General features: G+C 39.3%; 2 protein-coding genes and 1 long non-coding RNA gene across 3 annotated transcripts in view; all 3 read right to left on the bottom strand.

The window, feature by feature from the left end:
• Positions 1-8,337, bottom strand: part of LOC110947420 (adhesion G-protein coupled receptor F1-like) — an 18,995-nt gene extending 10,658 nt beyond the window's left edge. Inside the window, exon 1 of the mRNA XM_051937021.1 lies at positions 8,236-8,337. Coding sequence (XP_051792981.1) covers positions 8,236-8,337 — 102 coding nt within the window. The remainder of the gene's footprint in view (positions 1-8,235) is intronic.
• Positions 8,338-35,184: 26,847 nt separating this feature from the next.
• Positions 35,185-36,706, bottom strand: LOC127530278 (uncharacterized). The gene is made up of 3 exons (XR_007936739.1): positions 36,654-36,706; positions 36,488-36,551; positions 35,185-36,240 (listed from the first exon to the last, which is right to left on the bottom strand). It is a non-coding gene; the product is annotated as an uncharacterized LOC127530278 (long non-coding RNA).
• An 819-nt stretch (positions 36,707-37,525) lies between these two features.
• On the bottom strand, positions 37,526-55,063 carry LOC110946716 (adhesion G-protein coupled receptor F1-like). The gene is made up of 8 exons (XM_051937020.1): positions 54,718-55,063; positions 54,546-54,607; positions 50,080-50,117; positions 49,928-49,933; positions 49,517-49,695; positions 39,220-39,396; positions 37,760-39,136; positions 37,526-37,591 (listed from the first exon to the last, which is right to left on the bottom strand). Exons 1-8 carry the CDS (start codon positions 55,051-55,053, stop codon positions 37,526-37,528), a joined length of 2,241 nt encoding a protein of 746 aa, XP_051792980.1. The 5' UTR covers positions 55,054-55,063.
• Positions 55,064-72,089: the final 17,026 nt, after the last annotated feature.

The following is a 72,089-nucleotide window of genomic DNA, read 5'->3' as shown; positions in this document are numbered from 1 at the left end:
TACTAAATGTACTCAATGTAGAAGAGTGGAAAACAGCAAAACAGGCGAGATGCTGCAGCACTCCGGGCACTTCTCTCATGTACTGCACACGTGCACAAATAAAGGGGCGAAATCAGAGGGAGGGTGGGACCAACAGTGTTTTAGGAGACGCTGTGATTCAAACTCCGGACAGCAGCTTTAATAGGGCGAGTTCAATTCAGTTTGTGCCCAAAAAAGGAGCAGAAAAAGTTCAGAGAACTTATCAATGTCCACTCCCTCCCAGCATAAGTCCACAATAATTTAAATTCAACAGTCAGAAAAACAAAACACAAAAAGAAGCAAAAACAAAAGAATGGATTTCTATACATAATACATTTACAACACTACATAATACAATAAAAGCACTATTGTCCATCTACTTACGGCACATCAGAAGAGAATTTATTACAATCCATCAAAATTTATTTATTTAACTTTTTAAATTTATATTTAGATTTGTGTTAGGGATTTTACTAACAAATTTCTAGGACGCAACAAAGGATTACAATCACTGTCTACTACTGTTCCTGCAACAGGCATATCGCTGCAGTAGAATGCGTTATATTTTCTTTTTATATAAATCCAGACTTTTAGATTTTTTTAATGTTGTCGTCAAGTTCATTCCGGATCTGAGGACCCTTATACGCTACACTAAGTCTGGTACACTCTAATGTGCAATTTTTTCCTCTCCAGAGGCGTTTCTTTCTGGTATCATGTTCATGGGAGGCCGTAGTGATTGGACTGAGCTGACTCAATCTTGGATTTAATTTATGTACAACACTATAGATGATACAAGCGTTATGTACATAATTACATTCAATAAGTTTCAGGAGCTTGAGTCGGTAAAAAAGAGGATTTGAAGGAGCACAATATTCAGACCAAGATATAGCACGAATTACTTTCTTCTGGAGAACTATTAGTTTCCGCAAATAACTAGGGTGCGTATTGCACCAGATGACATTACAATAATTTAGGTGAGGCTCAAACAGAGAATGGTATAAATTAATTAGAGCTTCGGAAGGAAGATAAAGCCTCAACTTAAAAAAGAGACCAACATATTTAGATAGTTTTCCCACGAGATAGTCAATGTGATTTTTGAAATTTATAAATTCATCTATATATATTCCTAAGAACTTGATGTTTTTTACTCTCTCAATGGCTCGGCCATTTATTTCTACTTTTAAGTTTTAGATTTTCACCTGACTTTTATTTGAGTGAAAAACTATAAATTTAGTTTTGTTTATATTTAAAGATAATTTATTGCATTTGAACCATTTGTCAGTTTTTAATAGTTCATGATTTACAAGATTCTGAAGACTATTGATGTTTTTATGTGACAAAAATAAACTTGTGTCATCAGCAAAGAGAATCTTATGTAGAAGAGTTGATGAATTTACAAAGTCATTTACATATAAAATAAAAAGAAGTGGTCCCAAAATGGAGCCCTGTGGGACTCCAAATTTGATGGGTTTGCATTGGGATTTACTATTGTTTATTTGCACATATTGCTCTCTTTCTAATTGGTAACTTCTAAACCAGTTGAGTCCGTTTCCTCGTACACCATAATGTTGAAGTTTTCCTATTAGAATTTCTAAATCTATTGTGTCGAAAGCTTTTGATAAGTCTAGGAAGATCCCAATCCCACATTTTCCGGTCTCTATTGCATCATTGATTTTTTTCAGTGAGATCAAGGATTGCCATACAAGTTGTGGTCTTCTTCCTGAAGCCATATTGAAAGGAGGTAAAAACATATAGGCTGTCCAAGAAGGAGCTAAGTCTATCAAATACAACTTTCTCAAATACTTTAGAAAAAATAGGAAGTATGGATATTGGTCTATAATTTTGAAAATCATTTTTGTCACCATTTTTGAAAATAGGAACAATTTTAGCAATCTTTATCATTTTTGGAACCACTCCTTGAAACAGAGAAAGATTTATGCCGTATACAAGTGGATTGACTATCTCATAAACAATAAATTTAATAATTTTGCTAGATAAGTCATTCGCCCCTACTGTATAAGAGCTTTTCATGCTCCCAATAATTTTGGTAACTTCTACATTATCAGTAGGGGCGAGAAAGAATGAGTTTATGTAATTACCTTTTAGATATTGTTGATAAGTGGCTCCCCTTGGTGGAATTATGGTTTTAGTAATAGTTTCCCCTATGGAGCTAAAATAATTATTACAACTATTGGCTAAGTCATCATCATTTCTTATATTATATAAATCCTTTGTATGCGTTTTAAAGTCAGGATAGACAGTGTCTTTTTTTTTTTTACCACAGTTTAGCACATTATTTAATACTTTCCAGCATTTCTTTTGGTCCCCGCGAGATGCCTCAATAAGGGAGGTATAATGGTTACGCTTCCTAGCTCTAATTATCTTTATTAACTTATTTTTATATTTTGTATATTTATCTTTATTTTCATTTGTTGGATTTTTAATATAACGTCTATACAGATTATTTTTATTGCTAATTGATTTTAGTATACAGGGATGAGAATTTTCTGCAGATCCACGGAATTCCGCGGATTTTATCATTGCCAGGGTCATTCTTGTGAATCGTCTAAATTCGAGGAGAAAATTTTTTGGGGGGGTGAGGTATGTTTATGGTCGGCGAGTCGTAATATCGAACGGCTGCTAATATCTACCGCGCCGAATGCTAGCTGCCACTCAGTGAGAGCAGTCATGTACAGTACTGTAATCGAATCACCATGAAGTGTAGAGTCCAGGGATGGGAATTTTCCGCGGATCCGCCGATTTCATTTGAAAGTTTGAACACTTTATTGTTGCTGATACTCCCGCGAGATGGTAACGATGTTAACGATAGCTTGTTAACGATAGCTTGTTAACGACGATTGTGAACGGCCCAGCGATTGGAAGTCGCTGCGCACAATATCCCCCCCCCCGTCAACAACTTTCCGCTGGAATCAGAACTTGCTGATCCCATCCCTGAGTATACCCTTTGCTATCCAAGTTTTTTGTTCCCTCTAATCTGTTTTGACTATTTTTTCTGGTATTATGGTGTTTATACTATAGGTTATTTCATTTACAAAAGCATTGTAAGCTTCTCCTGGAGTTTTACAACAATAGACAGTGTCCCATGTTTTGTTCCTAAGATTTTCTGCTAGTTTAATTAAATTCCTATCAGATAATATTTTATTCTTTTTTTAGTTGGTTTGCAAGATTTCTCCTTTTCCCCCATGGTAAGATCGATAGAGAGCACAACAGGATAGTGATCAGAGACATCTGTTGGAATTACACATGATTCAAGACGTGCATTATGAATATTTGTAATAATATTATCAATAATAGTTTTGCTAGTTTTAGTTACTCTCGTATATGAATTAATTGTTGGGAAAAATGATGATGAATAGACACAGTTGAAGAATTCATTTTGCTTTTTGTTATTATCTGCTAAATTGACATTAAAGTCACCAAGAATTAAACATTTTTTATTTGTGTTATTAATGTGTGTTAGTAGTTCATCTAATTGGGTCATGAAACAATGTATGTCAGCATCTGGTGGTCGATAGATTACACCAATGATAATATTTTTCATATTTTCTTCAGTGTTGATTTCTGTGAATAATGAATCAGATTTACCATCGTCAATAAGCAAATCATCACAGACTGTCACTGAATGCTGAATATTTACATAGAGACACACACCTACACCTGAATTTCTTGTACGATTTTTGTTATAGAGCTTATAGCCATCCAGAGCCAGTATATCCAAGTATGTTCCTTCATTTATCCGAGTTTCACAACACCCTATAATATTGAAGTTATGTTTCGTTGCAGCCAACAGAGAAGTCATCATGATGCCTATTTAAACTTCTTAAGTTGAGATGTAAAAGGGAAAAAGAAAGCATATTCAAAGCAGTTAAATTTCCAGGTGTAACACATTTTGTTTCAATATTTTCAAAAGAAAACTGTTCAGGAACTTTATGCGTCCCATTATTAATTATGTCTTCAAAGCCCATTAAGTTTTTGAGTTAGAAAAATTCTGACTTCTGATTTGCACATTTGATAAGTCATTATAAGAAAAGGAAGAGAAAGAGAGAAAAAAATAGAACAAGGTAGAAATGGCAAAAATAAAATAATACACAAAAACTTAAGCAGTTAAATCAGAATCCTACTAATAACCAAAGTAAACAAACAGTCCAAACAAAAAGAGTAAAAGTCAATACGAAAAAAACTAAGGCGAAATAAAGCAAGAAAACATGTTGGGTCAAAGCCAACAGGTGAATAGTTACTCACATAATATCTTGCTGGCAGAGAAACTATATACGCAGCTTTTTGGCATCAGAGAGTTTGCTTATAACGTGTTTCTGATTTGATTTGGTAAGCAAATACAGGCGTCCATCCTGAGTCCAACTGGCTGTAAGCTTGTCCGCGTACTTTTTACGCAGGTCGTCCAGTAGTTTGGCCCGCTTAGCAGTGAGGCTTTCCAGAATGTGCGTCTTTGGAATGACTCCTTTAAGTCTTCTCATTGCCTTGTAGACCAGATCTCGGATGCTGTAGTTGGTAAACTTGACGATGATTCCTCTTGGTCTATCCCGTCGAGATTTAGCCCCCAGACGATGACTTCTGTCGATATCTCCAGGCCTCGCGTCAGTGTTTAGATTATTTTGCATAAACCCCATTATCACGTCATTTGTGTTCTCGCTGTCATTTTCTGGAACACCATAGACGACAAGACAGTTCCGTCTGGAATACTGTTCCTGTTCATCCAAAATGTCCTCAATATCGTTGTACTTGTTTTGCAATTCATCAAGTTTGTCAACCGTGTTTTGCAAGTCATATTTCAGAGAATCTTTGACTGTTTCGGCGATGGAGTCAGTAATAGCCCTTTTAATTGGCTCTATCAGTGACTCAACCAGGAGCTGGCTGATTTTGCAAATAAAATTGCCGTCCTGGAATAATGTATTAATCTGTTTGCTTACTGCATCCTTGATGGATTCTTCAGGCGAGCTTTGTTGTGATTCCCCCGCTGAAATGTTGTTTGGCTTTGGTTTCATCTTGAGTTGTTTGGCGTGTCACACCGCAGCAGAAAAGCAGCAACAGAGGAGATGCAGACCGAGCCAATCCGCTCCACCAGCCTCAGTTTCCTAACAAAACTGCGCTGGTATATGTCGAGGGAACTTTCGATGCACGTTTTTCACAAAGTAGAGGTAGATCATCCGCAAGATTTTAGATTAAATCAAACTTTAGTTGGCATTGCCCGCACAGCACTCTCAGCTAGCTGCATCTCGTATTGATGACATCATCACCCTCCATCCACCATCATCACATTATTTTCAGTGTTTTCTAGGGGTAACATCATTTTTGTCCAGGCCTCTTTCATGAATTTATTTATATTTTAATAATTTTGGTCAACCACGGTTCCAAAGCAATATCTGGTTTTCATTGGTTAATTTTTGTAGAATTTTTATTTATTATTACTTTTGTCAGATTCAAATTATTTCTGTGACCATTGTAGGTTTTTCTTTCATTAACCGAGGGGAACCAACAGTTTTGTCCATGAGTGTATGAATGGAATTTGATGGCACACTGAAAACTGGAACATGCAGATTAATAATCATTGTCCACTTATTATGTCAAGATAAGAGAAAATAAGGCAGAATCAATAAAAGATGTTGACATTTCACTCGTATAAAATGGATCCTCCACACATCTTTCAGCAAAAACAGCAAATTTCCAGAATAGAAAGTGGTTGAGATCTTTGAATTGTTGCAGTTTTATTTATTTTATTCTGAAATTCTGCCCTAATTTGTCTCTAGATGATAGATAGATAGATAGATAGATAGATAGATAGATAGATAGATAGATAGATAGATAGATAGATAGATAGATAGATAGATAGATAGATAGATAGATAGATAATTTTACTGCTAGCTATATATGGAGTATGTTTAATGTCAGAGCCGTACATCATCAGAGTAAACTATGAGTCAGTTTTCAATGTTAGCTTATACTTTGTCTGTGTCACATATCCTGTCATGCATGTATCCAAATGTGTGTTGTGTTTTCCTTGCTTTCCCACCCCTCCCTCTTCTCCCATCCCTCCCCCTTGCCCTCCTCTGTCCCTCTCAACCCCCCCGGCCAGCAGGCAGATGGGTCCCCCCTATATAGAGCCGGGTTCTGCTCGAGGTTTCTTCCCTGTTAAAAGGGTGTTTTCTTGCCACTGTCTCCTTTGGGCTTGCTCTGGGGGTCAGGCATATGGGTTCTGTAAAGCGTCTTGAGACGATTTGACTATAATTGACGCTATATAAATAAAATTGAATTGAATTGAATTGAATAGATAGATAGATAGATAGATAGATAGATAGATAGATAGATAGATATCATTTTAGGATATTGAGGATATTTCATTGCAAATGAAGCAATTCTGTATTCATAACAAATTTAAAACAGACTAAAAATGTGTTTTGTTTTTTTTTTTAAATTTTATTATTGTGGATGACTGCAGTGGAGCTAATTTTACTAGTTTTATAGATTGTTTGTGGCTTTATTTACTGTATGCGAACGCCTTTTGTTTAACAATCACGCTAGAGGCTTTAAAAATATTAATCTGCAAAGAGACCAGTGACTGTTTTTATCAATGAGTGCAGTGGACTAAAGTATGAAGCAACATAACTTTAAAACACACAAAGTGTCAGCATCTAAAGCAGAGTGCTTGTGTAAATGTACTTACACTCTGTGGTGTTTGACTGGCAGTACTGGCCGTCTACTGGGAGGCCATTAATGCATCCACATGTGTCACCAACGATGGCATCACAGGCCTCCTGGTTTATGCAGCTGTTATACGACCAAGCAAAGCTCTCCTCACATGTGCACTGGTATCCAGTCATATGTGCTGAACACACTATGAGAAGAAAAAGCAGCACACAACACCAAGGACGAATGACAGTAAAGATAAAGACAAGAGACAAATGAAAGGAAAATCCTAACAGTGAGGAGATCTGGTGGCTCTGCTACAATGTAACGTGAATTTTGCTGTTGTGATCTGGGTCTTCTTGTCCCGTTGAGGGAAGGGTAATTGTAAATAAAAACAAAGTTGTTCTGGGTGATCACCTTTGTTCTATGATGGAAGATTTCTATGCTAATGGGAGTGATCCAGATGCAACCATTCACAGAGCACGAGGGTTCTCTGAATGATTTCCCGAGTTTGAAACTGATGTGAATCATCTGCTGCAGCCTTTACAGTCGCCAGATGTTAACCAAACTGAACACCTCTGGGAGATTCTGAATCCATAGATTAGACACTGGTTGGCACTTTGTCTACAACTTGATGGCAACACCTTTGACCAATCGCACATGAAGCACTTTTTGCACTTACTACAGGTTTTTCCTTATGTCTGAATTCTTGCTTGCGTTGTACGTCCCTTTGGACAAAAGCGTCTGCTAAATGAAACTGTAGAATTTAGAACTGTAGACAATGCTCCCCACCGCTATCATCGCAGCACCAAAGGGGTGAAAAACGTTAAAATGGTGTTAATCTCTCCAGTAGAGTTCTGGAGACCTGGAGAATTGATGCTAAGGCAGCGGGAAGCTCTTCTTCTGATGCTAACCCTAACCCTAACCCTCTTACTAAGGCGCTTGATGCTGTTTTGTCCTTTAGGATGTGAACTTCTGACAACAAATGAAGCAACAAAATGAAAGTATGTTGTACCTGTTGTGGTGACCATGCTGTCGACTTCACTTATGTTGCTGAACTGTAAAGGAAATGTGAGTGTGTCCAGAACTGCTTGGAGACTCTCCAGGTCTGAAATCCCTACAACAGCCTGGATCTCATAATGAGTGCAGTTTGAAGCTGGAGTTAAAACAGACATAATGAGATAATGTGTCATTGTTGATCTTGTAGTTGATGTATGAGTGGCAATAATAAGGCCGATTCAGACACCAAAAGTCAATATTCTTTGCTGTGATAAATTCTGTTAAAGTTAATAGAATGTGACTCACTTTGTCGATTTTCTCTGGCATGAATGGACAATGTTTTTGAACTCAGCGATTCCTAAAAAAGAATCACCAGATTCAGTTAAACTGTACACTTTGTCTACACGGAACAATAACTGTAAGTAAATATCAATTACAAACTAGACAAATACACAACAGATGAGGTATTTCATACAACCACACACAGCAGTCTCAGCACCTCATGGTGTAGCACTACAACCTCTGCTGTTAGTAATTATCAGTTGTTAATCTTACCTGAGAAAAGACATCCAGACACTGCATGTATCCCTGACTCTCCAGACTGGTGCATACAACCAGAAGAACAACCACGTATTCTGCTGTCCTTGGTGATGCCATCCTGACTAGAGAGAAAACACAAAACACAATGGTTTCTCTTTATTAAATCATTATAAAAGCAAATACAAGGCCTGTATGTGTTTATATAGTGTATGTGTGATCTTAATCTTTAGGTTTACAGATGAATGTTGGATTAAAACTTTAAGGGGGTTATCTAAGGTAGTGCTAGATCACAATCTTTGTTTGACTTTCCACCAGGAAGCAAACAATTAAAAAATACACTGCCTTCCTGATTACTGGTAGGAAAATATGTGGTTTATTGGCATGTTGCCATTTTAATACCTTCTGTTCATCATGAAAAAATAATGTCAAAAATTTTGACTCCAATTTTTGGAAATTTTCTTGTTTGCTTTTTTTTCCCAAGTGGATAGCATGTACGATAAAAGTTAAATGTTTCCACATGAACTTTGTTTAGATTAAGGTTACGTAACACTAAGCTCTGTTTAATAATGCATCATATAAACTGGTTCAACCATGGAGTTTAGGAATCGTCTTAGCTTGACCCAGTTGTTTTGCACTAGTAGGCGAAAGTTCAGTTTCTGCTTAGTGAAAAGAGATATTTAGAAACTTAAATATCTAGATTAGGTTCAGTGAATTTAAGTTAAAAGAAAACACATGACATTAGTCATTGCATTCATTTCCAATAGGAGATCTTGTTGAATAACCTAAATATGTTATTGGTTAAAAGAAATACATTAGTGACTATAGTTTTACTATTTTTCACACAAACAAATGCCTTAGAACAGACCTTTTTATCTGAAGTTATGTCAAACAGCAATACTGAGCTTTCTCAGCTTACTTTTCAAGTACCTGTGGCATGAAATGTTATAGTCATGATCCAGACATGAGGCATTCAGATATTATGCAGTGAAAAGACAGTTTCAATGCCACAGTCTCAGACTTTTATAATCTTTGTTCTGGATAATAATGTGATAAAAACAGGATTGCGTTCACCTGAAAAGCTTGAAAATCTAATTTTCAAATGTAAATTCAGCTGAAGGCTGGGCTAAACGATGAATATTTGTATATGTAGACTTAAATTCTGCATTAAAATCTACAATTTAAATATATATATTTTTGTTTCAACTAAATAAAAACAACAACTGGTTACTTCTACAACTTCCAGGAGATTTTGATAGCAAACTTTTTCTCAAAATTCACAGAATAATGTTTGGTTTTGCTCTTCTTTTCTTTTTTCTTTGTTTTTTGAGTATCTGAGTTATAATCTTTAATTTACTCAAACAGGAAACACCTGTTGTAATTGTAAAGAAATAGAAAAAGAACATCTTCCAGTGATTACTTTTCATCCATTTTGTAAACAGGGGCAAATATAAAGTTCTTGTAAAATATCTAAAATATAATACTGAAAAACCACTTATATAAGACAAGAGAAAAAGATTTGTTTACCTCCTGCTGTCTTGAGGTATTTGAAAAGGCTCTTGCCAGCTCAGTGTGATCACTTTCCTGAAGACTTTCAGACTGATAATGACACAAAGTTTAGAGATCTTTCATCAACTTCTTCCCCACACACCTGTCTAGCAGGTTCAGTGATCTAATCTCAGACAAAAGTGCAGATACACTGATTTATTATCTAGGAGAGCACAATGAGTGTGATGAGGGTCCATTTCTACACAGATTTATGCATCATTTTCTTTCATTAACATCCAAACAGGGCTGACAGGTGGTCGCTGTCTAGTTTTTATATTCACACTGTGCCACTGAGGTAATGTATTTTACACTAATTAGTCATGGAAGTCCACATTAATTTGTGTACAAATAAAGAACATGCAATGTTTTTTGCTGTTTATCTTCATGTTACATACTTCTCAAAACAAAAACTCAAAGCTTGAAAAACTCTAGTTTTCCTTAAGTGTTAAATGAACGATGACAGACTAGAATTCTCCCAGAAAGTAGATTTCAGTTAGATATAGAGCACATAGCCTTCTGATAACAATTGTTGACAAGGGATCTCAAGATTCACCATTCAAGAGGTTTTATTTGTCAGATCATCATACAATATGTGCAGTGAAATGCACTGGAAGTGAAATGCCTACTATATAAGTTCCATTGGGAGGAATTGATTAAAAAATATATAATATGAACTTTATTTATATGGCACAGTTTATACGGAAATCACAATGAAATACAAATGTCCAATAAAGTATAAAATATAGTGTCTATAAAAAATATTCACCTCTCTTGGATGGTTCCTGCTTATATTGCTTTGCAACACAGAAATTTTCAGGTCAATTTGTTTTATTTTTGGTCAAGAATTTACTATTAAAGGCTCATTCCTTTCAAAATGAAAAGAGATGGCTAGTAATGCCAATTAATTGAAAGTCATAAGTGAGTATAGCATAAGTATTCTCACCCTTTAAAGTGGCTCACCTAATTACAAACAGGTGCAGCCAATTCGTGCTAGAAGTCACAGAATTAGTGAAATGGAGATTATCTGAGTATAGGTACTGTGTCTTGAGTGGTTGTAGTATAAAGACACCTGTATCTGGAAGGTCCAGTCACTGGTGGATCAATGGTCCTGGTTATAACTAAACCATGAACACAAAACAGCAGTCCAAGAAACTGTGTGAATAAAGGTTACTGAAAAGCATAAATCAGTGGAAAGGCAGGCAGGAGATTCTGAAGTTAATTTCAAGAAGGTTCTTTAATCTGATGAGATCAAAATTGGCCGTCAGACAAGGTGTTTTGTTGGCAAGACACCAAACACTACATATTCACAATCACAACATCCCCACCTTGAAGCATGGTGGAGGCAGCATCATGATGTGAAGCATGGTGGAGGCAGCATCATGATGTGAAGCATGGTGGAGGCCAACCCAGTCTCACATCAAATTGTGACATAGTCACGTTGGTCCAGAATGCAAAACGTTACAATCTCACAATTTGGGCCTGAAAATTGTGAGATGCTCACGTTTTGTCCCCCAATTCTTTTCTATGGGTCTGACGAAGGGTCACGTGACTGCTCACTGGAGACTTCTCAAAATGAAAACATGGCGGCTATTCCTTTTATTTTCCGTGGAAAATGCATTATTTTAAGATAGTTTGGACAGAAAAGCATTTTGATGACATTTTTAGTGAGAAATATATATAACACTTTCACATTATCCATTCAGTTATTGGAAATGATCTGTGGTTTGTTTTTACGCTGAATTTCACTTCACGGCATTAAATTGTGACAGTCTCACATTTTGTACCGTTATGCTGGTTGATTAGGACGCTGCCAAAAACGAAAACAAGCGGTGTGTTTATTTTGTATTGTTGCATTGTGTATTTTTTTGAGTTGTTAAATCATTTTTGTAACTCTTGGTGATTACTGCTAGTTACTGAGATGTCTTCCCCGGCCTTTCATTAGTTGACGCTTCGCTCCCTTGTTAACAAGTTGCATTTCAATGATCCACAAGTCTCTCGTTGTCAATGCAAACAACGGTATTTATTTCCATGAACGTGCTTTTACCGCAATCATTTGTTGAGCTCATCCATACACCAGTCAGTGCACAGCGATCTAAAAACTTTATTCCTGACCACAACAAGATCCCCCTGTCTTTCTACCTGAGCCTCAGGCATTACAGCGACACCAAAAAATATACATTTTAATTTCACAATATTCGTTCAGTTCTTGTGTATGATCGTTGGTTTGTTATTACGATGAATCTTTCACGTCTCGGAATTAGGGTGACCACCTCCAAAAAGACAAAAAGTGGGACAGCTGGCATGTTTTGGAGGGACAAGGCGGGATGGATGCAACCATCTGTAAACCCTGACCATACACTTCACAATTTAGACCACAAGACCAGTAAAACAAAATATTTAATATATAGCCTATATATTTCCAGGAAACATCACACAGAATTAAGTAACAAATGTGTTTTACTTACTTAAGTAAAACATATATTGACACAATAACATTAATAATCCATCTTATAAAAGCACTCAAAAGGCCGAACATAAAGTCTTTCAAGTATACAGGCCAATAACCAACAGGCCTATATGCTCTACCAACATACCCCATACTGACAGAATTCAACTAGGGCACTGTGTGGAAATCTTGGCTTAAATAAAATGCCAGTGCAAAAAAAATAAAAATAAAAAATAAAAAATGTATATATATATATATATATATATATATCAACATAAAATCTCATGCTTGGGCATAGCCATCGTCCGGGTGAGTGTGCATGCTTCACTGAGTGATACACGCTGGTAACTTCAGCTGCTGTTACCTTATCAGATAAACTGTCGTGCTTTGGGCTCAATAAAAACGACTGCATTGATTTCGATGTCTCTTGCTGTCGGACCTTTTTTTGATGAGTCGCGCCCAGCATGTCGTTTGACATCATTTTCTCCACCGTGAGCAACGGAGAAACTGCTGTTGCATAGGGAACAGAAGGCTTTGTCAGGCTCGTCAGTGGGTCTTACCCAGCTGTGTGAAGACGTCCATTCCTTTTTGAAAGAACACTTTCTCTTTTTTGACTGTGGTCCACTCATTATTTCATTTAAATCTTCTTCCGTTCTACTTTCCTCACTCGGACTCTCTCGTGTTTGTTTGGGGCGTATACATTTTGACGCAGGACGTACCCTAAAACGCAGCCTATTGGACGGACGTCATCGTTGTCTCCTGCAACCACTGGTCGAAATGAAATGCTCCCTGCCAGCACAAATCTACAGAAGTTCTGCAGCTCTGGGCTGGTTAATTTTCATGTTTGTATTTTTTTTTGCTAATGAATGGAAAAGCGGGACATTGTCCTGATATGCGTGACGAGGGACAAACACTGAAATAGCGGTACAAAACAACCTTAAACGGGACAGGTGGTCACCCTACTCGGAATGGAATTGTTACGTTTCCCACCATTGCTATGGTGGTTGCTATGGACGCATCCACGGGCTAAACCAAACGGCGTAGGCCTATATGTTATTGTATTTATTTGTTACATTGTGTCGTTATCTGAGCTCTTAACATATTTGTGTAGTTACTGACCATATCTATTGTTAACCTTTGCTGCTGTCCGCTTCCTGACCGTGGTCGGGAAAACACAGGGGAGAACGACATGCAGAACCTGCTGCACCTTTCTTCTTCGGTGGTGTCTGTGTAAAACAATGTCCAACATGCAAACAGCACACCTAGCGCCATGAAGCACAAAATGCAGGTGTAAATCAATGACATCTTACAATTACAATGTCCTGTCTTTTAACTAATAAAGACACATATATAAAGAACTTTACATCAGTTTGTTTGTTTGTTTGTTTGTTTTATTAAGGTCCCCTATCAGCTTTTGCAAAGCAGCAGCTATTCTTCCTGGGGTCTTCATAATTTCATTTGTGACAACACCAAAAAGCAACATGTACACAAAATACATACAAATCAAATTACAAAATACATAAACAATACATACAAAAATACACGTATACAATACAAATAATATACATATACAAAACCTGTACTAACCAAAAGCATACAACACATAATACTCCCACCTTGAATTATAAAAATAAAATGTTCTTCTTCAAAGATACCATGACCTAACAGTAATAATTAAAGAATAATCTACCTCAGAAACCAACCATAACATAAATCACATAAACAGTGACATTACAGTCACTACATTTAAGTTTAAGATTTAATTTTATGAATTATTGTATTTTACAAATTTCTATTCCCAAGCAACCCACTAAATTAATAACTAAAATTTTGTGCTACGAAATATTCTTTTAGTTTAATTTTAAAGTTTTCAATATTCCCCATTTTTGAGACAATCCGGATGTTATCGCTCGCTCCCGACAAAAGCATCAGTTTTTTTAATATTTTGGATTTCGATTAATTAGACAATGAACAAATTGACGTAATTTCCTGGTGGGTGTGTTTATGCAGCCTATTAAATACTTTTTCCCCCATAAAATAAAGTACAATCCATACATCATGGTCCAGTGTTCATTGTTTGTTTTGTTCACTGACATAGTGCAATAAAGTTTTGTTTTTAAACCATCCAGTACCGTAATGAATATTGAATGAATATGGCATCTCGTTTACATCTCTAATTAAGGAGCAAGAAATTTACTGACGTTGATTTATGATTCAAGACAAGCAGAGGACACACTGTGTGCCCCTTTAATGTCCAAAAGGCCAATTAAGGTCAAAATCTCACAGATTCTTTGACCGATTTGGACCAACCTGCACATGTTTGATATTGGGTCCTAAACCAATACTGGTGTACGTTTTCAGACCACCAGGACCTACAACGGCAAAATAGGAGCAAAGAAGACACTGGAACAGGGGCCTTTGTTAAAATGAATGAGAAACAGTGTGAGAACATCAATCAAAGTGCACCAAAGTGCATAAAGTCATAGAACAGGGTGTGCTGAATGCTCTGGGAGCAAGTCTGCAGTGAAAACACCTTTGAAGGGGTCAAGGGTCACTAAATCTGAAGACTTCAAATGAAGGAGACATTTTGTGCAACATATCAAGTATCATAAAAGTCATTCCCAGTGGAATTCAAGTCTGATATTGTGTGGGCCTGTTCAGAGCAGTCACATGAAGCACTGTATCTGTTTTCAAGGGTCTAGGCCCACGGGAACCTGCTTTTTCAGCAGTGAGGCCTGCTAGTAGTGATGAAGCCTGAGGCCTTCAAACATGTAAAAATCATTCCTGCTCGGTCATTTTTGGGTCTAGTGACACCAAATCGGACACACTCCTACTAGACCACCTCCTGATTTTGCATATTTTTTTTCAGAGAGTTAGCTCAAAAGGGGCCCGAGCATCAGCCTGTTTCTCACTCGACGATTAACCCTTTAATGTCCAAATGCTTCAAAACGGGTTAAAAAGGTCAAAATCTCGCACATTCCTTAACCAATTTGGACCAAACTGCACAGGTTCTATATACAGAGGCTAATGTGAATGCTCATGCACGTTTCAGACCTCCAGGGGCCCTGAAGAAGGAATGAGGGCCAAAAAAAAAAAACATTTTTTCATAAATGTCCCTCTTTTGCTCTCATTTCTCTTCTGTAACACTCAGAGAGCTGAAACCTGGGATCTGGTACCTCTGAAACATCTAAAATCTAAATTCACTGGAACTGTTTTGCTAGCCCCTCCCAAACCGGAAGTAGCTCCAGGAACGACCTAGAGACTTGTGCTTCAAATCAATTGTTCACCAAGGTCACCTGAATCACCCCTAAAAGTTTCAGTTCATTTGATGCTAAAAGTACTAATTTATGGGGCTTCAATGTCCAAAAATGTGACATTTTGACCCTGCGCCAGGGGTCACAGGAAGGTCATAGAGACACCAAACCAGCACAGTTCAGCTCCAAATATAGCCTAGTATAACATACTAAAAGATCAGCCCCAGGGTCCCAATAGAAAAATCTGACCAAGTGTTCATGTTAGGAAAACCGTAACCCTTGTCAGATTTTTAGACCCTGAGAGTCTTCTGCCAGTGGAATTAGACCCTCACCCTCATTTTTTCCCGAACGGGACGAAATCTTAACCACAAGTACTAGGGCCCCCTGTGAATCGGTATATACAATATCAGCCTCCTAGGTCAACAGGGGGCCAGATGATACCATGTTGAAGTTTGGAAATGTGCCCCTTTAATGTCCAAAAAGCCAATTAAGGTCAAAATCTCACAGATTCTTTGACCAATTTGGACCAACCTGCACATGCTTGATATTGAGTCCTAAAGAAATACTGGTGTACGTTTTCAGACCACCAGGACCTACAACGGCAAAATAGGAGCAAAAAAGACTGCTGTAAACTTGGACATTTTAACGCAGGGATCCATAGAGATTAACTCGTTTTTGAAGCAGCTTCAAGCAGACGTTTGACAAACTGTAATTTTCTGCATTTCCATGTTGCCTTTATTGTTCATTCAAAGAGTTTGCTGTTTGGTTGCAGCACGATTTCCTTGCAGTCATTGTACAAGTGGAAAAGAATATTCCATCACTGAAAAATCTTTGTTTTATTCATCATAACATCTCAGCATTTAGTCATCATTTTATCATTAATTTTCTTTGGTGCACCTCACTGTGCTGCGCTGACCGACTCTGAAAAGAACACTTTGCCCACACACACAAAACTTATGTCTGTTTGTGTGAAACTTTATTCATTACCTTTTTTTGGCTACTTTATTGTGTCTTTAGTGTGTTTATGGTTCCTCATATATAAAGAGTCTGTATATTTCGTAATAATGAGGAGAGCAATAATGATATTTTTCTCTGTAGATGTTGTGGTATTTGTTGTTGCTGTAGTTGCGTTGCTCTGCTGGTGTGTCATTAACTCCCTGAAGTAGTTTCTAGTTTCTCCAGTCGTATTTTAAATCCCCCTGGGCTCATTGTTTTTACTGCAATATAAAGTTGTGTGCCTCCATGAAAACAGCACAACCATGGATAGAAGTATAGAGAACTGAAAAAATGCACTTTGTGTGGGATAGATGGATGGATGGATGGATGGATGGATGGATGGATGGATGGACAAAACAAACAATGAACACTGGACCATGATGTATGGATTGTACTTTATTTTATGGGGAAAAAAGTGTTTAATAGGCTGCATAAACACACCCACCAGGAAATTACGTCAATTTGTTGATTGTCTAATTAATCTAAATCCAAAATATTAAAAAAATGATGCTTTTGTCGGGAGCGAGCGATAACATCCGGATTGTCTCAAAAACTGGGAATATTGAAAACTTTAAAATAAAACTAAAAGAGCATTTCGTAGCACAAAATTTTAGTTATTAGTTTAGTGGGTTGCTTGGGAATAGAAATTTGTAAAATACAATAATTCATAAAATTAAATCTTAAACTTAAATGTAGTGACTGTAATGTCACTGTTTATGTGATTCATGTTATGGTTGGTTTCTGAGGTAGATTATTCTTTAATTATTACTGTTAGGTCATGGTATCTTTGAAGAAGAACATTTTATTTTATAATTCAAGGTGGGAGTATTACACACGTGGACAAAATTGTTGGTACCCCTCAGTTAAAGAAGGAAAAACCCACAATTCTCACTGAAATCACTTGAAACTCACAAAAGTAACAATAAATAAAAATTTATTGAAAATTAAATAATCAAAATCAGCCATTACTTTTGAATTGTTGATTAACATAATTATTTAAAAAAACAAACTAATGAAACAGGGCTGGACAAAAATGATGGTACCCATAACTTAATATTTTGTTGCACAACCTTTTGAGGCAATCACTGCAATTAAACGATTTCTGTATTTGTCAATGAGCGTTCTGCAGCTGTCAACAGGTATTTTGGCCCACTCCTCATGAGCAAACAGCTCCAGTTGTCTCAGGTTTGATGGGTGTCTTCTCCAAATGGCATGTTTCAGCTCCTTCCACATATGTTCAATGGGATTCAGATCTGGGCTCATAGAAGGCCACTTTAGAATAGTCCAACGCTTTTCTCTCAGCCATTCTTGGGTGTTTTTGGCTGTGTGTTTTGGATGGTTGTCCTGTTGGAAGACCCATGACCTGCGACTGAGACCAAGCTTTCTGACACTAGGCAGCACATTTCTCTCCAGAATGCCTTGATAGTCTTCAGATTTCATCGTACCTTGCACACTTTCAAGACACCCTGTGCCAGATGCAGCAAAGCAGCCCCAAAACATTACTGAGCCTCCTCCATGTTTCACCGTAGGGACAGTGTTCTTTTCTTCGTATGCTTGGTTTTTAAGTCTATGAACATAGAGTTGATGTGCCTTACCAAAAAGCTCCAGTTTGGTCTCATCTGTCCAAAGGACATTCTCCCAGAAGCTTTGTGGCTTGTCAACATGCATTTTTGCAAATTCCAGTCTGGCTTTTTTATGAGTTTTTTTCAGCAGTGGTGTCCTCCTTGGTCGTCTCCCATGAAGTCCACTTTGGCTCAAACAACGACGAATGGTGCGATCTGACACTGATGTACCTTGGCCTTGGAGTTCACCTTTAATTTCTTTGGAGGTTGCTCTGGGCTCTTTGGATACAATTCCAACGATCCGTCTCTTCAATTTGTCATCAATTTTCCTCTTGCGGCCACGTCCAGGGAGGTTGGCTACTGTCCCGTGGGTCTTGAACTTCTGAATAATATGAGCCACTGTTGTCACAGGAACTTCAAGCAGTTTAGAGATGGTCTTATAGCCTTTACCTTTAAGATGTTTGTCTATAATTTTTTTTCGGATGTCCTGGGACAATTCTCTCCTTCGCTTTCTGTTGTCCATGTTCAGTGTGGTACACACCTTTTCACCAAACAGCAGGGTGACTACTTGTCTCCCTTTAAATAGGCAGACTGACTGATTATGAGTTTGGAAACACCTGTGATGTCAATTAAATGACACACCTGAGTTAATCATGTCACTCTGGTCAAATAGTTTTCAATCTTTTATAGAGGTACCATCATTTTTGTCCAGGCCTGTTTCATTAGTTTGTTTTTTTAAATAATTATGTTAATCAACAATTCAAAAGTAATGGCTGTTTTTGATTATTTAATTTTCAATAAATTTTTATTTATTGTTACTTTTGTGAGTTTCAAGTGATTTCAGTGAGAATTGTGGGTTTTTCCTTCTTTAACTGAGGGGTACCAACAATTTTGTCCACGTGTGTATGTGTTGTATGCTTTTGGTTAGTACAAGTTTTGTATATGTATGTTATTTGTATTGTATACGTGTATTTTTGTATGTATTGTTTATGTATTTTGTAATGTGATTTGTATGTATTTTGTGTACATGTTGCTTTTTGGTGTTGTCACAAATGAAATTATGAAGACCCCAGGAAGAATAGCTGCTGCTTTGCAAAAGCTGATAGGGGATCTTAATAAAACAAACAAACAAACTGATGTGAAGTTCTTTACATGCAGGCAATGTGTCTTTATTAGTTAAAAGACAGGACATTGTAATTGTAAGATGTACCTAGGAGTGCAGCTGGATGACAAACTGGACTGGACTGCCAACACTGATGCTCTGTGTAGGAAGGGACAGAGCCGCATGTACTTCCTCAGAAGGCTGGCGTCCTTCAACATCTGCAAGAAGCTGCTACAGATCTTCTATCAGTCTGTAGTAGCAAGCGCCCTCATGTACACAGTAGTGTGCTGGGGAAGCAGCTTGAAAAAGAAGGATGCTGCACGCCTGGACAAGCTGGTGAGGAAGGCTGGCTCTGTTGTTGGCACAGAGCTGGACAGTCTAACATCAGTGGCAGAGCGACGGACATTGAACAGGCTCCAGTCCATCATAGACAATCCAAGTCATCCTCTGCACAGCAGCATCTCCAGACAGAGGAGCAGCTTTAGTGACAGACTGCTGTCACTGTCCTGCTCCACAGACAGACTGAAGAGATCGTTCCTCCCCCACGCCATCCGGCTCTTCAACACCAACCGGGGAGGGCGATAAAATGGATAAAATAAAACAAAAAAACTCCGGACTCACTACACACGCATGCACACGCACCTTACCACACACACACTCACATCAACATGCTGGACTAAAGTGTGAAAAAACAGACTGCTACAGACTGGAACACACAGTCATTTTGCACAACTGCACTACTGCACTACTGCACTTTTGAACTGCCAGATGTTTAGATGTTTATATTTTTATTATAGTCTTATTTGTAACTTGTATGCCCTCATGTTCTCTGCCTTTCATGCTGCTGGAACTGTGAATTTCTCTATGGAGATTAATAAAGTATCTATCTATTTACACCTGCATTTTGTGCTTCATGGCGCTAGGTGTGCTGTTTGCATGTTGGACATTGTTTTACACAGACACCACCGAAGAAGATATACTAGATGCCTCGCCGGCCAATGAGCGATGCGTCAGTGCGCCGCCATCTTGGAACGGGAGCAAGCGGGAGTAAACAAACCAGCGATAAGCGTGTTTATCACACACCGATTGCCAAAAAGCTCAAAATGCAACAGTCTTGTATGGAGCAATAGGAGTGCCAAATCAAAATATAAATAAATAAATAATTAAATAAATAAATGTGGAAATATAAAGAGAAATAAATAAATAAATAAATGTGGAAATATAAAGAGAAATAAATAATTAAATAAATAAATGTGGAAATATAAAGAGAAATAAATAATTAAATAAATAAATAAATGTGGAAATATAAAGAGAAATAAATAAATAAATAAATAAATGTGGAAATCTAAAGAGAAATAAATAAATAAATTAAAGCTGCAAGCAGCGATGGACGGGTCCTCGCATCCACGCTGGTCGGTGAATCCACGCACGTCCACCAGGTGGCGCTGTGACTGAGAGTGTACGTCGGCCTCTGAATCGCATCTGGACCAGAGTCCAATCATACATGTAAAATTTCAGCCAGACTGTAGCATGTTCAGAGCAGTTATAGAGCATTTCCTGTCTATCCACCAGGTGGCGCTGTAACTCAGAGTGTATTTCACACAGTGGATGTGATGAGGGCTGGACTCTGATCACTCATGAAAAGTTTCAGGCTGATTTGATCATGTAGAGGCCAGTTATACAGCATTTACTGTCCCTCCAACAGGTGGCGCTGCAACTGAGAGTGTCTGTTGGCCTGTAGATGTGATCAGGATTGGATTGTGATCACACATGGAAAGTTTGAGGCAGATTGGAGCATGCAGAGGAGAGTTATACAGCAGTTGATGTTTCATGGCGAAGCATCAAAACTCTAATGGTCGCCATGGCCACGCCATTTGGCTTCTGGTTAAACTTTTGATAACTTTTCATCACCAAGTCCTGCTGTGTGGACTGACAAAATTTCAGGTCTCCTGGAATTATCCCCTAGGAGGTATTAACTCTCAAAAAAGAGAAAAATCATCAAAAATCTCACAATTAATCCAAGATGGCCGACTTCCTGTTGGGTTTAGGACATGGCTCCAAGAGGCTTTTTTGTGCGTCCTGATGTGCTCTATAAGCCTCCCAAATTTCATGGATGTAGGTGAAACGTGCTGGGGGGGCTGTTTGTTAAAAATACTGTAGGGGGCGCTATAGCATGTGCAGTGCCGAGATGCATACGGTGTCGTTGCTTGGGTCAATGGTGATGTGTGTGGTAATTTTTGTGAGCATTGGAGTATTTCTAACCTGTCAAACAGCACTTTGTTTTGCATGGCGATATTTGGTTGCTACGGCAACAGCGTTGCATGAAATGTCACACCCTTCACAGTGTGGGATTGTCAAGAGGTGAAGACTCGACTGACCAATTTCCAGCATGATATCACCAAGTTTGGGGCCATTGTACCTGACAATATAAGGCCTTAAACTTACTATTACCAACAGGTGGCGCTATGACTTTTTCAGAATTTATGAGTGTGGATGTGTTCAGACTGGACCTGTTGTCCATCATGTGAAGTTTGGGGCAGATAGGATCTTGTTCAGCTGAGATAAAACATTGTGGAAGTTGGCCTAATGACCACTTTTTCAATTTTGCAGGTGGCGCTATAGAGCCATTTTTTCACACATATGCGCAACTCCCATAAAATATCAAATTTTTCGCCAGTCCTGATGTGCACGCCAAATTTCACGCGTTTTGGTTCATGATAAGGCCGCCAAAAAGGCAATTCATTTCCCGAGGAGCGATTAAGTTTGAAAAATTTACAGCAAATTCAAGATGGCCGACTTCCTGTTGGGTTTAGGGCGTGGCTGTAATTGACTTTTTGGTGTGTCCTGATGTTGTGCATATGCCCACCAAATATTGTAGCTGTACATGAAACATTGTGGCAGTTGGCCTAATGACTACTTTTTCAACTTTGCAGGTGGCGCTATAGAGCCATTTTGCCACGCACATGCGCAACTCCCATAAATTATCAAATTTTTCGCCAGTCCTGATGTGCATGCCAAATTTCACGCGTTTTGGAGTATGATAAGGCCGCCAAAAAGGCAATTTACTTTACGGGAGAAAAAAAAAAAAAAAAAAAATAATAATAATAATAAACCCTAGGGTTTCAATAGGGTCCTTGGCACCGCTGGTGCCTTGGACAGTCGGTGCCCTGGCACCGCCTGTCCTTCGCACCCTCGGTGCTCGGACCCTAATAAACCCTAGGGTTTCAATAGGGTCCTTGGCACCGCTGGTGCCTTGGACAGTCGGTGCCCTGGCACCGCCTGTCCTTTGCACCCTCGGTGCTCGGACCCTAATAATAAACCCGAGGGTTTCAATAGGGTCCTTGGCACCGCTGGTGCCTTGGACAGTCGGTGCCCTGGCACCGCCTGTCCTTTGCACCCTCGGTGCTCGGACCCTAATAATAAACCCGAGGGTTTCAATAGGGTCCTTGGCACCGCTGGTGCCTTGGACAGTCGGTGCCCTGGCACCGCCTGTCCTTCGCACCCTCGGTGCTCGGACCCTAATAAATAAATAAAAAGGAAAATTTTGTCTTTGCTTTTACCTTTTCTGTTTTTTCCTTTTATTTATTTATTTATTTATTTCTCTTTATATTTCCACATTTAATTAAAGGAACTATTAAAAAAGCAGAACCAAACTACTAAAACCCAGATAGAGCAAGAACACCAAGCTAAGGTAGAAGCCCAGAAACGTGTTGCTGAATCGGAAGCCCAGATCACTCAACTTCAAAGCAAAAATGCTGAATCAAACCAAGAAATATATCAATTAAAGACAGAAAATGACCGATTGCAAGAAGCAATTTCCAACCAAAAAACACAGCTTCAAACTGTAGAGACAGAGTTGGAACAGTCCAATAAGAACTATACAGAAACCGAACACCTTCTAAAGAAAGCTGTGTTTGAAAACAATGACTTAAAATCTCAAATCAAATACAACAGCCGCTATGTGGCAAACCTCGAACGACAGTTGCAGGACGCTGAACTCAGAGCCGCAGAACCACTACAAATTCAAAAGATCGAACCAAAAGAGCTAGCTGAACTTGAAGCTGAGCTCACAGAACCGGGGAGATACACCTCATCTCCTCCAGCAGCTCAGAGAAACCCATTACCCCAGGGTCCCACAGACCATGATTTAGACAAAATAGCGAGACACATAAAGCGTTTTGAACCAAATTTTAATGACTCCAACTATGACATCCTCACCTACGTGTCTGACATCAACTTCTTTTTGAAGAGGCGTCCACTCGCCTCAGTAGATGACAAGATTTGTCTGGTAAAGATGACATCCAGTCGTGATGTCAGCAGCTTTATCGACCGCCAACCTCTCACTGTCAGAACTGATTTTGAAAAGCTGTGTCAGGCCCTGAAAGAGGAATACCGCGACCTCATGCCAGACACTGGCCTGATACCTGCCCTTCGGGTCAAACAGGGACGATCAGAGAATCCCCATCAATATTACCACAGGCTACGTCTAGCCTACTTTGGATCCCAAAACAAACCGGGAATGGAGGAAGATTTGCAATTCAAATCTCTCTTTGTCGAACACCTGCATCCTACTACTAGCTACCACCTTGGAGTGTCGGCTTGTCCACGCTCCTTAGACAGCCGACAGCTGCGTGAGCTGGCTGCAAAAGGCTTCTTTAAACAGAGACAGAGTCAGTCCAGATCAGCAAAACATAACACCGTTCTGCGTCTTGACAGCCCTCCCTCACTGATGGAGCTTGAAGGAACGTCAGGCCACAATTCACAGGGTCGGATTACTCATCCACCACAAGCTAAGCGGCCTGACTCAACACCGACACAGTCCTCACCTCAGGGACCTAGGCAGGCCCACAAACCTGTCAAACCACCTTGGACTGGCAGACGCCAGGACCACATGAAACCTGTTCCTAACCAAACTCGGCCCCCAGGTCACCCACGAAGGGGACGGTCGAACCGTTGGGACAGACATCACAGTCGTGGTGCACCCCGTGACAACTACTCGCATAGGAATGATGAGAGAAGCAGACCCAGACAGAACCACGTCAGTGGCACAAGTGAGTCTGACATCCCTCACATTTCCCAAGAAGTAAAGGAGCTTAAACAGCTGCTCCAAGAGGTCCGGAAAACACGAGAGAAGTCAGAGTGTGACTCTGTAACGTCTGTGTCTTCCTCCATAGATTCCCCCGTTAATCCCTCCAGCTCCTCAACCACGGCTGGAGAAGAATTCTACTCAGACCTGCAACAATGCATGACTGAATACTCCAACCATGAATATGACAACCCTGCCAGCCAACCAGATGACACAGAACATATGTCAAACTGGGAAGCTGATGACCCTGACTTTGACTCAGACCCTGAGACTGACACGCTGGATTCCCAACAGGGGGGTGATGACCGAGAACCCCTCAGTGCGCTCTCAGAAGTCCAACCAGACTCTGATGATGAAAATTTTGAGAACAATGCATTCCCTGGTCCGATGACATTCCTGAGCCACCTCACTGAAAAGGGAGGAACAGGCCGAAAATTTCTCCTACCGATAAACATTGAAGGTGTCCTGCATCAGGACGCACTTCTGGACACTGGAGCCGACATCACAATAATGTCACTCCCTCTTTTCCAGGAACTGCAACACAGACTGCACAGGACAGGTAGAAAGTCTGATTGTCAGTTCTGTGACTTAAACATCCAGCCATATGCACAGACAACGGTCACGTTGTCCACTAGGGCTGAATTAACGCTCACGATAGGACACATGACCCTGATCCATCCAGTGTATGTGTCATCTCTGGACAACACTCCTTTCCTTATGGGGAAGGACCTTCTCAACCGCTTTGAACCCATAATTGACTTTAAATGCTCTGTAATCTATGCACAGGTCCGCCAGCCCCTGCCAATCGCAGCTCCTGATGACACTGTGACACAGAGTTACAGACAAGAGCACACAGACGACACCTTACAGGCTCCACAGAGCCCATATGATGTCTTCCTTTGCACAGTGGCTGAATCCACTCCTGCAACCCACCTCTGTCCACAGTCTGAATATGCCACTGAAACTGCAGGTATCAAGTGCACCAGCAGGGCAGCACTGCATGACCTCCAGCTTCCACTAGACCCTGGTCTTCCTTTCTCCATCCAGAACATTCCTGTGGACACTCCTTGGACAGGTGCCTCCACATGTTAGCCCAGCCCAGAATTTTGTGCCCACCCACCCACCCTGTCAGCCAGTGAGCTCACTCGCCCTCCCTCTGCTGCCCCACAGGCCGCTCACTCTCCTGTGTTGGTCTCCCTGGCAGCTGACTCTGACCTTATGACCCTGCCTTCGCTTTGCTCTGACACACAGGGCCCGGTTCCAGATCTTGTGAGTGCTAATACCTACACTCTGCGCTGTCTGCACTTCTCCTCGGCTTCTCACTTTTGGCTCCTCTCTACTGTCCTCGCCACGTTTCTGGTGTTCATCGGCCTACTTTTTCATGCTTTTGGCCCTCTCACTTCACCTTTGTTCGTGGTGACCCAAAACCACAGGGGGGTGACGTTGACACACGGCCATGAATCACCATGGGCAAATCCCAGCCTGCACACCGTTCACCAGACTTCAGGTCAGATAGGAAAAGCCAACCACAGAAATTTTAAAACCAGACTACTCCTACTTCTGATAGCCATCACAGGAACTCCACATGAAGTGACCAAAGTTCCACTCCTTAAAATAATGACAGGTAGACAAAGGATTCTACTACTGCACCTGCTCTTCCAGCCAGAGGAAGCCTGTGTTGATACAGCTCACACAGCTTCCCACTATACGACTGACGTAAGTGACCAAAACCTCACGCAAAATAACCACCAAGTGGGGGACAAAACATGGTCCTACCTCTCTGCCCAACCACCTGAGAAGTGGGGGTAAGCTGTTCCCTCACTGGTCTGACCACTACAAGATTAAGGACAAAACCGGTCCTGTAATCTATCAAAACAAAATCGATAGGGACAAAAAGCCGTCCACTTTGAATGAATACATAAAAATTGCACCAAAACTTCATAAAGACTGCATGGGAAGCAATAAATCAGTCAGATCTCTTACCAGAACTAAATAGATAATTAGGAAAAACTAAGCGTTCTAGAGAAAAACAACAGGTGTAGAACAGACAAAAAATAAATAACTTAATTTTACAAATTCAATTGTAAAATTAACAGAGAAAAATAAATAACTTAATTTTACAAATCCAATTGTAAAATTAACAGGCAAAGAAATAAATTACTAAGTTTACAAATTCAACTTTGAATCAGCAGACAAAAGGAAATAAATAACTTTACAATCATAAGCCAAACTTTAACAACTAAACAACCATACAATCAAATTGTCAGGAAATTACCAAATTAAATAATATAATCACAACAAACCAAGACAGTTTACTAAAACTAACATAAACAGAGCTGTTGTCCTTCCTTTCAGACTCAGTGAAAAATCACTTGAGGTCCTCTTAACCACAGGTGTCTTGTCTTCAGTCAAGTTCACCTTTTAATATCTTTATTAGCACCCTCGTTAAACTCCATAGGTACAAGTGGGGGTTAAACCCATCGTATCAGGTGCACAACTGACCGTAGCCTCTGTTTTGATTCTCGTTAACATAAGATTCGCGTCTCTTATCACTGCCAGTATCGTGAATTAATAACTCTGATTTCCAGGTCGACTGCTCACCCAGTAGATAAATATTCTTCTGTCTGACACGTTTTCAAGACACCAGCTTTAGGTAAATCATACATCTACCTTCTCACTTTGAATCATACATCCACACAACTACTGACAATTACACCTCACATACGGTTAAATAATTTAACCATGATCTAACACTTCTGTAAGGATTTACATTTTCAGAAGTGACATATATAGCTTTAGGTTTGTTTTAATTTACCTTATTTTGTTTTATTTTTATTCTCTAAGCCCGTAGGACTTATCTGCTCTTTATTAGAATCTTGATTCTTTTACTTTACCTTACTAGTCAGTAATAAAGCTGTTTCAGAAGCTAACCCACTAACCCTTAGGATTCCTGTTCCTGATACTAATAAACATCAGCCCTGAATCAGAGCAGCATCTGAGTTTGTTCCTGACACCACGGATGACCTTGATGTTGGACCGAAGTTCGTCTGATACAACGAACATCGTTCCAAAGTGGGGGAATATGTAGCAAGACTGCAAAGGCCCTGGAATTCCTGAACTGATCAAAACTCAGATAAGCTGTCTCTCTCTTCAGCACTGACCAACACCCATCTCGAGGATTGAGACATTTGTATTTCTGTAGGTTTTCATTCACAGAAGGATGGAGCTCCTGTGAACATTTAAACCCCTGGAATAACTTCTTCTTTTTAAAAGACAGTGACTTTCAATTATATGCTATGGACGTTTGTTTAATGAACTTTCATGCTAAAATCCCTTTTCAGCTTCAGGAGACCCTCAGCCGGAGACGTCTCTGCATTCCACAGATCAGATAACAAGTCGTAAAACTTTATGGCAGAAGGCTGGAACAGAGAGAGACACACTCTTTAACTGAAGAGACTAATTACTTCAAAGTTCATATTTCTGAGATTTATTTTGTTCTTTCCTGATTACCAAAGTTATAGTGAGATTATGTTGTACATCATATCTGAATTTGACAGTTATATTTGTTACAGAAGCCTCGATATGGAAATGCCTGGTTAATTGACCTCTCCCACAGGATTTTGGACTGAATTCCCTTATTAATCTCTGAATTTCCTCTCCATTTAGGTTGAATGATGACCGTTGTATTTACCTGCTACCAAATCTCTGACTTGTTGTTATATTTTCACTGTGATACATATTTTTAATGTCATAAACATAAACATATAGTTATGAATGAAATGATTCACATCATATGAACATATGTAATAATCTACACATTTAGGAACATGCCTGTCTCTTTCACACAACTGAAATATGGTGGAGAGATAGACAGATTGCGTTTTAATCGTTTAATATCCCAATGTTTTAATTCCTTCTGGAGTAGTTTTCCATCTCTCCTCTTTGAGACAAAGGAAGGGGTCATGTTACCACCCAGAGATTCACGCCGAAGCTTCCCTCCGCCTTGGGGTCCTCCCATGGTCCCTTTGGCCTGATATAAGCCTAAGCAGCCCCCACCTTCACTCTCTTACCGACTCTTCTCTCTTGCCCGCTTCACTTCCCTGTCTTCACTACCTGAGGAATCCATAACAGAGATTCCCATTATTTTCTTACCTAAAGCGCGTTTTTTTCTATCTTTGAAATTCCCTCACCATCTAAGTTTGTTAACTATTTATCTCTAAATATTTTTGTAACTTAAGGAGACATTTTGCTCACGTTAAGCCGAATTTTATTCGTTTTAATCTGAAGAACCGATTCAGAACCAACATTTATTTTTCTTAATTTTGACCGTTTTTCATCAACACCCATTTTTCTTGGCTAAAGCCTGAGAACCATCATTTTTAAGCACTCAGCTGAGAACTCCGGAGACCTGCTGGATCAGGTCTTTGCATAGAACCGATCAACCCGCGGCAGGACATCCAGGCGGCCATAACGACGACGCACCGCTCCGAACCCGCAGGTCCAGACCGTGTGCATAATCTGAAGGCCCCGCAAGTCCCAGCCCCATGACGGTTCACTTCAATAACTCCAGCTGAGTTTGCTCTGATTCCATTCTATGGGTGATGTACTAACAGCTTGGTCATTTAATTCATTTAATCAATTTATTCTTTTACAAATCATTAGAATTCTTAATCCAAATTACCGGTTACCTCGTCAGGTTAGCTCTGGCTAATCCTCACCATATTTCCTTCTCTCTCACACCTACTTCCACATCTCTCACACATGCACACACCACACACACACTCCCACATTCCACACATGCACGCACACACTCACACACACACACACACACACACACACACACACACACACACACACACACACACACACACACACACACACTCACACACACACACACACACACACACACACCATATCTACATTGTACATAGTTCACTTGTCGTTATTTTCATAGAATAGTTAATAAATACCTCATTTTAGACCAAATTACAGTCTTGTGTTTCTTTGTGTAGAATGTGGTCAATTTAACCGAGGATTCAAGACTTTTTGATATGAGATTGATCAAAATTTTTATGAATATTAATTCTTTATTAAAATTAATATTTTTCCCTAGAAATCTAGGGTGGTGCCCCAATTATTAATAACGAGAGCTATAAATCATAACGTAGTACCGCTACAAAAACTTTTAAAATACTGGAAAGGAAATTCCTGTTATATACATGCAGTTGTAAAATTTAGAGTAATTATGTATTATTTTTGTTTGTTTTTTTTCATCTACAGAATTGAAAGATTATGGCGAGATGTGTATGGAAATGTCCTTGACTTGTTCCACACACTGTTTCTCAATTTGGAAGTGGAAGGGTTTCTAAACCCTGAAAATGAACTGGAGTTATTCACTCTCCACTGGACCTACGTCCCACAGCTGCAGTAGCATCTTCAGGCATTTAAGGAAGCCTGGACTCACCACAGTTTGAGGACAGAGAGAGGGCAATCCCCCATGCAACTGTGGCTTAGTCAGCCACGTGAGGGAAATGCTGCTGATCCAGTTGAGGTATGAATCCCCTCTTGTACCTTTACCTTCCTGTCTTCCTTTATATTTGTTTATGTTAACTTTATTATTTCTACTTTGGTACTGGATGGTTCACTTGACAGAGAAAAAAATCTAATGCGTGTGATCTCACTTTATGATTCAGAGTCCAGATTTGATTTAACAAATTGAAATTACCAAAGCATATTTAACAAACACAGTGTAGATGTATGCTGTCTAACACTGCTAGGAGAACCTGGACATTTCAAAAATACTATACTTGGTTTAGTAGCACAATAATATCTATTCTTTATAGAGCTGTGACAGGTCCTGTTTCTGTACTTGGTATTTTTAAATTTTAACATATAAACATATGCATAGATATTTCAATGGTGTAAAATAATATCTATAATATCTATACAATTTTATAGTTCATGAATTTACTCCTTGCACATCTTTTTTTTTTTAAATCAAGTTTTGCCATACCATGTAGTCCCTAATCTACTTTACTTTTTTTATTTTTTGAGGAGTGTGCATTTCTTAATAAAAGAGCTTGCTTCCAAATTATGCTTTCCTTTCAGGTTGCTGCTGATTATGGGATAGACTGGACAGGACCTCACACCCCATACCCAGAAGGCGTCACTGTACCTGATGCACAACTACCCCGGCAGCTTACACAGGCTGAAGTTACATCATTGCCTGATCCGGCCGTTCCTTTTTCTGCTGCACTACGGGCATACACGGATACAGTGTATATTCTTAAGGACATTTTTCAACAAACCTAGACATATCACAACTCACCTTAACAGAATCAGAATGAAACGAACAAGACTCAAAAGAATGCTGCAAATTTTTGGTGCATAATTTTATGACCAGTTGTGAATTTCAAATAAATGCCTTTGAAAACAACAATGTACAAAGACACAGCAAAGGGATATAAAACTGCTTTTATTGCATGCTGAATAGTTGACAGCTTTTAAAAGCATTAGAACAATGTGCCAATAAAAAGGTTTTTTAATAGAACTGACAATTCTTTTCTTTAACTTCCAAACATTTATATTACAACTGTTCTCCAAAGACAGTCTTCCACAAGTGTGGAAACATTTTGTTGTCGCAGAAATGCACAAACCTGAACCTTCGTTTTTGAATCTTTCACATAAAAATAAGCTATTTCATTAATTCACTCTCTCAACTCTCACCTTTAAACTGTCTTCTTGCGACAACTCACAGGCCGACACATTTCTGTTACATGTTAAATGTCACACAACAATTTGAGCCTGACAGCAGCAAAAACAAGAACTGCTGTGAACCTTCTTCTGAAGCATGTATTAGCCTCACAAGCTTACGTCACATCAGAACAATTGTCAAAACAACTACACATATCTGTTTTAACATTTTATGTGTTTTGGTAGCATTATTTGGACTCTCACACAACATACGAGATGGTAAGCCATACTGAGCAACAGCCTGCTAAATCCATCCACTCCTGCATGGATCACGATTCGCCGTATATAAAAGTCACAGTGAAAATATGAATAGAAATGTATAATTATAGGTAGTTACAGCAATGCTACAGTAATAAGGAACAAGGACAAATTATCTCAATAAATGCAACGTAAAGACAACCACAATTACAATAAACAACAGAATTATTATTAATAATAATAATTATTTATTTATCTCTCTCTCTAGGCTGTTATATAGTTGCAGCAAACCCCTCTCTCCTCAGAGCTGCTTCCACTTCTTCCTCAATCCATAGTCTTTTGGGAAACCTACATGGAGTAAAGAAAAAGTAGACAGAGAAGTAAATAAATATGTACACAACAACATATTTATAAATAAATCATGCTAATAAATTAAGTACAAAGAACTGAATTAGCCAATATACTGTAGACTTATTAAATAAATAAATGTGGAAATATAAAGAGAAATAAATAAATAAATAAATAAATAAAAGGAAAAAACAGAAAAGGTAAAAGCAAAGGCAAAATTTTCCTTTTTATTTATTTATTTATTTATTTCTCTTTATATTTCCACATTTATTTATTTATTTAATTATTTATTTCTCTTTATATTTCCACATTTATTTATTTAATTATTTATTTATTTATATTTTGATTTGGCACTCCTATTGCTCCATAGTCTTGTGCGGCCTGGGGCTGCACAACACAACGTAACCCAAACACAAGGGCACAAGGAATCACATTCCACAAGTGAGTATGTCCTTTCCATTGAACTTTTCACAGATTTCACCAGATATTGTAGCAGAAACCCATGGTATGATACCAAGACGTTGTCAGTCTGTGGCTATATCTTTGGAGAAGTGCACACAGAGATGGAAAATTGGGTTTCAGAAATAAACTCATACTGAACTTAGAACAGGATATATTGTTTTTGATGAGCAGTTAATGAAATCAATATTATATCTAGCTTTTTTTTAAGCAGGCATGGAACACAAGTAAATTGAAGAATTTAGGCATGGTTCCAACTTTGTGCTAGCTATGTGCTGTTATTGTTGTTCCCTTTTTTCTCAGAGTGAGGAAAATCTATGCCTGCTAGTACTGAATTACTTACCGTTTGTGTTATTGAACTGAGCAAGTACGATGCTGTTGAGTTTGATCTTGTACTATTTTCCGCGACCGCAATGCTAACCGTTAGCATGTCAATGGGTTTTCCCATAGGAATTAGCACCAAGCTAGCGGACTTTGTTTATACGCCTATAATTATTCAAAGATGTTAATCCCATATGGAAATGCGGCACAAAAAAGGAATAATCAGTAGACTAAATAAATAAAACTTAGAAGCTGCTTATCATAGTGATCAGAGAAACCTGACATCACAACAGGTCAACACAACAAACAGTTGCAGGAAAAGGGGTCCTAAAACTTGTTGTGCTGATTGACACCATAGATATATACAAACACTAGATGGCTCATGAGCGCTGTCAGCCTATGGGGAGCGACGTCGCCACATGGCGGCCATCTTAGGACAGGGCTGCTCGATCACTCATAACATTAAAGTCAATGGAGCATGGATTTTAAAATCACTGTAGATTGCTCAATTTTCAACCGATTTTAGAACAGCTTGGTTTGTTATAAACGTCAGAGATGTACTTGTTTTACTGCTTACATAAGAATAATTAAAACCATTGAATTCATATAATAATGAACACAGATATCATCTTTTTTCAGCATAAATGGATGTAAATATAATTTTATTATTTAGCATTGCACTTCTTTATTACTATCAGCTTTCTAATGCACAGATAAAAACAAAGCTCAACCAAAATCAATACACAACAAACAGAGATGTTGTCTTTTCTTTTCATGAACCTGGTGCCTACATTACCCACAATGCATTTCGGCTGCAGGCTAACTAATCCAGGCATAGATGTATACAAACAATAAGTCTAAGGGCTCAATCAAAGTCTCTTAACAAGCAAATAAATACAACCACAACCACAAAGAATGTAATTTCGCCTAAAGATTAGGTTCTCAAAAAACGTTGGTCTCAGGAAAACCTAATAATTGAAAATCAGATTGTGAGTAACACCATCTTCAATGTGAGTAGCCAGGCAGAAAAGACACACAACTATGCCGCATTTTTCAAAACGAAAAGCTGCGATTTCGGAATTGAGCTGGAATCATAGCCACGTTAATAAGGTTTGTAATAAACTAAACCGTTTGTAAATCAATCAAGAATTGAGCGAGTTGTGAGTGTTAAAGTGAGGAAATCATCCACCTTACCATTGACTACAGTACAGTGCGCCAGAGCAGTCCCCTGTCCTAAGATGGCCGCCAAGTGACGACGCCGCAGACTCCGTCTTGAGACATCTAGCGTTTGTATATATCTATGATTGACACCATCTCTTTGGGAGTGTAATCAAAAGACGACCTCGTAAGCTTTCAAATGAGCCATACCATGTCGAAATCTATGCATTACAAGGAAAGTTATGAGCGGAAAACTGTGTCTGTGTAATGGTCTCGCATATACCAAACGTTGGTTGTTTACAACTTCACTCCGGCGCACTGACGCATCGCCAGCCTATGCTGGACAGTGGCATGAGGCATCTAGTATATCTATGGTTCTCCCCTGTGTTTTCCCGACCACGGTCAGGAAGCGGACAGCAGGAAAGGTTAACAATAGATATCGTCAGTAACTACACAAATATGTTAAGAGCTCAGATAACGACACAATGTAACGAATAAATACAATAACATATAGGCCTACGCCGTTTGGTTTAGCCCGTGGATGCGTCCATAGCAACCACCATAGCAACGGTGGGAAAGGTAACAATTCCATTCCGAGACGTGAAAGATTCATCGTAATAACAAACCAACGATCATACACAAGAACTGAACGAATATTGTGAAATTAAAATGTATATTTTTTGGTGTCGCTGTAATGCCTGAGGCTCAGGTAGAAAGACAGGGGGATCTTGTTGTGGTCAGGAATAAAGTTTTTAGATCGCTGTGCGCTGACTGGTGCATGGATGAGCTCAACAAATGATTGCGGTAAAAGCACGTTCATGGAAATAAATACCGTTGTTTGCATTGACAACGAGCGACTTGTGGATCATTGAAATGCAACTTGTTAACAAGGGAGCGAAGCGTCAACTAATGAACGGCCGGGGAAGACATCTCAGTAACTAGCAGTAATCACCAAGAGTTACAAAAATGATTTAACAACTCAAAAAAATACACAATGCAACAATACAAAAATAAACACACCGCTTGTTTTCAGTTTTGGCAGCGTCCTAATCAACCAACATAACGGTACAAAATGTGACACTGTCACAATTTAATGCCGTGAAGTGAAATTCAGCATAAAAACAAACCACAGATCATTTCCAATAACTGAATGGATAATGTGAAAGTGTTATATATATTTCTCGCTAAAAATGTCATCAAAATGTTTTTTCTGTCCAAACTATCTTAAAATAATGCATTTTCCACGGAAAATAAAAGGAATAGCCGCCATGTTTTCATTTTGAGAAGCCTCCAGCGAGCAGTCACATGACCCTTCGTCAGCCCCATAGAAAAGAATTGGGGGACAAAACGTGAGCATCTCACAATTTTCAGGCCAAAATTGTGAGATTGTAACGTTTTGCATTGTGGACCAACGTGACTATGTCACAATTTGATGTGAGACTGGGTTGTGGAGGCAGCATCATGATGTCGGAATGCTCCTTGGCAGCAGACTTGCAAAGGAAAAGGGTAGAATAACTGCAACAAAGTATAAGGGAATCCTGAAAGACAAATTGGTGCCATCAATAAGAGAACTGCACTGTGGAGGAATATCTGTTCTTCAAAATAAAAATTGAAGAATTTTAAATACTGCCACTGACCCTCTTCTCTGTTCTTACATGTAGAAACATTTAGAAGATGCAAAGCAACACGCCAAAGAACTGTCACACGAGGTTAGATGGATTTTAAAAGGCTTTAATTGTAATTTCTAGTGCATAATCACTCAACACAAATACATAATTTAAAGAACTCATACATATGTTGTTCAACAAATTCAAGACATAATTATGTATTGAAAACATACTGAAGGTTTATTATACACTACTCATTACAGATAAAATTTAGGCATGTTAAAACTACATGAAAATACTTTATATCACATATATTATGGCAACAAATGGGTAACATCTGGATAACTCAGTGACTAACACCCCTGTCTGGGATGTCCAGTGAGGTACCTCATGTTGTTTCTACTCTCAGATTTATGTCCCCTTGGATAAAAGCGTCCGCTAAATGGAATTGTAGAATTGTCAAATAACAAACAGAACATGCATTTAGTATATTGTGTGTGAAGCTTAAATAAAGTGCACCTCTGACCTGATATCTGTCAATAACTGTGCTAACACAAACAGCACATGCTGCTTATCAATAAAAAAGGGGAATTCCTGCTCATAGGCTAACCTTCTGGAACTATTTTGAGGACTGTCCAGGCCAAGTTGACATTCTGACTGCTGATTTGTGTCCAGCAGTCTTGCCCTGTTAAACTGATTTGATGTGGACAGTCAACTAAAACAAAAGCCTACCGGTATATTTTTTGTAGTCTCTTCTTACTTCAGATTAGTGTAATGAATATTAAATGGCAAGACAGACAGTGTAAATGAAAACTCTCATCGTATTTTATCACAGCCTGTGTAAACACACACAAACACAAGTGTTACAAAGTGCAAAAAGCTATTGACTTTCACATGAAATATCTTAAAAAAAACATTACATTCAGTACTATGCATTGAACAAATATTATGCAGTGTATATTTTGCTGGTATGCATTTATATACTGTTGTTGTAAGAACATGTAAAACAAAATATAATTTTCAGAGGATGAAAGAATTAATAAATTGTTAATTTTTCCAAATGTCAAACCCAGCTTTTCCTTGGCTAATAGTCATTCTGATTGGCCAGTGCTGATTTCACAGATTATCAAGTGTTGGATAAAGAGTGATTTTCAGCGGATGCACCAGATGACACGTTGTACCCATCTGAAAAACCAGCAACAAAACAAATCAGGCAGTGGCAAAGCAAAGCAGCTGATACTGTGCTAACAGACAAAATGGAGCTTTGCAGAGCTTGATTTGTGCTTACAATGTTTAAAACAAGATTTTCACAATGTAAATTGAGACACTGTCAGAATTTCACAGGAATCCATCCAAATGTTGACTGCACCAGAATCAAGAATTTCTAACTCACTAGCACACCTAAAACAAACATGAACTGTGACTCCTTTACCTCTTCCTCTTCTCAGTTTCCACAAAAACCCCAGTCCACTTGATGAATTTCCACCACTGGTGCTCTGAAACAAGATCAGAATGAAAACCGTAAACATCCACAACATTTAAAAACCAACCAGTGAGCTGCTAGCAAAGGATCTCATGACTGAGAAAACACTTCTTACCCTTGTCCCACTTCTGGACGTTTGTGACTTTATTGCTATTTCTGACCGCACCTGAAAAGTAAATGAAAGAATTAGAGCACTGCTACAAGACTTGATCAAGTGTGTTTTCAAGATATGGTGAAGTTCAAATGTGGAAACTTTTAGCAATTTTGTGGTAAAATGAAAGGTGTGACAGCCTTTGTTTCTCAAAGTATTATAATATAACCAGCAAAACACCACTGATGTGTGAAATTATTCTGGTGTATGAAGTAATATTTTATTTGTGTCTTTTCAGTGTTGCATTTGGGGATTTCTGTACATTTGTCTCACATTTGGTTGTAAGACCAGTGCTGAGAATGTGGAACGTTTGGAAAATTAAGCAGTAGCTCCTAGTTTGCCTAACCACGGTTGGAAAAAGGTATTGTTCATGTTTTAACATTTCCCTTATGAGTTATTGATCTAGAAAGTTGGAATCTGTGATTACCTTTCAAACTTTATGCATGAGGTGCCTTTGCCGCACTAAATTTTGAAGGCCGCTTAAGGGCTCTGTATTGAGTTCACCAATTAATTGAAAAATAGATGGGAATCGTGGAAGATCACTTTGTAAAATAAACAGTATATTTCTACAATAATAATTCAGTCATTAGCTAGATATTATTAACGATCTAAGTTCATAGGGGGCTATCCGCTAATTGAAACCAGAGGGTAGGACTGGTTTGTTCTACATGTTTGTTCCATTCAAGCCTGTGCCAAATCAGTAATGGTAAGGTTCCAGGTGTATCTCTGTATTTTGAAGTATTTAATCTGTCAACAGTCTATGGCAACTTGAAGGTGTCCAAAGAGAGTTTCTGGTGTTCCAGATTAGACTTGGCATTGAGAGGAAAGATAAACAGTTAACAGATAAACCCGCCATGTACCTTTTTGTCCAAAAGTGTTCCAAACACCAATATGAAGAAACCCTTTATAAAGACACATAGAGCAATGTCAGCTAAGAGGGTAATCTAATCACACAATCAGCCAATCACATAAGGCAAACTAATCATTTACAGTGCATTAAACATTAGTCAGTACTGCAGTACGAGAGTATAAGCATATACTGAGTATAAGTATATGAACTGAATTTGTACCTGCAGTGAGTTGAAGAATGCAAATGAATAATGGATTGCAGTATTGTTTGGGGCAACCACAGTTCCGACTCCCAGACTCCAAGTTAATCCAAAAAATGGTGTGAGCACAGCCAAACTCCTGGCAATGACCACAAGAGCATGCTTCTCACCTGCTTGTGTAGCGTCCCCTGCGACCCTTCTCCTCAAAATTTTGTACATCACCACAAGCAGGATCATGAAGTTTATCACCACTATTAACAGTGCAGGGATCACAAATGCTAGTAGAGCCCTGGACGGTTCCCAGTTGAGCCAGCAGACCCCAGAATCTCGAATGTATGTTCCTTCGGGTGCAGTTACAGCTATGGTTATGGTTGCAATGATGAGAGGTGCCCCATAGCCTAGACAGAATCCAATAGCCAACATGGATCTTTTAGACAACCCCCCTTCAAATACACTGACTGCACGGTAGAGCAACAGCAAAGCTGAGGCTAGCATCCAGAAGAACAGGGCTAGGTAGAAAAAATGGATAAAAAAGGTAGCTGCAGAGCAAGCTGGTGGGTTTTTCTCCTCTGCATCAGAAATGGCTGCCCCAATGATAAACCAAATATTTGCGGTAAGGAGGGATACAGCGATGTTAACAATGGAGACGTGACGTAAGTAGGATGTGTTGTTCTTCCTTATTTTTCTCCAAATGACAGCTTCAATGATGAGACATATGACCAAGGATGCCATGGATATTCCAACTCCAATGTAGGTTACATAGTCCAATCCAGGGTCATCTCGACTGTAGGGAGACATCAGGATGGAGAACGAGGTCAGGTGTTTGCAGTTGCAGGTGACAGTTTTATTGTCGTTGTTGGGTCCCAACATGCAGCCCTCATCGTCCCACCCTCCAAGACCATTAAAGAGGCTGAAGTTCCAGAAAACACACTTTGGATCCACCAAGCTGTTGTTTCTAATGTCAAACACGAAAGAAATGTTACTGATGTTGGTATTTGACTGAACAAGTACAACTCTGCCGTTGATAATGTTAAGAGATGAGTTGGTTTCGTTTCTTGCAGGAAGTACGTTGTCCATTGAGGCAAATGTTAACACAGTGATTGATGCATTTCCTCCCTCAGGCTCTGTTATGTTTATCTCCACTGATGAATTAAAGTCAGCATTAAACGTGTTGTTGAAGGTAGTTTTGTTCAACAGAATGGAAGGCGTCTCAATGTTGAATGTGTCATTGGTAAGGCGTCGTGTTATCGTCTCAAGAGACTGCAATAATATTGAGCTGACACTTTCAGCTGGGGGACTGTTCCTTCTTGTTGATGAGCTGTTTCTGGTGTCGTTGGCGTTTAGAATGTCCCATGAGTTCCTTGCAGTGGTGAGAACACCCACAGTCAACAGAACATCCTAAACGTAAAGAAAATAATATACTAGGTCTGAGAAGATGTGGTGTTCAGAATTTGTAAAGGTCAGCAGACTAATTCACATACCTCCATTGTAGTCCTACTTATTGTGATATTTGTTAATGAAGATGTGTTGGCTATGTTGTTGAGGATGCCAACAATGGCAGTAATGGATGCAGGAGATTCAGTAACTTCTGTAGTGAAGTTGATCGTGACGTTGCTGAGGTGGTCCAAGAATCCTGGCAGTGAATTGTTGTTCAAAAACTGTATTTGAAGACAGAACAATAATGAATTTTACTGTACCAATTTCAAGTCACCTGTAGTATTGTTCAATTATCTGTATGGTACGGTCTGTAGGACCATAAAACAAAAAAGAAATACAATCATGGTTAACTTTCTTCCTTGAATTCATCCAAATTACAAAGACATACCTGCAAACTCAGACAAAGCTAAGTTATCAATAGGCTCTTGCCAATCATGCGGCAAATCAAGTAACAAAATGTGTTATGAGTTTTCAATGAAGTAATAATAATAATAATAATACATTTTTCGCAGCGCCTTTCATAACACCCAAGGTCACTTTATAGAGGATAAAACATAATAAAATAAATAAATAAAAACAGACACAAAGTACACAACAGTTAAAAAACAATGAATGAATTACAATGAATACGCAGATTTGAACAGATGAGTTTTGAGTCGTGACTTAAACTGGGTTAAAGAGGGAATGTTTCGGATGTCTGGTGGGAGAGAATTCCAGAGTTGGGGAGCAGAGCGGCTGAAAGCTCTGCTCCCCATGGTGCTGAGGTGGGCAGAAGGTACAGAGAGGTGAAGGGAGGAGGAGGACCTGAGGGAACGAGACGGAGTGGCAACGTGGAGGAGATCAGACAGATAGGGAGGGGCGAGGTTCTGGATAGCTTTAAATGTATACAGAAGGATTTTTTTAATTAATCTTTTTTTCCAGGAAATGTAACAGTAGATACATATAGAAACATAGTGATATACATGTTTTATACATCCCACTCTTTTTTTCTTTCCAACTCAAAACACCAAACCCACACAAGGGGGATCAAAAACATGAACAGTAGAACACAGTCCCTGTACAATTAAATAAAATTAAAATGTAACAAATATGCAATGTGAGAAGTATGGGTAGCAACATATATAAAATAAAAATTAAATGAGATTTAACAATAATAGTAATAATAATAATAAATAAATAAATAAAATATATAAACAGAATAAAACTACATAAAAAAAGGGAAAAGGGGGAAGTAGGGGGTGAGGAGAATCAATCTGGGGGTAAAGTTTGCATTGATTTGAAATAATCTATGAAGGATTTCCATTTATGAACAAATTTAGAGGAACGACCTCTTACAGAGAGCCTTACTTTTTCCAATTTAAGGATGAACATAACATCCTGAAGCCAGAGGGAGATGGATGGAGGTTTGGGGGATTTCCATGATAGAAGGATTCGACGTCTTGCTAAAAGAGACGTAAAGGCTAATACGTCTGACTGAGTGTGATTAATATGTGAGGAGTCAACAGAGAGCCCAAATATCGCCATAAAGGGACCCATAACAATATTTCTCCCCAAAATCTTAGACATAATCGTAGCATAATCACTCCAAAATTTCTGTAACCTAGGACAAGAGAAAAACATATGGCTTAAATTACATGGAGAACCATGGCATCTTTTGCACAGGTCTGCAACACTGGAATAGATTTCAGATAATCGGGATTTTGATAAATGGGCTCTGTGTACCACTTTGAACTGGATGAGTTCTAACCTAGCACAAGGTGTGCTAGACCGTATGCTAAGGACAGCTTTGTCCCACAACTCATTAGTGAGATCTAAACCCAACTCTTGCGACCAACCAGCTTGTGCTTTAACAGCCACACCACCATCAAATGTCATCAATTGTGCATATATCTTCGATATAAGAGATTTTTGATCAAGTTTCAAAGTTAGAAGATCGTCCCATGGCTGGTTAGCAGGAAGATAAGGGAAGCTTGGAAACAAAGTAGAAGCACAATGATGGAGTTGGAAATAACGAAACAAGTGGGAAGTAGGTAAAGTGAAGTCTGACCTCAGATCTGAAAATGTGGAAAAGATACCATCTTTATAAAGATTCCTGAAGTGCTTAATGCCTCGATTATCCCAAATCATAAAAGTTGAGTCAAGTAGTGATGGGGGAAACAGATGATTTTTAATTATGGGTATGTATGTGGATGGTGACAAATATTTAAAATGACGCCTAAATTGTAACCAAATTTTAAGGCAGGAAAGCACCACAGGATTATTTGTAAAATTAGAGGGATTCAATGGTAAGGAGGAGAAGAGTAAGGCTCTCAAAGAAGACGAAGTAAGTGATTGAGCCTCTAATCTACACCGTATTAATCCTGGAGCCTGAAGCCAATATATAAATTTATGAATGTGTGCTGACCAGTAGTAAAACATAACATTGGGTAATGCAAGACCCCCATTAAATTTAAGCGTTTGCAAAAGTGAATATCGCACTTTGAGAGTCTTACCGCCCCATAAAAAAGTGGTGATCATTTGGTGAAGCGATTTAAAAAATGCTTTGGGTAGAAACAAAGGAATGCATTGAAACAGGAAAAGAAATTTAGGCAAAACAGACATTTTCTCTACACTGATTTTACCAATCAGTGACAGTGGTAAAGAGTTCCACCTCTGCAAGTCTGCCTTCACCTGATTGACCAGTGGGGAAAAATTTGCGGCATAAAGAGAGGGTAAAGTGCGGGTCACGTTTATTCCTAAATATCTAAACCCCGAAAGGCTAAGTTTAAAAGGAATATCGGATTGTTTGAGAAGTAAAGCAGGAGAGTTTATGGGGTAACATTCACTCTTATGAAGATTGACTTTATAGCCAAAGAAGGAGCCGAAATTATTTAACAGACATAGTATAGATGTAACACTGGTTAATGGGTCCAATACGTATAAAAGCAAATCATCTGCGTAAAGAGACAATTTAAGTTCAAAATCAGACCGAGAAACTCCATGAAAAAGAGGAAGAGATTTTAAAGCTATCAACAGTGGCTCAATCGCTAGGGCAAAAAGTAAGGGGGATAGAGGGCACCCCTGTCGAGTGCCACGAGATAACATAAAATAACTTGAGTGTCATTCGTGTGGACGCTAGCTTGGGGGGAGGTATAAAGAAGTCTAATCCAAGATAATCAATCTATTACCAAATCCAAATTTATGAAGTGTAGCAAAGAGATAATTCCATTCAATACGATCAAATGCCTTTTCGGCATCAATCAAGATAGCAACTTCAGGGAGCAAAGAAGAATTTTTAGAGAAAATAACATTCAGAAGTGTACAAACATTGTAAGAAAGCTGGCGCCCTTTGATAAAACCATTCTGTTCTTCTGATATAATGACAGGAAGAACCTTTTCCAGACGAGTTGCTAGCACTTTGGCTAAAATTTTGACATCCACATTCAATAAAGACACAGGTCTGTAAGACATACAAGATTGAGGGTCCTTGCCCTTCTTTAAAAGAAGGGTTATAGAGGCCTGGGTTAAGGTCGGGGGCAATGACCCACGATCAAGAGACTCATTATACATTGCCAAAAGAAGAGGTGTTAGTTTGTCTGTGAATTTTTGAAAAAATTCGACACCGAATCCATCGGGACCAGGGGCCTTGTTGCTTTGCAAAGATTTAATGGCTGCAACAATTTCTTGCAAACTAAGAGGAGCATCAAGCCCATTCGCTACATCTGGATCCACAATGGGAGTATTGAGATTCTCGAAGAAAGAGGTCATCTCTGCTGAATCAGGTGGAAATTCTGATTTATAAAGAGAGGAATAATAAGATCTAAAAACAGCATTGATAGCAGATGAATCAGTGGTGAGCGAACCAGTAGAATCTCTAATGCTAGGAATCAATCTGGATGAAGCTTGTCTCTTTAATTGATGAGCCAATAATCTACTTGATTTATTGCCATATTCATAATAATTGGTGCGGGAACGTAGTAGAAGATGTTGAGCTTCTGTTGTTGCTATTAGGTCAAATTCTGATTGAAGGTCAAGACGTTGCTTCAGTAAATTAGGAGTAGGGTTAGCCGAATTTAGTCGATCTGTGTCTGAAATTTTATTTGTGAGTTCCTGTAATTTAGCCCTACGGGTTTTATAAGAGTATGCAGAGTAAGAAATTATTTGACCCTGCAAATATGCTTTGAGTGATTCCCACAGTAATGAAAAACTGATTGAGTCTTTTTTATTTAGAGCAATAAAACCATCTATTGAGGATGATATTAGGACATTAAATGCATCATCAGAGAGCAACAATGGATTAAACCTCCAGGGTGAGGAGTAACGGGGCCGATCAAAAAATTTAATATTTACCGTTAAAGGGGCGTGATCTGAAATAATAATTGGGTGGTATTACGAGGAAGTCACTTTGGGGAGAAAGGTGCCGTCGACAAAAAAATAATCAATGCGTGAATACGATTGATGTACTTGCGAAAAAAAAGAAAATTCCTTTGCTTGAGGGTTGGAGAACCTCCAAGGATCGACAAGCCCATTTTTGGCCATAAAATCAGAAATTGGTTTTGACATAGAAGACTGTGTCAAAGAACGAGGATTTGAGCGGTCTAAAGAAGGATCAATAACACAATTTAAATCCCCTCCAATTATCAAAAGATGAGTATTTAAGAAAGGAAGGCTGCCAAATAGCTTATCTGTAAAATTAGGGTCGTCAAAATTAGGGGCATAAATATTTACAAACAGTATGGGGTTGCCATATAATGTTCCTGCAACAATCAGAAATCTACCATTTTTATCTGTTACTGTCTTGGAGACAGAGAAATTAATTCTTTTGTGAACCAAAATTGCCACACCTCTTGATTTCGAATCAAAATTCGAATGAAAGAAATCCCCCAACCATGGACGTTTAAGTCTGAATTGATCTCTATTGCGCAGATGAGTTTCCTGAAGGAAAACTATGTCAGCTTGTAGATGTTTTAAATGTGAGAACACATTTGATCGCTTAATTGGATTATTCATGCCTTTAACATTCCAACTTACGAATCTAATGTCTGCGCCAATATCGGGGTTGTGCAAATTACTATTGTTCATACACAGAGTTGTTTAAGAGATAATGTAACTGTCTCACCCACCACAAAAGGAGACATAGGGGAAGGGAAAAAGGGAAAAACAAAACAAACCAAGGTGAAATACAAACCCATATATATATATATATATATATATATATATATATATATATATATATATATATATATATATATATATATAGGGACATGACCCAAGAACCAAACAACTACACCCACCACCCACCCACCCGCACATGAGATGTTCCAATCCCCAAACAATAAGAACAACCGTGCGGGCTCCAAAAGGAGCCATTCTCAAAAAAAGATGCTTTCGACTATGTAGCAAAGTTCAACAAATGAGCATCTGCAGAGAATAAAACTTAGTGTATAAAATATAAGGCACTCTAAACCAGCAGTCCGAGCTTTAATTTTAACTGTTAACCAATTATGACTGCAATGACTAGGAAATGAAGCAGAGGATAATATATGTATTGCCACAATGGTGGATACAATAACACAGGAACGTGGAACTATATGAATATAGTATAATAAAAAAAGCCATGTCTATGAGAAACCTGAATAGACCTGAATTTTAACAGTTTTGTGTCCATAGACAGCCAATATCCAAGAAAAGATTATAACAAAGTCATTTATAATGAATTTAGCCACTCACCACAGGGCTTGAGTCATATTTTGTGACATGTTGGAGGGATCAACCCAGGAAACTAAGGTGCAGTGTCTTTTTTTAATGTCTTGATGAATGCCATTGCTTCACCCAGCGATGTGAAGTCCCGCTGCTGGCCTCCGTGGGTTATGCGCAGCCGGGCAGGATGCAGCAGACCAAACCGGACTCCCTCTATTTCCCGTAGCTGCCGGCGGACATTGTTAAAGGCGGCGCGAGCCCGCGCCGTCCTAGCGGTGTGGTCCGGGAAGACGGAGATTGTCATGTTGCGTACTTTAATACGCTGCAACTCTCTCGCTTTCCTGAGGATGTCGGCGCAATCTGTGTAGTAGTGAAGCTTCGCTATTATAGCGCGGGGATGCTCACCGGGTTTGGGCTTTGGCCTTAGAGCTCGGTGTGCCCTGTCAACAATTGGCTCCTTGTCCAACTTGAAAGCTTCCACCAACAACTTGGACACACCGGCTGCAGACAGAGAAGCGGGGTCGTCTTCTGGGACACCAATAATGCGGATGTTTTGACGGCGCGCCCTCGACTCGAGATCCTCGCATTTGTTGTCCAGCCTCACACATTCTTTTGACAAGTCATAAACTTTGTTCTGAAGAGCTGCAATGTCATCCGAACAGGTGGAAAGAGACTGCTCCATCTCGGTAACGGTAGCTTTGAGACCAGCAACATCTGATTTCATGGATGAAATACTAACAGATAGATCCGTTTTAAGAGTGAGCAGTTCCGACTTAATAGACGTTAAATTGTCACTCAGCGCTGCTTGAAGCTCCGTCTTGAATATAGCTGTAACATCATTCCGAAGAGCATGAAGTAGTTCAGATTTGAGTTCGGTGAGATCGACAGCAAGAGGCGGCGTGCAGCGGGTAACCTCTGGTGGAGGAGAATCACCGAGGGGCGAGGGCACAGCACGAACACCAGGCCGCAGGTTAGACTGAGAGTTATTTACTGATTTAGTGTTCTTTTGAGGCATATTAGCTGTAGAAGGCCTAAGTAACAGAGCTGAAGAGAGTTTAGCTCAAGCCCAAGCCGTAAGAGTGATAAAAACTGTGCCGATAAATGACGTAAATAAATTATCTCTGCAGGAGTTCTCCAACACGCGTCTCACCCCATACCCCGCTAAGCCGGAAGTCCCTACAGAAGGATTTTAAACATGATGCGGAAATGGACCAGGAGCCAGTGAAGCTGCTGGAGGACGGGGGTGATGTGGTGAAAGGCGGGAGTACGGGTGATGATACGGGCTGCAGAGTTTTGGACCAGTTGGAGTTTATGAAGGGACTTCTGGGGGACACCAAAGAGGAGGGAATTGCAGTAATCTATACGGGAGGTGATGAGGCTGTGAACTAGAATGGCCGTGGTATGAGGGGTGAGGGAGGGGCGGAGACGATTAATATTGTGTAAGTGGAAATAAGCAGACCGAGTGACGTTATTAATGTGGGAGTGAAAAGAAAGTGAGCTGTCGAGGATGACAACCAGACTTTTTACCTGAGGGGAGGGGGACACTGTGGAGCTGTCTATGGTGAGGAAGAAACTGTCAGCTTTGGATAGGGAGGAGTTAGTACCAACTAGAAGTAGTTCAGTTTTATCACTATTTAATTTGAGGAAGTTTGCAGTGAGCCAGGATTTGATCTCGGAAAGGCAGTGTGTGAGGGAGGAGGGAGGGAGGGTGGAGTTAGGTTTACTGGAGAGATAGAGCTGGGTGTCATCCGCGAAGCAGTGAAAGTGGATACCATATTTACGGAATATATTGCCAAGGGGGAGGAGGTATATGATGAAGAGGAGGGGCCCCAGGAAGGAGCCCTGGGGCACACCTTAAGTGACGGGGGAGGGCTGTGAGGTGAAGGACTTGAGCTGAATGAACTGAGTGCGGCCAGTGAGGTAGGAGTGAAACCAGTGAAGGGGGGTGTGAGTGATGCCGATGGAAGAAAGTCTACTGAGGAGGATGGGATGGGAAACAGTGTCGAAGGCTGCACTCAGATCAAGGAGGATGAGTATAGAAAGTAAACCAGAGTCAGATGCCATAAGGAGGTCGTCTGTGATCTTAATCAGGGCTGTTTCAGTGCTGTGGTGGGGACGGTAACCGGACTGGAATTTTTCATAGAGGGAGTTTTGCGTGAGATGGATGTGGAGCTGAGAGGCAACAATTTTCTCTAGGATTTTGGAGATGAAGGGAAGGTGAGAAATGGGGCGAAGGTCATTAAAATTGTTGGGATCTGAACCAGGCTTCTTAAGGATAGGGCTGACAGCTGCAGATTTGAAGGGAGTGGGAACAATACCAGAGGACAGTGAGGAATGGATGATGGCTGAAATGAAGCGGAGCAGAAAGGGGAGGCAGGATTTGACCAGGGCTGTGGGGAGGGGATCCAGTTGGCATGTGGAAGGCTTGGACTTGATGATAAACTCTGAAATTACTGAGGGACCAGGGAGTTCAAAAGTGGAAAATGGATGACAGGGTGGAGAAAGTTCAGAGGAGGGGAGGGGTGAGGTTGTGGAGCCAAGATGTTGGTGGATTTTTAAGACCTTTTCGTTGAAAAATTGGAGGAGAGCATTACAGGTGTTATGGGAGTAGAGGTGGAGGGGTAGAGAGTCGGGGGGTTGGATGAGACTATTGAAAACGGAAAAGAGAGTCTTTGTGTTGCCTGCATTTGAGCAGATGAGTCCAGAGTAGTATTTTGATTTAGCTAGAGAAATTGAGTCCTTGTAATAAGATAGCTGAGCAGTATACATGTCTTTGTGGATGGTGAGACCAGATTTCCTGTAAAGTCTTTCGAGCTGTCCATTTTTGGATTTAATGGCACAGAGATCGGGAGTGAACCAGGAAGCAGACCGAGTGAAGTAAACAGAGCGGGTTTTGACAGGAGCAAGTGAGTTGAGAATGTTAGTGAGGCAGTTATTGTAAAGGTTGACCAGATCGTCAGGGGTGGAGGAAGAGTCTGGTGTCAAGGTGGCGAAGGAGGAGGAGAGGGAGTCAATGTTAATGTCCTTGATGTTGCAGAATGCAATGGCACGGGCGATCTTAGAAATGGAGAGATGGAAGGAGACATCAAATGAGAGGAGGAAATGGTCCGTAATAAGGAGCTGATCGGCAGTACAGTTGGAGGGGGTGAGACCGGAGCAGCAAATTAAGTACAGGATGTGTCCTTTTATGTGTGTGGGGAAGTCAGAGAACTGCTGAAAACCAAAACTGTCGAGTGATGATGAGAAGTCTTTGGTGAGGGGGAGAACAATATTGTCCATGTGTATGTTGAAATCTCCCAGCAGAATAACATTTGGGGAGAGAGAGGAAAGGTGGGTGAGAAAGCCACAGAATTCATTTAAAAAGTCAGTGTGAGGCTTGGGGGGATGTTACAAAGTGGCGATGATTGTGGGAGTGAGTCCAGAGATTTGACAAGCCAGGCATTCTAATGATGAGAGAGGAGGCAGAGAAACTGGAACGACCTTCCACTTCTCGTGGTACAGTATCGCGAGACCTCCTCTGCGGCCTCCTCCGCGAGGTTTGCAAATGTAAACAAACCCCGGAGGAGTGGAGTTATTAAGTTGGGAGAAGTCACCAGGAATTTGCCAAGTCTCATTTAAACAGAGAAAATCGAGCTTACGGTCAGTAAGGAGATCCTGGACGAGATGGCCTTTGCCCGTGAGGGAGCGGATGTTCAGCAGACTGAAGCTGACGCCAGTGTTGTCGATGGAGAAAGGAGCATTAGCTGACCTAGCCAGGCGGGCCAACACACTCTGGTTGACAGTTCGGCCGGTGTTTCTGGGTGATCGGCGAGTGGAGGACCAGAAGGAAGTAATTCCTTTGGAGCCAGTGAAGTGGAAACCCCACCGAGAACCACAGTGGCTGTACCTCGGGCGTTGCTGGACGCCGATGTCCGGGTGGAGACACAGAGCTGCCGGAGGAGATCTGTGCCGCTGGAAGCGGACCCTGAGAAGCTCCCCCGGTGAAAACTGGAGTAGTCCCTCCACCGGTAGATGGAGAAGAACCAGGACAGTCCAGACCAGTAGCGACCACACAAAAGCCCTGCTAGCCCACATATTTAACCGGTAGAGAAAACCAAAGACGTGGAGCTGGGTGGTGAGCCAAGCAGGCAGGCAGTAGTTAGCTTGCTATCACAGCAATCACTAAGGAACATGCCAAAGACAGCAGATGTAAGGAGCATCAGAGGGTAGAGGAGGGTTAAGATTCCCAGCCGAGAAGAGCAACGGTTGAAATGTGGCTGGAGAAACCGTAAAAAACACTTAAAAGTTGCCGGTGAGTAGTGGCAGTCAAAAGCGCCAGCGTTCACTCAACTGAAAGTGTTGAAGTGTTTATGGCAGAAATCTGGAAGAGGAAAAAAATCTCCAACAAATAAACAAAATGCTTTATTTTGAAAATATCACTGACAAAAAGCTCAATGACTGACTTCACTCATGAGCTACAGTTTTTAGGTCTGAGGACTGAATGAGATGCAGATGTCTAGTTTCCTTTCAGACCACTTGATTCATTTGAATTAATGTAGAATCTATTCCTCAACACTGCCAAAAAGGAGGGGTTAGGTCTAAGGTTAGGGTTAACCTTGATTTTGATTTTGCTCTTCTTGATGCTATCATTGGGTGTCTGAAAGAGCTGGAGAAGTAGCTCACCTCAGACTGCTCGAGCAGATCTTGGACGGGCTGAAGAACACAGCTGTCTTGTTGATCTTCAAATTTACCATTCGCCATACAAACTGCTGTCCTTTCTCCCACCTTGTTGTCTTCACACTCTGCTACAGCCTTGAAATCTAAAGTTCCAACACCAAATTTTCGATCATCACATACAAATTCTAGAGAGAAAGAAGGTTTTCATGTCAGTATTTACAGTAATTACATAAAAACATATCTTGAGTTTAATTGTATTAAATGCGCTGTAAAGTTTGGATGAGTACTCACCTTCTGCAGAAAGCTCCAGTATAATTTCTTTTTCAAATACTGGATTGGTTATCGTTCGACAGGTGAACCTCCTTTCCTGGTTTGTACAGTCAGCAGGAACTTGAAACTGATATGTGACCACATTACCTGTACCTGAAAAAACAAAACAAAACTGAATTTAGAGAAGTACAATATAAACATTTACTATCTACAAAAAGCTTGAAAATCAATCAGTCATTAGAAGGTCAATTACTAATGATTGATTAGCCTTTTGGAGCTGCAGACAGAAATGCAACTACCTGCAGAAGGAATTCCCAGAAACTCAACCTTGTAGGGACTGTTGACAGAGCACCGCAGTGTCACATTTCCACTCCCACACTGCACATTCTCTCTGACCGGGTTCACTTGAATCTGTGGTGCCTCTTTGAAATTGAACACTTCATTGGATCTTTGTCGAAAAATTGAATTATCTGCCCGTGTCAGCTTGCATTCATAGAGTCCTGAAATTAAAGGTGATCATCATTATGAGTATTGCCAATCAAGTATCAGTTGAAGATCCCTAATTATAAAGAGATCCCCCATCATTGATTTATCCATGTCACAATTTCAAGAGTACTCAGGGTTAAACCTGAGGTGAAGTGATGCTTTAATCCTTTCAGGTTTGTGGTTTTGTGGGTCACTTTCATGTTGTGGCAAGTGAGTTGCAACATGAAGTGAGAGTGTAGAGTAGTGTAGTGTACTTACAGCAACTGTAAGTAAATGCATTATGCTAACCGCAAGCCTAACCCTAACCCTAATTCAGTTTCAGTAGCCGGTCACAAATTGTCTAAGTAGGCCTGCATTTCAGTGTAACAGTTTTCAAGATGTTATTTATGGTGATCACTAACAGAAAGGAAATAAAGTCGTGTTACAGCGATCTCTCTGTCTGCCTCCCCCTCTTCACTGCAGATTTGTATCATTTGTTTATGTGTAATCTCTTACATGTTGTTTTAAGTGCAACAAAAATGGCTAAAATTAAGTTCTTTTAGCCATTTTTGGATGATGGGTTAGATGGTGAAAATGGTGCTTAACGCATTCTGACAAATGCATCTGACGTCTTGACGTTATCTAATGGTAAGTAGCCTAATCCAGTTTGATAAACTTCTGATACATGTGTAGTCCTAAAAGGGAGTTTCATCTTAAATCCCTCATTTGAAAATAGTAATTTAGGCATTCTGTAGGCAGACATTTACACTGATTCACAGGAAGTTTGCTGGGTAGCTAGCAAATTAGTCTCTGAGCTGCATCACATGTAAAAGCATATCAGTGTAACTCCAAATCCCACATCTCTCTAGATACTGTTGTCTTTAAAACCACTGCTGACAAGACGGAGAGGTATGGATGATTTCCCTTAAAGCTCGTGTCCGGAGTTTCCATTTGTTTTCAATTTATGTATCATTGTTCAACAAAGATTAAATGTGTTAGTGTAGTTCGATACTATAATATAAAGTTAGAATAACGCGATATGAAAATTTATTCCTGAGCTCCGCCTTCCTCTCATAGACCCCCATGTTATTCCAAAAAGCGCCGGTCGCTGCCGACCAATCAAGTTCAAGCTTCAGCTTTGTCATGCTGTCAATCAACGGTTACGCGCACAGCAAGCACGCCCATGCAGAGGTGGGCGAGCTACGCACTACGCAACCGCGCGCACATTTGTTTTGCTTGTGGAGGAGAGAGCATCAGGGCTCAGCAACTTCCAGAAAAGTTACCAATCCCACGGCTTGTCAGGCCAAGAGACTGCAGGACGTTTTTTGGCTCGGGGTGCTCGCGTCGCTCCCCGACTACGGCCTCCATAGCCCGCCTGACGGCTTCGTTTAGATGCCCGTCCTCTGGAGGAAGATGTTGGGGCGTCTGGGACATACTCTTCGTCAGAGGAGTCATGCAATTCTGAACTCTAGATAGAAATAAATAAACAATGTAACACATATACACGCGTAAATGCACTAAGTCTGATAAACAACGTCATCCAGAGGGATACACGAGTGTAATCACATATTGAAACTTTACTCGTTCGTCCTAGCAGATTCATGTTATTTTGGTATTAGGACAAGTTAGACTCAATACAGCATTCTAACGTAATTCCTTTATTATTTACTAAATGTATTAAATGCAGAAGAGTGGAAAACAGCAAAACAGGCGAGATGCTGCAGCACTCCGGGCACTTCTCTCATGTACTGCGAGAACCCTACTGCCATTCTAATTGTTTCTGTGGTGTTTTAGATGAAGACATCATGCACTGAGCTGCTGAGCTGACAGCAGTGTTACCTGTGATTGTAATGCTACAGGATAGTAAGTCTGTGACAATAACTGAGATAGAATAGAAGAAAGAATCTAGGTCAGTGGAGCCTCGGTGATGCCACCTATTGATTTTAGTCTCACTTTGAACTCCCAGATAATTCAACAATAAGTGTAGAAGTAAAGCTGAGTTGAGCTGAGGCAGACAGGACTTTTGGTACCTGCATAATTTTTAAACAGGTGAGTTTAATAAATGTTCATCGCCTGTATTGTTTTCATGAATGTGCAAATTAGTTACAGAGACCAAAACAATTTTGAGAATGTTTATTTCTGCAGTAGAGATGGGCATTGATTTGCTTTTGGAGCCAGCCTCAAGGAACTGCAGTTGTTGGTATTCTTATATTGTCTTCAGTTTTTAATTTATTTTTTAACCCCAGAGTTTGCTTACTGGTGACGGTGAGTTAATATAGTTTTGCTCTTGGGATATACACCACACTGCAGTTTCTTTACTTTGTGCTCTACCCTTTAGCAAAGACTAATACCAAGAGAATTCATATTTCCTAAAAGACTTTTCTCAACTCCCTGCAGGTGTTAGATTCTTATCTGACTGCTGTTTTACCACACAGTAACACAACAGACTGACAAATACTAGGATGTATTCATGAATGGCAGGACATACTGAAAGCAGTCTACTGGTGCTTTAATCAGTGACAACATTGTTTGTATGGCAGTATATATTGATACATTTCAACCTGCAGACTTATTTTTTGGTACACTCTTGAACAAAGGTTAAATTGCTGTACTGCAGTCAGACATATTCTTTTATTATTAATTGTGTGTCAGGCTAAATGATGAATACAGTGACATCGTTGGTGTTGGTTTCTGCACTGTTTTGAATTTGCAGAAGTTAATGCACCAAGAAAACACTCCTTTGCACTACTTTTTTCTTCTTGATGTGTGTGATTTAAGAATGTCACCACTGCCTACACTACACTCCATGTATTTCTTACCATTGTCAGTAATAAAAAACCTCAACACAGTTAATGTTGCTGCTCCATCCTGAATTGAAAAGCTGTGCTCTGTGTCTTCATTGATGAGCTCGCCGTCACGCCTCCATTCTGCAGTCCAGCTGGTACCAAAACTGAGATCTTCTGGTGGAGGGCCACATGTCACAGTCACACTCTTCTCAAAAAATACTTCATCTGGATTAAACTGTAAGGGTGTCTCGCCTTTAAATAAAGCAGACACAACGTTCAGCCAGTTATTATACAATAATCTGTACACAAAGATCAGATACTTCTGATAGAATAAAACAATAATATTTTGCAAATGTGACATTAAAATGAACTGCAACTGTATAAGCCTGACTTACTGTCAAATATCATAGGGTATTCTGCGACCAGCTCTTTAAATATGCCAGTTTTTAGTGCGTCTGTTTGATTTTTTTCAATAGAAGGAGCACTGACAGCATAAGTAGCGATGGTGCTTCCACTCCTGCAGTACAAAATTGAATCTCAGTGAAAATCCAACCACGAACAGATGTAATGTTGTTCATTTAGGACCTACTCTGGAAATTTGTTGTCAATCATCATTGCCCATCTATTAAAAAGGCATTCTAAGCATTCTTTAATACACAAACTCAAATTCTTACAAACTTGGACAAAGTGAGTAAAGATGCATCAACGACGTACTTAATACACACTAAATCCACAAACAGGGCTAAGATTGTGAAACTATGCTAGCTGCTCTGTGAGGATGCTAGGCTGCACAGTGATGTCTGAGAAGTCACATAGTGGGAAAATCAAGTAGTGTTGTGTTTATCAGTTGTGTTTGTCATAAATTTGGAGGTCTAAAGTAAAAGTTGTTAAGATATAAAGATGCTCAATTATGCCCTCTCCTCAATCCCCACTACAAGTAGATGGCCTGCTAGCTTTAACTAACCTTGCTAGCTCAGAATTATATTCAGCTGGTAAGTTCCACCTAAAGAACCAGTAGTTGTCCAGCTCAAGCTTTGTATAATCCTGCCCTCTAGGGATGGTGGTTTAGTTTACTTGCTTAGACTTTAGGCTTTAGCTAACTTTGGATATTGGGTGGATGGATTCATCCACCACTAACCCTACACCAAATGCTGCTGTTGGCTGCAATTGTAAACACAAGAGTCTTAATGCACTTCCAGCATCAGACGAACTGAACGCTCAGTGGATTACTTTTATTACTGATGCCAGTGTTGACACAAGAATAGGAAAATCCATTGTGCAACTGATGTGGCTAATATTAGCTTTGATTGTTTGCCCACAAGTCAGAGCTCGGTGGAAACTGTAAATCCTAGGGACATTCAAAGATGGTAGACAAGTCAAAAATGCAATTATCATGGCACAGCAATGAGAAGAAACAAGAGTGCAGAGTATAGGGTTAGGCTATATTTTATATTCCCAATTAATCTCCAAAACTGATTTCATACTAAAAGGCAAAGGAACAAAACTGGACTTACCTGAAGCCAATTATCTGTGCTGAACGTAGATTTGGGATGTGTGCCTTGGATTGTGTTTGAATCTGTTTGAGACAGTGACATTGGCAAACCTGAATTATTAAATACCATAAATTTAGTGGATCAACACTATGAAACAACTCAATTCCAGAGACAGAAGATGCATAAAACTTACAGCATTATCAATGCTTTGGTAAACTGGACTGCTCATATCGCTGTATGCAGGATCGAAAACAATGTTTATAGTAAGGGTCAAATTTTCCTCTTGAACTGGAACGTTTGCTGATGTTGTTGTCACTGACACTGTTGTCGTTACTGGGGTTGTCGTCGTCATCGGTGTTGTCGTTGTCGTTGTTGTTGTCGTCGGTGTTGTCGTTATTGGTGTTGCTATTGTTGTTGTTGTCATTGGTGTTGCCATTGTTGTTGTTGTCATTGGTGTTGTCGTTGGTGTAGTCGTTGCTGGTGTTGTAATCACTGGTGTTGTGTTGATCACTGGTGTTGTGTTCATCATTGGTGTTGTTGAAAATACTGCAAATAAAATAAATCCACAGCAGTTAGCACCAATTAAAGCTATTTTAGATGTTTTTTGTAGTTTTTGCCTCCATCCAAAACACAGCAAAATGTTTTTCGTACAGAAATTGGTGGCGGACATGGAGTGACATCTGGGGAGCAATACTAGAGTAGCTTGAAATGGTGTCGAGGTTCTAACGACAGCTTCAAGACAGCAATGCTTACTTATGATTGGTTCACAAAACGTTCCATCAGAGGGAAGTCCATTAATGCACCCACAGCTCTGTGTGGTGGTATCACCGCATGGCCTGTAGGTGTCACACTTGTCCCATGACCAAGCAAACTGTTCCTCACACCAACACTGCAGTTCTCCAGTTGAGTTTGGATAGCAAACTTTAAAAATTGGCAATCGACAGTTTACATATCACTCATTAATTAAAAACAACATTAAATACAACAACTAGGTACAAAAGCAATAAGAAAGATGAAGGTTCTTACCTGTGGTGAAATTTATGTCTGTTAATTGTAGTGAGTCCGAAAGGTTTTGGGGAAAGGAGAAACCTCTCAGAGTTTGTCTGAATATATCAATGAAATTTGATGGCACAATGGAAACTGGGATGCGTACATCAACGAGCATTTCAAAGTCCACTGGGTCTGTGGCAGATGACAGGTGAAAATACATCACAGTAACCTCATGTTAGTTAGTTGTCACCTAATGTTCACATGAAAATGCTAACCACCAGCTTCCAGTTTGTCCGTAATGTCTCTGTCCTGTTAGTACATTTGTAATCCACTTCTGCACTGATTTCCTTTGCGCTATTTTTCAAACTTCAGTTGCTAATGCTTGAAATTAGTGTTTCAGAAGGCAAATAAGACAGTTATTGTGTTATACAAGAGGAGCTTTGCAGGTTCATAGATTTTACAGTTTCATGTGTCACACCGTTTGGTGTTGTAATTGATAGTGTTGTTGGTGTGAAAATGAAATTAAAAAAACAACAGGGCTTTTAGATTGGCAACTCTTGAAATACTTGTCATGTGCAAAGCAAAACGGCATTTTTCTCAAGAAGCAGAACAGGTATAATCTGCTCAATCAACAGCTGTTCTGCTTCAAAATGATGTCCTTTGTGTTGTTCTAACAAGCCCACAGACCGTTTACATAACTTATTTGGTCCATATAAAAATGATATCCTTTGAATTAAACAACCTGTGTTTACTTCCTGATAAAAGATGGTGTTTTTCTACAGCGGATATTACTAGAACTTCACAGTTGTCTCAGTTCTACACAGTCAGTGTTTTCCATTGAAACATAATAGAGACTTTGTAATTAATGTCCCTTTGTTGGGAATTTAACACTTTAAAGTCTATTTTACTCAGAAGAGAGCTTTCTTTTCATACCAATTTACGACTCGTAGGACATGAAGCAGAACAGCTGCAATCTTTTTGATCAAAACTGGCAGATCTCAAAAACAATAAAAAAAAAACAGGTTTCTCTGTTAGACGATGCCAGATGTCACCTCTGCATGCAACACATTCTTTTCAGCTATCTGATCCTAGTTTCATTAATTTTTCTTGCCTGGACTTCCTTGTTTCATGAGTCAGGGAAGTAAAAAGTGATGATTTGTGACATTTTATTAAAACTAAAGAAATGCAGAAGCATCAGGTATTTTCACAATACAATGAAACAGTGGGTTTGATGCATGCATTCCTCCATCTACTGGCCGTAAAATTCAAATGACTGTAAATACATAAATGTATAGCCTAATGACTGAGAAATAAATTATGAATAATCTTCAGCTCATTTACTAAAAAAGAAATTGTAAGAATCACTTTGGCCTCATGTTATTCCAGCAATATTACAGTCTTGCGTTCAAAATCTTATCCAAGTTAAAGCACATTGGTAATGTCATCAGAACATTAAGACAAGACAATAGAAGTTGTCTCCAGAGCTAATCTTACACATTTTGCGCTCACCCGGAAATAGATTAACAAGGGAATTCTTGGATGTGGTATATAGTACGGGGCTGTACACAGTAATCTCTAAACCCAGTAGATTTACTACTAATACTGTAACTTTAATTGATCATATCTATATTAATACAGTTGAAAATAGCATGAAAAGTGGATTGATAATTAATGATATAAGTGATCATTTACCCGTGTTTCTCACTTATGAATGTCACATGAGTAGAGAAAAGCAGAAGATAACATATAAATATGTAAGGAAGAGAACGGAGGAAGCAGTAGAGAAGTTTAGGATTGATTTAACTAAAGTCAACTGGAACGAGGTGTATGTGGGAGAGGTAAATGGTGCATATGAGTTAATTTCTTGATAAATATTTATCGCTGTATGACATACATTGCCCGAAGATTCTATGGAAAGAAAAGGATAGCAACAAGAGAAAGCCTTGGATTACAAAGGGACTAGAAAATGCTTGTAAAAAGAAAAACAAACTTTATAGAGATTTTATAAAATCAAGAGCAAAGGCTGCTGAAACAAGATACAAGACTTACAAAAATAAATTGGGAACAATACTTAGGCAAGCAAAGAAGGATTACTACAATAATTTATTAGAAAAAAATAAAAGCAATATTAAAGAATCCTGTAAGATTTTGAATAAGGTAATTGGAAGAACATCAGGGCAGATAAAACCACCAAGTCATATTATAAATGAAAACAATATGATTGTAAAAGATAAGACTGAAGTGGCAAATGAATTTAACTCTTTCTTTGTAACTGTGGGACCCAATCTGGCAAAAACTATAAAAGAAAACAAAAAAGGAGATGCACAAACGGAATGGAGAGGGGAGAACAAATTGTTGCAATCCATGTTTGTTAATGATGTTAGTGAAAATGAAATTATATCATTAGTAATGAAATTCAAAAATAAGACGTCAACAGACAGTGATGGGCTGGACATGGTAATTGTGAAAAGGTCCATAGATTGTGTCAGTAAACCTTTGTGTTGTATTCTTAATCTTTCCTTTCAAACAGGAATTTTTCCCAATAAAATGAAGGTAGCAAAGGTAATACCACTTTTTAAAGGTGGAGACAAACATAATCTTACAAATTACAGACCTGTGTCTTTATTGTCTCAATTCTCAAAAATTTTTGAAAAAATATTTGTTGAAAAATTAGACAAATTTATTGAAAAGAATATGCTACTGAGTGAGAGTCCGTATGGCTTTCGGTGTAACAGGTCAACTGCTTCAGCGGTAATGAATATAATAGAGGATATAGCAACAGCAATTGACAATAAGAAACATACCATAGGGGTGTTTATTGACCTAAAGAAAGCATTTGACACAATTGACCATTCCATATTATGGTCAAAGTTGGAAAAATTTGGTGTGAGAGGGATAGTATTAGATTGGATGAGGAGCTATTTGCAAGATAGAGAACAGTTTGTGGAGATTGGTGGCAGTAAATCTGAACACAGGCAGATTGTTTGTGGAATTCCGCAGGGTTCTGTGTTGGGACCAAAATCGTTTATTCTTTATGTTAATGATATATGTGAGGTGTCAAAGTTATTGAATTTTGTTTTATTTGCTGATGACACCAATTTATATATTTCGGCATATGATATAGAAGCTTTAACAAATATTGTTGAACAGGAACTGGTTAAAATTAAGACATGGTTTGAAGACAATAAACTATCATTAAATTTAAACAAGACAAAATTTATGATTTTTGGTAAGAGAAAAAAAAGGAAGAAAATGTTGTATTGTCCATTGATGGAATTAAAATAGAAAGGGTCAATGAACTCCGCTTTTTGGGAGTAATATTGGATGATGGTCTAACTTGGAAAGCCCACATTGCACATGTAAGGAAAAAAATGTCAAAAAGTATTTTTATTCTAAATAAGATAAAGCACATATTAGATTTTAGGACAATGAGGACATTGTATTGTGCACTTATATTGCCCTATATTAGTTATTGTGTGGAAGTTTGGGGAAACACTTATAAAAGTAACACCAAACCACTGTACCTCCTACAGAAGAGATTATTATTAATAATCAGGATTATTTATAGAGCAGATTATCGGGAGCACACAAATACTCTGGAACTCTCTTTATGATGAATTCAAGGATTGTACAAATATATTTTATCTAAAGAAAGTCTTTAAAGACAGAACAATGAGACTATATGCAAGAGCATAGGTGTCATGTTTGATTTGTTTTGATTTTTATTTTGTGCCTAAATTTGAACTATTCATTCAGGGCAGGTACCTATGATTTAGGAAAGAAAAGATGTCCTATAAAGTTTTGTAAGCTGCACAGTTGTATGTATTTGTTTTGTATTTCATGGAAGGATGTGGAAGGGTAATTTTGTTTATTTGTGTTTTCTTCTTCTTTTTTATTATCCTTGAATGCATTTTGTGTGGATTGTTTGAATATGTTTACTTAGTTGTGTAAGCCATCAGGCAAGGCTATCTTTAGTTGATAAGGGGCAGGAAATATAAGATTTTCTTCAGGCTGCTCCTTTTCATGCAGGGGTGTGTATGGTATAACATGTGTGTATAACTGGTCATCTAAAATGTGTATTTCGGTGCTACACATCCTTGACGAAATAAATAAATTTGAATTGAAAAAAAATCATGTTTTTTGTTTGTATTTAGCATTTACATTGTAGGCCTTTTAAATATTCATTATTAACCAGCAGTGAGTTAAATGTAGTGAAGTAAATGTATAACTCCAGCTCCAAGTGCTGTCACTTGGATTGACATATTATGATCAGTGATTGATAAAATGATGTATTGTGTCACGATCCAGAGACCTACCTGTACTGGTGTTTGACTGGCAGTACTGGCCGTCTACTGGGAGGCCATGAATGCATCCACATGTGTCACCAACGATGGCATCACAGGCCTCGTGGTTTATGCAGCTGTTATACGACCAAGCAAAGCTCTCCTCACATGTGCACTGGTATCCAGTCGTATGTGCTGAACACACTATGAGAAGAAACAGCAGCACACAACACCAAGGACGAATGACATGTTTGCTGGTTGAATAAAGGTTCTGAAGCTTTGGAGGCGCAAAAGAACAACCAAATGAAAGACGTACCTGTTGTAGTCTCAATGTTCGTAATTTCTGTAGAGTTGTTGATCTGTAAAGGAAACGTGAGTGTTGCCAGAATCAGTCGGATATTCTCCAGGTCTGAAATCCTTATAACAGCCTGGACCTCATAATCCGTGAAATTTAAGGAAGCTGGAGTTGAAACAGACATAATCATAGTCCACACTTGAGTGGCAATAGTAAGACAGATTTGACCAAAAGTTAATATTTTTTGCTGTGATAGAATGTGACTCACTTTGTCGTTTTTCTCTGGCATGAATGGACGATGTTTTTGAACTCAGTGATTCCTAAAAAAAGAATCATCAAATTAAGTTAAACTGTACATTTTGTCTACACGGAACAATAACTGTCAGTAAATATTTATGAACAAGAAAAATGCACAATATTTTATACAATACACTTATTCATGAAGTCAAATCAGTCTCAGCATCTCATGGTGTAGCACTACAACCTCTGCTGTAATTATCAGTGTTTTTCGTTTACCTGAAAGAAGACATTCAGAGACTTTCTGTGTCCCTGATTCTCCAGACTGGCGCTTATAAACAGAAGAACAACCACGTATCCTACTGTCTTTGGTAATGCCATCCTGACTAGAGAGAAAACACAAAACACAATGGTCTCTCCTGAATAAACATCATTAAATAAATAGTATGAATTCATCTGATGAGACCATTTATATACTGTAAATGTCATCTGCGTCAGATTGCACGGAAACTCCGAGGAGTTAGATGAGATTGTGCTGATGCTCAGTCTTGGTTTTGTATCTAGCTTGGAAGTTAACCCTTTAAGCTTCAGTCAATTCCAGCCATTTTCAGTACAAAAAAATCTCTAATATTCTCTTTTTAAATAAAAAAATGACGAAAAATACAGGGAATATTGGACGCGCATCGCGAGGTGCATTTCCTTGAAAACGACCGATTCGTGGATTTTATACCGACTTCAGGACATGTTTTGGACAAAATAGTTTACTGGCTTGTGTTGTCTGGATGTAAAAGGTTGGATTATGGCCGTTTTTTGTGGAATTTTTTCATCTGTGTGTAATAATGAACCCGGAAATGTGAGTCGCGCTGTGTGCTTTGAAGCCGTGTATAGAGAACGGATGGATGGATATTTGTTTTTGTCGGACAAATGTGTTTTTCTCACCCGCTGTGGTAATCACATCTGAAAGTGGTTTATACCGGCGGATTCATGAGAATCTAAGCTTTCCATCGGCGTATAGTGTTTGTATAATCGTGTTTGCAGCCGTTTGACATTCTTGAAATTCCTATGCAAATTAGTAGGTGTACCGCCGGCGGTACACTGAAGTTTAAGGGGTTTTAACAAGACAAAATAGCATGGACTTCCCGGTTAGTGGTTTGCCAGCATGTAATTACTGGCATGTGGCCATTTTAATAACATAACATCCGTGAAGGTGTTTCATTCAACACGTCAACAGTGAGCCAAAGTATTTTTGGAATTTCAAACTACAAAACCACACCTGAATTCGATCAGTGAAGCTGCACACCTGTAATGCCAAATGAAACAAAACTTGGCTCTCGAGCCTGGAGAAACTTGGGGGACCTTAAATATGTTCACAACAGTTCTACTCTGGTGAAGATTTTTGATAGCTTCAGGTACAACAATGCCACAATCTCTTCTTCTTTTCCTTTCGGCTTTTCCCTTCAGGAGTCGCCACAGCGAATCAATTGCCTCCATCTAACCCTGTCTGCTGCATCCTCTTCTCTCACACCAACTACCTTCATGTCCTCTTTAACCACATCCATAAACCTCCTCTTTGGTCTTCCTCTAGGCCTCCTGCCTGGCAGTGGGAAACTCAGCATCCTTCTACCAATATATTCACTCTCTCTCCTCTGGACATGTCTGAACCATCTCAGTCTGGCCTCTCTGACTTTATCTCCAAAGCCTCTAACATGTGCTGTCCCTCTGATGTACTCATTCCTGATCCTATCCATCCTGGTCACTCCCAAAGAGAACCTCAGCATCTTCAGTTCTGCTACCTCCAGCTCTGCCTCCTGTCTTTTCCTCAGGGACACTGTCTCCAGACCAAACAACATGGCTGGTCTCACCACAGTTTTGTAAACCTTTCCTTTCATTTTAGCTGAAACTCTTCTATCACACATCACACCTGACACTTTTCTCCAGCCGTTCCAGCCTGCCTGTACACGCTTCTTCACCTCTTTTCCACACTCTCCATTGCTCTGGACTGTTGACCCAAAGTACTTAAAATCCTCCACCTTCTTGATCTCTTCTCCCTGTAACCTCACTCTTCCACTTGGGTCCCTCTCATTCACACACAGATACTCCGTCTTACTGCGGCTAACCTTCATTCCTCTCCTTTGCTTTTCATCTTTATCATTAATTTCATTTCAAAGGAATGAAAACTTCCAGCAACAAAATGTAAATAAATATCATATATTAATCACAGGTTTAATACTTTAAACACTTCTCCCCTCATATTCCTTATCTGACCGTCGTTCTGCCAGTGTCAGGATCCTCCTTTCACTCCCACCTGACATCCCTTAAACCCCATCCTGCCTTTTCTCCCCTCATCTCTCCTGGTGCGTTTCTCCTGCTCTCTCTCTCTCCCCCCTGACAGAAGAGCAGATGAGGAAGCAGCTGAAGCCACTCCATCAATCAGCCACCTCCGCCAGAGTCTGAGCAGCTGACAATCATTCCACTGATTGCACACTGACAATAAAACACCGGCTCATCCTGCAACACCCTGCCAGATCGTTATCGTTGTCAGTCACCTTCTTGCCTTTTGTCCTGCTGTTTGTTTGGAACAAACCTCTAACCCTGTTTTCTCCTGTCTTGCCAGAATCAGCTGCTCAGACTCCTGCCTGCTGTACGTCACCGGTTTCCCTTCTGGACCCAATCCTTCCCCGGACCCCACCTCTCGGCACCATTCCCCCCTTTCCCAAGACCAGGAACGAATACCGAACCATCCCAGTTCAGATCACTCCAGTCTGCCCTGCCTGCGCCCTAGTTCTCCAGCTCCTTGTCCCCGCTTCCCCTCCAGCCACCAGGGATCCCAAGACCACCCGGCGCCGCACTCTGCTTCCCCTCCCGGAACCACAATGGCCGCCGATCCCCGGCTGGAACGCTGCCCACCCAGTATCACGCCTCGCTTCCCCCGACAAGACCCCGGCTCTTCATCCGCCAGATCCACTTCCCCCTCCCTACAATAAATCACTTCTTAACTGCATCTTGCCTCGACCATGTGCTCTCTGCTCGGGTTCTTTTCCCGTTGTGTGACAGCCAGATTCTCATTTCCTCGTGTGAGTACTTTTGTTGTTGCTGTGGAAGAAATCGATTTCTTTTTTTAAGAACTCTGCTGGATGACAGACAAACCATTTATGAAACCACCTTTCATAAAAGTGTGACATTAATTATAATTTTATACGTGTTACTGTAATCAGTAGTAAGTTCTTGTACAATCCATATCATTTTAAGGTTTTGATTTGATTTGATTTTATTTTATTAAAGTGTCATGCACATTTGTGCCCAGCCCACATGGGCTTACAAGACACTAACAAAAAATACATAAAAATACAGTGTGGCTGCAGACCACAACTTATAAACAAGAATCATATTAGACTGGATACAACAACCTTTGCCTTCTATCCCAGGCTTTACATAGATACTTGGCTATAGAAAACACATGATTTTCAAACAGGCAACTCAAAATAGAACTTTCTGTTTGCCAACAAATATCTGGATTCAAGCATTCATCAAACAAAATATTTCTTAACTCACCATAACAGGGACAATAAAGAACAAAATGTGGCTCATCCTCTACCACGTTAAGGTCACACAGCGTACATAGCCGTTGTTCTTCAGGTAAACCTTTATATCTACCAACTTCAATTGCCAGAGGTAACGTGCCAGTTCTCAACTGAGCACATAGGGATCTTTGTTTTCTCGATAAATGTAACAAAATATATTTTTCTGTTTTATAATCTTCCTTAAAGTGAATATAATGTCTTAACTTTATTTTTTGAAAAATGTCATATTTCCATTGTTTTTTAAAAGCATCTGTTAACTTTTGGTGTAGTAAATTTAAATGACATTTAAGTTTGTTTCTACTAATATAATTTAAATCATTATCAGAGAATAATTTAGTCATTTCCTTGGCCCAAGGATACTGATTTGAACAGTCCCATAAAAAAACTTTCTTTGTCAATCTATCCTCTGGTAGCTGGGTGAGGCGGTTCCATAAACGCATCATTTCAATTCTCTGCTTTATCAAGCAGGGTTCCCAACCCATATCACCTTGTAAAGCTAATTTAGTTGTAAATTTATGCACACCTAGAAATATTCTAATTGCTCTATTTTGAAGAGCATTAATGTGCTCAACTTCCTTTGCACCCCACACACCGGCAGCATAAAACAAGATAGAACCAACCAATGAATCAAACAGTTTTGTAAATACAGAGAAAGTAAGATCAGGCACAACTTTCATCTTACTCACAATTGAACCCAGAGCTCTGCCTGCTGAGTCTGAGAGTAGCTTAGTTCCCTCTGTAAAGCTCATGAACTCATTAAACACTAGTCCTAGGTATTTATATGAACTTGTGTATGCTAATGAGGCGGATCCATACATAAAATTATAAGTACTTCGCAACTGCCTGCTTGTCCTAAAATGCATAATCTGAGTTTTATCCTGATTTATAGCAAGCCGCCATTTCCCACACCATGCATTCAGAATAAATAACATATTCTGCAAATTTGTTTCCGTTTCTGCCACTAAAATAATATCATCAGCATACAACAATATACATAAATTGATATCATCTATACAAATACCCAGGTTAGCGTCTTTGATTTCAGTTACCAGGTCATTTATATACAGAGAGAATAAAGTTGGTGATAGAACATCTCCCTGCTTTACACCAAAGGGAGTAGGGAACCAGCCAGTTCTTAAATTATTGACTTCGACACAAGCAACAGGGGTTTTGTACAGGGACTTGATTGCATTGTAAAACTTACCATTTATACCATAACCTAACAATTTAAACAATAAAAGATCCCTATTCACCCAATCGAATGCCTTCTGGAAATCAACAAAACAAACAAAAGTGGACTTCCCTTGTTGAAGCTGAGCTCTTACCACTGAAGATAAGACGTAAATGTGGTCAATGCAAGCCCTGCCTCTTCTAAAGCCGTTCTGTTCATCAGCCAAAATATTATGTGTTTCAAGGTAATCATTCAGTCTACTATTAAGAATTGCAAAATAAAATTTGTACACTGTGCTGATTAGACTGATACCTCTGTAATTAAGCGGCTCTCTTGGATCCAACTTAGTTGATTTTGGTATTGGTTTTATAACTGACTGATACCACACTGATGGAATAACAGCATGATCAAAGCAGGCTTGAAAAAGACAGTGCAAAACATTGACCAATGAAGGAGCTTTAAGAGCTTCATTCGGGAGCTCCTCAGTACCTACAGCTTTATTTGGTTTAGCTGAGCTTATAGTTCTTTGTACCTCTTCAACTGTTATATCAAGATTTAACAAATCGTTACGACCCAGCGTTGTATTCAACATTTCACTTTCCAACTTAACTTTCTGTAAACAAATCTGCTTTAAGAAATCATCATTAAAAGATACTTTATGACAACCATAGAGGGCACTATAGTCATGTTCCCATTTCATCATTATGGTCTCCTTATCAAAACAAACCTCTCCATTGGCTGTAACAACTTCCATAGGTATCATCTTACTGCTTTGCGGTCCTAATTTATTAATTTCTCTTCAGAAGATTTTTGAGTTTAATTGCTGATTTTGCAAGGTAATGCTCTGCCCTCTTCTGAAATTTCTTTTAATAAATCTTAACTTTCTATCGAAGTACTGTTGATGTTTTTTAAATTCACATTTTAAAGTGATTTTTTCAATAGGGACTCTAGATTTTAAATAAAGTTTTTCAGCTACTCTAGCTTTAGTCCAAAGATTGTGAAGCTCTTCATTCCAGTATGGCTGGTTTATTTTATAATATTTTGGCCTGTGCCTGTTTTCCTCTCAGAGCATCCCATTTCTTTATGTATAATATCACAAAGTTTTTTGTAAGTTGTATCCATGTTTTGCTGTGTTTTGATTTCTTTTACAAAGCTATTTTGAATACTGGTCAAGGTAACTGCACAGTCATCAGTGGACAAGAATTTTGAAGAGAAACATCTTCTGATAATTTTCCTAGGTAAATTAGAATTATCTTGCTTATGTAAAACAAACTCTCCAGTTCTAAACTTAACACTTAACAAAGAGTGATCAGGAAGTCTGGATTGAGGGCCAATTAAATCTAAGGCTTCTAAGGCTAAGGTATTCATGGATTCTTAAAAGTCTTAGATGGGTTTGAATTAGATATTTTTAAACATGTGCTTATGAATGTATCATGAATCAAATCAGTTTATTTTTTTCATCACTCCTCGGGTTAGGTTTACCACAGCAATCTGACAAATTTATCATTCTAAAAAAATTAATTTTTTCTTTCAGTTTTGTCCTCTGTGTGTTGAGTTTTTTTGTGGTTCTTGCAATTTTTGGCTAAAGGTAACAAGTTTCAGGAAAACACGGGAAAAATTGTCAATATGTACTTGAAACTTAAGATGATGAATTGTTTTGAGCTTGTTTTGAATTTTACTTGTATGGGTTATTTTTTATTTTTTGTTTTTGTTTTGTTGTTATAATCAAAGTGTTGATGGTGTAGGTTATTGAAAAGGATCTGCATGTGATGTCAGACCATCTTTTTTATTTTTAAATTTAATTTGTTCAAGTAGGGGGCAGGCAAATACAAGAATTGTTTTCTTCTTGCTGCTCCTTTCCAATCATGGAGGTGTTGATCTGAAAATGTAGAGTGCATTTATCCACAAGTTATGTTGTCCGCTTTCATGGAAGGAACAAATAAATAAATAAAAATAAATAAAAGTAAAATAAATAATAACACTAATAAGTAAATAATATTAATGATGAAATGCATGGGGGACTCCAGGAAACAAGCAAAGTTTTGTTACTGTACATAAGAACTAGTTTAACATGCACAGAGAGTTTTTGGTTCAAGTCATAAGAACAGAAGAAATTTAAAGGTTGAGTTGAAAAACTGTCATTTCTGAGTCGGAACAGCAAAAGGTGGAACCTTTAAGTCTTAGTGTACATTTAACTGATGTATGGTGCTAGGGTTAGGGTTAGCTAAGCACAGTTTCATGGAAAGTCTTGGTCCACCCTAACCCTAAGCTCATCTTTGTTCCATGAATCTGGCCGTCACTATTTTCTCAGAGTCGCTCTAAAAGTGAATTCAAAACCTGATATAATTTGTGTATCTGTATATTTGAACCCTCCAGCATCCAAATCTTTCACTGTTGTTTTTTTCCTGATTTGAAAAGTGCATTATTTTTTGCATATTATTGTTATTATTATTATTAGTAGTAGTATTAATATTAGTATTATTATTATATCAAGCCAACATCCTTTGCTGTTTACCTGTTTAGATGTGAGCGTCAGTGAAGATCTTCTTTGTTGTTGGGCAGGATTTTCCTCTACAGCCAGCCTGAGTGCACAAGATGAAAAAAAAGCACTTGTAAATGTAGGTTCTAATATTAATAAATGCTAATAAAGCTTAATTTACCTCTTATTGTCTTGTGGCCTCTGAACCAGCTCCTGTCAACCGGGTCAGATCATCTCACCGCACTGCTCCACGTGTATCTTACTAATATTCAGACTGAAGTCAGAAAGTTCATCTGTAAACTTCCTGGAAGACTTTGTCTGAGTCACACACCTGTCGGGCCAGTTCAGTGATCTGATCCTTGACAGATGCAGATACTCTGGGTGACTGCATAGCAAAAACGTTTGAGTGTGATTATTTTTTACTTTGTATTATTGTTATTTAGCATCTAGAGGACTGACTGGAGGTCTCTGTGTTGTGAGAAGGCACAGGGCAGATTGTTGCTTATGTTTGAGGGAATTTACTTTCCAGTAAATTTAAAGTCGCCTCTCAGAGTGCAGACATATTTGTGGTGGTAAGACTTTCCAGAACTAGCACTCCTATTCTGAGGAACCAGCTCACAGCTTTATAACGCCACACCCTGGCTGTTGTCGAATTATCAGGAAATAATGTTCTATGAATGTTATGAAACACTTAGACCTCAGTGGGTTAGGGTTGTTAGGGTTAGTAGGGTTGTCATATTATTATTAGTGTTAGTCTGGTTAGTAGGGTTAGTTGGGTTAGTGTTAGGGCTAGGAGGCTGAGAGGGTTACAGTTAGTAGGGTTAGTAAGGTTAGGGGTCGTATGGATAGAGGAGTTAGTAGGGTTAGGTTTAGTAGAGTTACGGTTAGAAGGGTTAGCGTTTATGTGGTTAGGGTTAGTAGTGGTAGTAGGGCTATGGTCACAAGCATTAGGTTCGTGGGGTTAGGGTTAGAAATGTCATTGAGGCCAAGGAAAGATGTTGACAGTACATGGGAACAGAGGAAATGACAACAGTGTTGAGAGAATCATAATTTTTTAGAATGATGAATTACCTCATCTCCTTTCGTTAAGGATGAACCCACTATGGTAGAGTAGATATGAAAGAATCCTTCTCAGTATTAAGAGAATTTGACCATTTCTTATCTTGGGTTAGATCAGTGTTTCTCCAATAGTGGCGCGTGCTACCTAGGATGCACGAGTGACTGGGAGTAAAAGGTCTGTCTGCACGGAAATAATTAGCTGAACCTGCACTATTCTTTTAACAGCGGCTTGTCTTTCATGGTGTCAGAGAGAAGCTCCGCTGAGAGCTCCCACATAACCTAAGAAGATATTCACCGAACCAGAAAGACACGGAGACTGTAACTTTTACTTGCAAGGGTAACACAGCACAGTGTAACAAGACACGTTAGTGCGAGCTACAAAGACTGCTCCCACACGAAGTTTATTTTATACACAAGCAGGAATGAAAACATGGCATGAGATAAGAAATAGCTCGAGTTACACAAGGGGGTGTGCTAAGCTGAAAGGGAGAGAGATGATTATAATATACTAGTATACTAATATACTAAAATCATCAAGAGAGGGAGAGATATGTGCAGGTAGAAGTGAGTGAGTGGTATTCTATAAAAATAGTCATGTAAAATACTATGCACACACAGTTAATGCTCTAATGCTTGATTATGATAAATGTATTTACAAATTCAACTCTAACATTCCCTCCTGTTTATCATGATCAAAAAGTGTGAAGATCAGTTAACAACATCTTGTAAAACATTTTCTACTGTCACGTCATTAAACTACACTTCAACATCATCATTCTCATCATTAGAGTCATATTGTGGTTCTTCCATTTCGAGTGCAGCATAAGCAACAACAGAAGTGGTTATTATTTTAGAAATCATGGATCTCAAACATGGTAAAATGCAGGTAGCAAAAATGCAAAACAGTAACAAAATACATGCACTTATAATTACAAATCTTTTAATAGTCTGAAAAATACCACCAGATGTAAATCAAGAGGTAAAATCCCAGCCCGAAAGAATACCTTTGTCTTGGTTGCTTAAAATGTCTATTTTAATCTCATCCAATTTCTGTCTGATTAGGGTGTAATAGTCTTTGTGATCAGGGATGTATGTACAACAACGGTCATTAACAACTTCACAAACTCCTCCTTGTGCCGCGAAAAGAAGGTCTAAAGCTATTCTGTTCTGAAGTGTCATTTGCTTGATAGCCTCAAGTTCAGAATCGTTTTCCAGCTGATCAGTTATGTCAATTAGTGCGTTAGTGACTTTATTCTGTCGTGCTGTAAAATTCATAGCTTTATACCAGAGGTTCGGTTCCCAAGTCGCTGCCATGGAGTGTTCATGGGTTCTTTTAGTCTTGTGAGTTCCTGTAGGGGGAAGGAAGAAGAAGGAAAGCCACAGAAGTGACAAAGTCACCCCTGCGACTAGCAGGAGTCGCCAGAGAGCCATTTTAAAGTTGGGCGCGGATCAGTGGATTTCTTCACCGGGTTGAGACGTCAGCACCCTATTGTGCTACTGACCCCTTTGTATCGGACTTCCATCGCTACCCCGTCGGTTGATCTGGCTCTGCTTCCAGTTGTATCAGCTTACAGTGCGATTGGTGGATCCACGAGGGCCGTTCAGCAATTTTTACTACTTTTACTTCCAGGGGGCTGTGCACAGACTTCGGTCTCCTTCGAACAGCTCCTTAGGTTCCCAGGTGTATTGGCATCCTTTCTGCGCTTCTTTTTTTTCCCACTCTTTGTCTGAAGGATTTCGGTTTTTAGTTTAGTTTGGAGTTCTAAGATATCTCTCTCATCTAACTTGCCTGAGAAATTATGTTTCTTTCTTCATCTTTTAGACTTATTTTCCCTGATTCTTCCACATATCCTTCCATAAACTTCTCATCGCCTTCTAATACGCTTTGTTTTTGTCCCATAGCTGCTTGTTGTTGAGTTCTCTGGCATGAGACAACGGGAGGACACTAACACATCCTTGTACTGCAGATAAGCTGCAGCGGTGTTAGTTTTTATGAGTCTAGCTCGCCCTTAATCCCCTTGTCACCAGTACGTCGTCAACAACAAGGAAAATGATAAACTAGGAATTCAGCAAGGTACTCTAGACCTTATAATGTGCTTGAATTTCCCAGTCACACTTCACATTCACACCTGTGTACACCTGTGCCCGGTTTCATTACGGCTAAACTCTAAACCTTGGTCTCTTACGGCGGACCTGCCAGTGGCACTGTTTTATTCTATTTAACCCTTTAAGCTGCAGTCAATTCCAGCCATTTTCAGTACAAAAAATCGCTAATATTCTATTTTTAAATAAAAAAAATTACGAAAAATACGGGGAATATTGGACGCGCATCGCGAGGTGCATTTCCTTGAAAACGACCGATTCGTGGATTTTATACCGACTTCAGGACATGTTTTGGACAAAATAGTTTACTGGCTTGTGTCGTCTGGATGTAAAAGGTTGGATTATGGCCGTTTTTTGTGGAATCTTTTTTTCTGTGGATAATAATGAACCCGCAAATGTGAGTCACGCTGTGTGCTTTGAAGCCGTGTATAGAGAACGGATGGATGGATATTCGTTGTTTGTCGGACAAATGTGTTTTTCTCACCCGCTGTGGTAATCACATCTGAAAGTGGTTTATACCGGCGGATTCATGAGAATCTAAGCTTTCCATCGGCGTATAGTGTTTGTATAATCGTGTTTGCAGCCGTCGGACGTTCTTGAAATTCCTATGCAAATTAGTAAGTGTACCGCCGGCGGGACACTGAAGCGCACTGAAGCGCAGAGGGTTAAGGCCTATTTTGTCATACCATTATGGCGAAATCTATTTTGTCATACCGGCGGAATCTATTTTATCATGCCAGCGGAATCTATTCAAAGAATTCTTTCTCACCCGTGGTTCTGATCGGTGTCACTTCCTGGATCGGATCCTTGGATTCACACCCAGCGCCGAGGGACCGCTTTTCCTTTCACCGACCTGGCCACGAATTCACGTCCCAGGATTTTCAGATCTCGCTACTTGGCGACGATCTCTGTCGACAGACTTCGGTGTCGGCTCTCCTCGACATCGGGAAGGAATCCTCGGATCCGGATCGAAGGACCAAGTTATATGTCAGAGAGAAGCTCCGCTGAGAGCTCCCACATAACATAAGAAGATATTCACCGAACCAGAAAGACACGGAGACTGTAACTTTTACTTGCAAGGGTAACACAGCACAGTGTAACAAGACACATTAGTGCGAGCTACAAAGACTGCTCCCACACGAAGTTTATTCTAGAAAATGAAGACATGGCATGAGATAAGAAATAGCTCGAGTTACACAAGGGGGTGTGCTAAGCTAAAAGGGAGAGAGATGATTATAATATACTAGTATACTAATATACTAAAATCATCAAGAGAGGGAGAGATATGTGTGTAGAAGTGAGTGAGTGGTATTCTATAAAAATAGTCATGTAAAATACTATGCACACACAGTTAATGCTCTAATGCT

This window comes from Acanthochromis polyacanthus, chromosome 16 (assembly GCF_021347895.1).
Source record: "Acanthochromis polyacanthus isolate Apoly-LR-REF ecotype Palm Island chromosome 16, KAUST_Apoly_ChrSc, whole genome shotgun sequence".
Classification (NCBI taxonomy): Eukaryota; Metazoa; Chordata; class Actinopteri; family Pomacentridae; genus Acanthochromis; species Acanthochromis polyacanthus.
This window is presented reverse-complemented; position numbering and strand designations above follow the sequence as displayed.

Coding starts and splice junctions, on each gene's coding strand:
- LOC110946716 (XM_051937020.1), bottom strand. CDS start 55,053: ATGATGAACACAACACCAGTGATCAACACAACACCAGTGATTACAACA. Junction 50,118..54,545: donor GCACAGATAATTGGCTTCAG/GTAAGTCCAGTT, acceptor CTCTGTCAACAG/TCCCTACAAGGTTGAGTTTC. Junction 37,592..37,759: donor CATTCTTCAACTCACTGCAG/GTACAAATTCAG, acceptor GTCTTTATAAAG/GGTTTCTTCATATTGGTGTT.